This window comes from Tympanuchus pallidicinctus, unplaced genomic scaffold (assembly GCF_026119805.1).
Source record: "Tympanuchus pallidicinctus isolate F22 unplaced genomic scaffold, pur_lepc_1.0 scaffold1, whole genome shotgun sequence".
Lineage (NCBI taxonomy): Eukaryota > Metazoa > Chordata > Aves > Galliformes > Phasianidae > Tympanuchus > Tympanuchus pallidicinctus.
This window is the reverse complement of record NW_026294618.1, coordinates 91502787-91574875: the sequence shown is the minus strand read 5'-3', so window position 1 is coordinate 91574875 and position 72089 is coordinate 91502787. Positions and strand designations below refer to the sequence as shown.

The following is a 72089-nucleotide window of genomic DNA, read 5'->3' as shown; positions in this document are numbered from 1 at the left end:
TGCCTTATGGTTGTAATCAGGCAGAACGTGGTGGCTTCTGATGATTTTGGAGCAGAGCAGGGGGCATAGGAAGAGGTTTTTAGCATCAGTCAGTCTGTGACTGATGATTTCAGATCAGGACAGATCTTACAGATCTTTCTGTTTTAAACAGCAACCAGTAGCTCAGTAAACATAAAAACAAAAACAAAACAAACCTTCAGAAGAAAAATGAGTGGATGGCAAGGTGGTCAAAATATCTATTCATGTATTTCTTCTGTGAAAACTCCCTTCTATGTTCATTATTTCTGATTTCTTTTTCATACTGAAGTCTAGAACAAAAAAATTGGGGTATAGAGTGAATCCTGGTTTTCCTCAGATTTCTTATCCAAGACAGTAATTCAGACAATTTGTGAGGCAAGAAAGAATAGCAGGATAGCCAGCAAGGCAGACTTGTAACATTTAGCTCCCAAACTATCCTGTTGCAAGTGATTCTGCTGTGCTTTGCTTTCTCCAAGAAAGTCTAACAGTGTAGGGAATGTGCCTTCTAGTGCAGGAGTGAAGTGATGCTCCAGTCCATGAATACTGATGGACCTTCCTATCTGAAGGGCATGAATGACTCTGAAAAGATCTCCTGACAATGCAAGCAGAAATTCAACAAGTTCATTTTTGTTTATTAAACGAAAGTGCTCATGTACGTGCTTTCTCTGATTCAATTTGTTTTCTCTAGTGTTAACCTCCCTAAATTTGTCATGCATTACAGTCACTTCTGCTGACAAGAAGCAGTACTTTGTGCTTGTATATAGGTGCCACCAGCTTGAGCCTTCCACATCTGGGCAGCTGAGTACAAGCGGGGTCACTTTAACAGGTTAGCCACAGAATGTGCTATAAACTTAAGCTGTCTGGCTTTTGCTGCAGATTCAGCCTGAAGCCGGAACTCCTCAGACATGGCAGTTATATTTCTGTGGAGATATATTATTTATGAATTCCCAGTTGTCACCATATTTAAAAACATGTGAAATCTGTTGGTGAGCAGAAAATAAGTCTGGGAGAGGTCAGCCAAATAGCCAAGTGTGTGAAAATCGTGGCAGACATCCACCTAGCACTGTAAATCAAGTACTTTCCCTGGTTGTGAGGCAGATACTTGTTTCTGCTGGATTTGTCGTGTGACGGTCTCTTAATCAGATAGGAATTTGAGGCCATCCTATTTCACTCATTCTTATCAGAACCACATGTGCTGTTTTATTATTACTCATTATTAGGGGAAACAAATATTTCTTAACAAATTGCTGAGGCAATGTGGATTGTTCTGTGTAGTTGAGGAATCTTGGATCCCTGTAAATGAGCAGAGGTTAAGAGTTCACTCCATTGAACATCCAGGCAAATTTGTCCTAGGCTATTAAGTTTAAATCACAGTTTATTACATTACTTCATATCACCTGATCATGCAGTGAACTTTTCTGTACGTGGTCATGTACTCACTGGAGGGTAACGATCATTTGGCCAAATTTAGTTTTGGATAAAAACAGCCTCAGAGTTCAGAGGTGTTTAGATGAAGGGGATTGATTTGGCCTATCGTATTAGCAAAGAAACACTTGTATACCTGTCTGTAGTTTTGGTGCAGGAGTCTGGATCCCAGCTACATGTAATATTTTGCATGTGCTTATTTTTAACATACTCTGAGGAGCTCTGATGCAATTTTGAAAGTATTTCAGTAAATATTAGTTTTTAATACAGAACATCTGTGCACAGTCATTACAAGGAATGTGACAGGCGTTATCTAGACCTGTTTGTGATTACTTCATATTAAAGCTAAGCTGAACTTCATAGTTCCACTTGTGCACGTACCACAGAGGAAAAAAGGAGGGAGATCTGCATTCACCATGTGAGATTTTAGGCAGTAAACAGACATTAGGGTATCCCAAGCACTTAAACCAGGGATGCAGCTACCTGAGCTACTGAAAGAACAACCTAACCACCCTCTGGCTGTTCATTCCTGTACAGCTCCCTGTGATTGTGTGGCTGTGATGAGCAGTCTTATTTCAAACCAGTTCTCCCATCTGACTCCCCACAGTGGGGACACAGCCTCCTCTGGCAGCGTAAGGGGAGCAGCATGGGAATAGGAAGGGGGCAAGCTCCTGGAGCTGTAAATGCTGCCAGCTTACAGAGTTAGAGTGGCGTACCTGAAGCTTGAAAATTACTTTAGAGCTTTCTCTATAGATAACAGGGAAAAAGTGAGCAGACTTCAGGTGGCCGAATTCCCCTCTGAAAACTGCCTATTTCTCACGCCTGCTATCTTGCATGTTATTTATTAGTTAGGTTTTTTCCTCAGAAGTTGGGAAATGAGCAAGTACTGAGTACAAGAGAAGCCGAATCCTGCTTTGCATCTGAGAGGCAGTGAGACAAATGTGCTGAAAGCCAGCACTATTGATACAGCACCTTTCAACAGTGCTGAACTTCCCTGCAAATTAAATCCAAACATAAATCAAATTAAAACCATTAATACGTTTAGCTACTATATTATCTTCCAAAGCCTGAACTAAAACTGTCAAGAAACTTAAAATAGGTGCACTTCTCTATATGAAAGCCATATACTAACAGATCAGGCATTAATTTATGCTTCTTTTTCTTATATTAGGACTTGTGAGATGGAATTGATTAATAAACAGTCACATTAAGGTTTACACTTAGTCCATTGCTGGCAATACCTGCCTGTTAACAGCTGAGTTAACATTAGGATGGCAATGATGACATTGAACGGGCAGACAAAAACACTGGTGTGTTAGGCTTTTTATGACCTATTGCTTACATAGGGTGGACTGGAGGTGAGCATGTTTTGCCAAGGCAGAACTTGTAAACGTTTATCCCTCTTTGGACCCAGTTACATGAAATTAGGGGTCTTCAAAGGATGGAATTTTGAAGATCACATGGGAAAATTCACATCAGCATGACATATGGTAGGAATAATGCCTGCAATAAATTGCTTCTTAGATGAAGACTATGCTGAAGTGAGGAAATAAATAAAAGGAACCAAAAGTGGTAAGCAGTACATCTAGAAAGTCACTGCCCAGCTCTGCATTAGCATATGCAAGATGAAATATGGATTTTTCCAGAGATGACTAGCAATGCAGTTTTCTTTTACTCCCATTGCTAATCCAGAGTGACTTATTTCCTAGTAGGAAGGAGGATTACTTCTCACTTTCCTCTTCTGCCCTTTTTTGCTGTCAAGAGCAAATGTTTGTTCTCCAAGCAAATGGACCACATGAACTTTTTAGCTTAAGTGACTCACAGATGCCTTTAAGGCCACGTGACTTTTAATAGATACGTGCAACACTGGATGGCAAGTATAGTTTTTGAGGGAAGAAGTTTTTGTTCCTTGTCTCCAGCTTTAGAGATTATTTACAGAGCCTGCAGGAAGAGACTTCTTAGCTTTGATAATCTTTCAGTCTGACGCTCTGTACTGCCATTTTTAGGACTTGATCCTACAAGCTGTGCTCAGCATCTGTTTTAATGACTATTCCCAGATAACTGAAGTTTATAGAATGATCTGCACCTTGCAGGGTGTGACTCCTACTGAACAGCGGGTAGTTTCTTGTGCATAGGGTCTTACAGTTTGAGCCTATGGAGTACATCCTTTGTACGTTTTTATAGCTGTCTTGTGGAAGTCTGTGGTACTTCAAAGATCTGTAAAATGTTGGGGAACCTCAGCTTTGACAGTTAATGTGACTTCAGTCTTCCAGCATCTCCACTCCAAACATAAATGTTTGTTTAGTTGCAACAAGCACCCCAGTGGCTGTCTGGATCTTTCCAGTGTTCAGATCCATCCAGTTAGAGCTGAAGATAAATCCTGTGGCATCCTAAAAATAAATAAGGAAAAAGACGTGTATACTTGCTTCCATTTCTGTTTTTCTTCATCAACAGATGAGTTAAGAAAGCCTTGTAATTGTCAAGTAGTGCTTCTATGAATTACAGAAAGACTGCAGTGGGAGAAGACAGAGTAAAAGATGTGACAAGAACAGGCACAGAAGTGACGAGAGATGAAGGACTGCAAGATCAGTTCTGCTTTTCTTGAGCTGTCTGTGCACACTTGGCGCAGGAGAGGCTGTCAAGTGGCACATCTGTGTTGTGGCATGGGACTTTGGGAGAATCTTCTTTCTAAAAGGTGTAAAACTGAAGGCATTCAGAGAGCTGTAGCCAATGGGTGTGTTGTGTCATCACTGTAAATGAAGGCTGATGAAATGACTGTGAAAGCTGAAAATGGACACAGCAGCAGGAAATTCTGGGAGCTAAGTTTGATTATTGAAGAAATTGAATTCACCTGCTGTTTAGATGTCACTGAAAATCTGTGTGGATTCTGTTTCCTTGGGAGGCAATTACAGAGCCTGACCTCATAACTGAGATTTCTGTAAGCAGTATATAAATCTGTGGGATATATTTAAGAGAAATGTGGGATGGTTATCATTGTAGCTCATATTTTGTTCTTCTCTTTAACTTAAATTATGATTCATCTCACCTACTAATGTGGGGAAATTTTGTCCCGACTCCAGACAAGATGTCTGTGAATGCTAATGTTTTTGTTTTCAACCCAAAACAATGATATAACTGAGAACAGGGCTGTCAACTGAGGACATTTGTATCTGCAACATCTGTGGTGAATGAGCCAAGCCTGTGCAAACCCAGTGGTTAATCAGTTGGGGGGAATCTGCACATCTTGTTTGCCTGAGTCAGCTACCTAAAGGATTTGCTAATAGCTAAAAGTTTGCCTGAATCATTGGGCTGCTGGGTGTAGTAAGCATCTGTTCACATCCTGGCTGCTGTAATTAAAGAGACAGAGATGTGCTGTCTAAAGAAGAAGAAAGCAGTGCATTGCTAGATTGAGAATTTTCTTTTTTCCATGTTATTATCATTGTCTCCTGTTTGTCCTAGTACAAGGCATGTGACTGTCCATGCTGCATAGAGCTAAGTTTTAGGGATTTTTCTTTTTTGAAGATCTTTCTTCAGTTCTTTGTGAAGAGAGGACGAGCAATGTGATGGATAATAGTTCTTTCAGCAAGGTAGGAAGAGGGCCTGCCAAGGTGAATTGTGGAGGCAAAGGTCATCCACCAGGAGGGACTGGTTGGGACTGGTAAGGGCTGAGAACTGTCAGCTTGGACTCAGATGAGTAAAGTTCAATTACAGCAGTTCTGTAGTGTTCAGATGTCTTTAGACTGGTTAGGCATCACTATCTGCCTGAATTCTTTGCCTGCATACTAGGGATAATGGAATATCCCCAGTCTCAAAGAGAGGAGTTACATTAAGAGAGTTCTGAATGGCTTGGATATTGCAGTACTGGGGTTGTAGCTTGACAGATGGAGGCTACAGGGTAAAGTGGCCTCTGTTCTGATTGTGCAAATAATGGTTGGTTAGATGCACATTAAAGGAATTTTCTGCCACTGATCAACTCAACAGATAGATTCTTCTAGGCTACTGGGGAAAAGGCAGTTATATCAGCTATGCTATCTATTATTATATTTGAGAATTTTAAATTAGTCTGACCACCTAAACTTAATACTGTTGGAAAGTTCTGAGATCCCATGGAAAGAAAATGCTTCCGATATGTAAGTGGCAGGTTAAGTCTTCCAAAGCATGATTCCCTCTGTTTATATATCCTTTCTAAAAGGAAACATGTCTGATTCTCAGTGTTGGTAAGATATTAAGTTATTAAGAATAGTAGAATTCCTGTAGCTTTGGTAGCCTGAGGACGTGAGGCAGATAAAGTTTTATTAGGTCCACTGATCTAACTGGAGCAAAATAGGTCCTGTAGAAGGCCTGAAGCTTTTCTGGTTGTTTCTTTTTCTTTTTTCTGGTCTTACATAATTCATTTAATCTTCCTACCCTGAGCTATTATAAATTACCATTGTCAGCTTTGAGAAAAACCTTTATCCAGTAATAAGACTTTTTAAAATTCAGTTGGGTAAATTTTTATCATATTTTTGATTTCTACTTCCCTACTGACATGCAGAAAAACAATATAAGTCAAGGTTCTCATTCTTGAGGGCCAACACTTTACCGCCATTGAATGTTGAGCAAGACAAAAGCACAAGCAGTGTGATAGCCCTAGATGGGGACATGATCCAGTTGTTTCCAGTGGAGAAATCCATCCTCAAATCTCAGTGCATTTTGCATTAAGGTCATTTTTCTTTCTTTTGAACTGATTCCAGAGCACGTGCGGGGAGTTAACTAAGAGCAGAGGATGACACATTACCTAAGCTGGTTATCATGCTGGTCTCTTGGGATACATGGCTCATATGTGGAAATGATTTGCAGAGTTCAGTTTGTCTCAACATGGCTGACAGATTTCTCTGTATCTTATGTGAAAAAATAGGTTAAAATTTGAATGCAAGCATTTGACAGATGTGTATATGGGGAATGTCTGAAATTGAACTTTCAGGCTCTTAAGCAGAAGCCTGCTACTTGCTAGCTACTATCGTTACACTCTGGTTGTAAGTTTTGACAACATTTAGATCGAAAAATAGTGACACATCATAGATCTTCCAATTATTGTCCCAAATTCTCCAATAAATAAACAGGCCTGAGACAGAGCCAAGAGGTGAGGAGGCTGGTCATGTGTTGTGCTTCTTCATTAGACTATTTAGATTGCAAAAATCAGAGGCTTGGGATGCTAGAAGAAAGAGGCCAATCAGAAGGCTTCCCAAAAAGAAGTGCTGGAAAAAAGAGTCCTGGAAAGAAGAAGGTGAAGATCCTGGCTGAAGACAAGATCCTAGGAATGGACGTAGATCCTGGAGATCAGAAAGCTGCATGGAGGCAAATTCTTGGGGGTGCGCAGGGACTTTGGCCATTCACTCCCAAGGCTTGTGATTGCCAACAGCCACACAGCAAGAGCTCAAACTTCTGCCCAGGTTTCTCAGACTAACAGTCATCTCCCTGCGGGGAGGAAAAGTCAAGACTTTGAGAAAGTAGAGCCTGGAGGATAGCAAGTGAATGTGTGAGATAATCAGGCAAGGTAAAAGCTCTGATCTCTTTGCTTATTAGATAAACCCCAGTATTCGGTTCTGTTGTAGGTTGTTCACTGTTTTGCCTGTGATAGTCTGCTACACTGCAGCTTTAGCAGGAAAGAAGTAGTTTTGCTTGTGGTTATGGAACAAGAACTAATGACAGGTGCCATTTAACTTAGCATCTTTCCTTGCTATTGCAGTGTCGTCATAAATAAACGAATGCAGCTTATTTTAATGTCTGGGTAACATGACTTATAGTCAAATGAGGAATGACCTCTATTTTTTGGATAGTTATCATTTGGGATGTCTTCATTACAGGCATTCCTGCACTGTAATTATATCTCAGTGAAAACCTGGCAAACGTTTTGTGTTTCACCTTCTATTGGGACAGTTAATGAGGTGGTAAGAGGGACAAATAGTAGTCTTTGTAATGCAGACCTTTCTTGTCAGAATGACAGGACAGGCAAGATCCTCAAAGCTGCTGGAGACCACAGCCATTCACTGCTGGTCGTCTAGGGGAAATTTAAAGTGAGAACCTGAAGTAGAAAGGAATCAAGAGAATGCATATAAATACTGTTTATCTGTATCTAAGCACACAAATGAGGCTGAAGCCACAACTAAGCTTACGTGTATTGGAACTGATCAGAAGACCGGGCTTCATTAAGTTCCCGCACGCAAGACCACAGGAAAGCAGGGAATAGGTTACTACTTCCCTTGGCTTAAGCTTCAACCAGGTTTGACCCATCGTTCATTGCCTCTGCATTACAATGCACTGTTCTTTGTAAGTAGGTGTGTATTTTGGATGGTGTATGGGAACTGCTGAATCACGGCCTGAACCTCTGATTGATCACCTGAGGCGAGCAATGAGTCAGCCAAGGGAGCACAGGTGAAGGTCTGGCTCCACCTCTCCTACACCTATTTAAGTGCTGACTACCAGTGGGGAGTTCCACAAGTGAGTGCAGGGTACAGGTAAGTGTCCTATCTTTTCTGCTTTGGTGTAATAACATAGCCGAGCTCTCTGGTATACCTTATGACTCTAACATCCGTACATTCATTGATTGCAGAGATAGTAACACACATAGAGAAGTGTTGAGGACAATATTCAGTGTTGGAGTGAAGTTATCAAGCACAAATTTATGAGAGCTGTTAATTAGAGTTTAGATGCAGATGAAGACTCCTCTTGGATTCTGTGCAAGGTTGGATGCTGAAGTTCAGCTTACAGCTGGCAATTGTCCCTCAGAGGTTTTGGTCTTTGCTGAAAGTTGCAGTGAAGTAGGTTACTGTAGCAGATGTTTTGCATTGCTTAGGAATGACTTGCAGCACACTCATCTGCAGATTTCAAAATCTTTACAGAAGTGAACATGCCACATTTTTTCCCCCTAAAAATAGGAGAAGGGACAGGGACAAATTCACTGGATTGCCTACATCTTTGCAGTTGGTTAGTGGCAAAAGCAGCAAGCCAATCTAAAAGTCTTAGATTGTGGTGAGTCATTTGCTTCGTATGTAATTTAAGAAAATGAAGCCCTTTGTCAAAGTTTATTTTGCAATATTTTCCTTTTGAGGGGGTCCTCTTCAAACTTCTCTCCCAGACCTCTTTTTTCCTTAATTTCAACTTATCTTTGAGTCATTTTAGGACCCGCAGTCAGTTTAGTTATCTCTTTTCATAAGTCTGTGTGCTGTAGTTCTGTCACTGATGCAGCTATTTCTACGCCCAACGCCTTGCCTGCACTACCTCCTGTTTTCTGCCTAACTGGCTGGCACGTGCACAGTAGGTGACCTGGACAAGCGTTCGCAGCGGCATCCTAACCTGCAAGCTCTGCATGGAGCTCTGTGCTCACCTTTGCTCTTCATGCAGCAGGTGGTTTTGCTTTTGAGAATAAACTCATGACAGCTTTCAGAGGACATATTAGACATACATTTCTGCTTCCTTCCTTTTAAATGTAATGATTTACTTTCTAGGCAAAATAGAGGGGCATTAATCTAGTTGTTTTCAAGCAATCATTTGAGTTGATGCCTCTCTATAAACTCACAGGGAACAGGGGTAATGGAAAGAGGCATAGCAAATATCTGAAACGGGCCAGCACTTGGCTAAAGATCAGGACACAGAATGTGGAGCTGCAGAGAGAAACATCAGTTTGTTGGAGTAGTTCATCAATGATTAGTTTATTTCTGATCTTGTTTAGCATTTTCATTAACAACCTTGGCATAAAAAATAGACCGTGTTAATGCAATTTCCTGATGATGCTCCGCTGGGAGATAAGACAGAACTCCAGCCCATCTTCAGAGTGTAATTAAAAGCACACCTGTCCTCTCTGAACAGCTTTTTGTGTCTCTGCCTTTTAAAATCTCAGAACTAAAAAAAGCATTCCTTGAACATCATCCCTTTTCATTTCATTGGCTCCATGATCTTGGCCCAACTTCTTGAAAAATTTAATTTTTTTTAAGGTGTCTGTCAGCTTGGTGTTCATTAATTTCCCCTGCCAAAGCCCAAATGAATAATGTAAGTTGATGTAAAATCTCCAAATGAGGGTAACAGGTAATTATTCATGTTCACATCTTAGGCTGTGAATCATTTCTACTCTTCGGTCCAACTGTTTATGTAGCACCACCGGTTTCATATTTCTTTGCTTCTGATGTAAATAATTTTTAGTGGTATAAAATGTGAGAGGGAACACATTTTTGTTGAACGTGGGTAACTTTAGGACTAAAAGAAATGAAAACCTTTGGAGCAAGAGTTATAGAGGCATCTAAGTGGCAATTAGAATCCTTTAAAAATTCATTCAGATTTAGTGAAATGTTGCTGGCAGTCATTCATAGAAGTAATTGCCCTGTGCACATGAAAAATTTAAATGTGGTAATTTAGTAATGAACCTGAGCTGTCAGAAGGTATTTTATGGATAATCAGACATTTCTGCAAGCATGGATTTGACTGAAGAAAATGGAAAAATAACTTTGTGGAGGCAAGATGTTCTGAAATAAGTGTTTTCTCTGGAAGCAAAGAAAGAACCCTGTGATTTTTAGAAGTGTAGTACACTGTAAGTCAGTGAGGGCAGCCACTGGAAGCAAATAAAGAACTACTTGTGTCCATGTTATTGATTCAGATTAGTCATTTTAAGCAGTGATCTTCGAGGACTTCTGTATTCCCAGATTCTCTGTGCACATGCATTATCCAGCCCTAGGAATGGGAGGCAGGAGGTCTGTCAATTTAGAAAGGAGAAGCTCAGTTCTCTTTTAATTTTACTCACTTGAAACTGTGTTCTGTATTGGAATTCTTTTCCTAGAATTAGGAAGGTCACTAGCTACATGCATATTGGGGAAAGGCAAATTTGAGGCATTTTGGAAGTTTATTTGCACTCGCTGTAGCATCAGGAAAGTCAGTACAAAGCATTGCATTTGGATGTGGCAGCAGTTCACTGCCACTCTTTGAGGGTGATACTGACATGAAAATGGACGATAGCACTTGCAAATCTTTTTTACCCTATGGCTCTAAATCAATCTGGGCATAAGAACTCATGATGTTTGTCTCAGCTGTGATATTGCTGTTGCTTTTTCTTGGGGTTTTTCAGGCTGTGAGGCTGTTTGCAATGAAAACTTCTTCAAAGGTCAGAACTGGCTTGGGCTGCTGCTGAGTTCAAATCTATCAGAACTGATTTGCCAGCTGATATGTTAATCAAAAAGGCATTTGGTTTTTTTATTTTTTAAATCTTCTTTAGCATTAGAATGTGATAAAGAAGCACTCCTGCTTTCTAATGTTTGAAAATGCTGATCTTGGATGCTATTTCTGATATTAAAATAAATACTATTAGATGTCATCTTCTCTTTTTGTTGTTTATGCAGCTGGTATTTGTTTTCCTGATTTTGTTGTTGTTTGCTTAGTTTACTGAATGCTAAAAGGGTTCAGCTCAACTCATATTTCTGGTGAAGAGGAAGGAAATTTTTAAAGGAAAAGAAAGATTTGTTTTTTTGTAGAATGAAAGGTAAACCATATTTCTATTGATCTACATATTTTTAAAAACATTTGCCTTCTTTATTGGCTAAGAAGCTTAAACACGGGCTTGGATCATCATGGCAGGTTCTTCTAGGTGCTTTGAGAACGAACTATTCTGACAAAAACAAATGACATATAATTAAGCAAAATTATGCCATGAGAAATGATGAGATGGAGTATATCATCTAGCAAAGAATAGCAAGCTCCACTGTTCCATTTCTCAAAGTCTTCTTTTCCCATAGATCACTTAGAAGATGGATCACCACTTGGAAAGAGCCACAACATTGAGTCTTTGTCCTTTCTCTGCATGCCGGAATGGGGCTCACTCTTTTGTTCTGCCTAACTGCTAAGTTTCACCACCCCAGGCAAGAAAACAGAAAACATTTGCTGCTGAGAGAAAATCACCTTGAAGATAATTTTGTTTCTTCCCAGAATGAGTTATCTAAATATTACTGCCATAGCATTTGGCCACTGTAAGATTTGCAGGGCTATAAAACTTTTGATCATCCCACGAAGGGGGGACGAGCTGAAGGACATCTCTTCTTTTTGATGAAGCACAGAGGAAAAAGAACAGCATAACAGAGAGACTATTTATAGAGGCTGCTTGCCAAGTCAAAGCCCAAGCTTTAATTACATTTGTGCACAATGTAGCCACATTTAATAAAGGTCTAGATGCAGTATCATCTTCTATTTGACTTATTAGCATTTGCCTTTTCTCTGTAAAATCTGGCACCTGTTGTTGTGATTGACTGTGAGTAGGAGTGCAGATAGATCAGGGCTGAAAGTCAGTCAATGTCACAAGCTCATTTAATGTAACCCTTCTAGAACTGTCCTAGTTCTGTTGACTCGTGGAGAGTTCACTGGTGATTACAGGTTGCTCTGTGTCGTCAGCGTGCCGTGGTTAGATAGGTAGGCTGTGGTACCTTGTGGGACTGTGGTGTGGGTGGCAGCTGTCTGGGGGTGTAGGCATGTGAACTGATTGGTCTCCTTTGGAGTATTTTGTCGTGGTCAGGGTTTGATTTCCACAGAGGCGTTTATCAGACAGAACAATAAATGCTAGTGCTTTACAAATCTGTTGATATCGTAAGTAGCCTTGTCTCTTCAAGAGATTCTGTTGATATCGTAAGTAGCCTTGTCTCTTCAAGAGATATGCCAAAGAAGTCCAGCTGGGCTTGAATTCCTGTTTGTTTTTTTTGTTTGTTTTTGTTATTTTTTTAAAATAGTCTTGTCTAGATCAGGGGTGAAGTTCTTGGTCAGGGCACTACAAGATGCTTGTGTTTTCCCATCATTTCTTGGAATGATAAAGACAGACATTCCAGTTTCTAGCTCCAAAATGTTGCAAAACCCTGATGCTCTGTAAGATTTATGTGAAGTCTGGCAGCAATCTCTAGTCCTGCTTTCTGTCTGTACACAGGGTGTTCAATAGAGAAACAGGCTTAGGCTTTTTGTGTTTTCACTCTTATCTATTGATGTTATATTGCCTCTCTGGACACCCTGAGTACCTTTTTGACCTCACATCTCACCTTCTTCCCCAGTACTCGTTTTGATCAGAACTGAAGCCTAGTGCCAATTACTGATGCACTTCCATATTGAAAATAACTTCTGGCACCCTAGATGGCAGCACTCACTTTTGTATCTGTGGTACATGTAGCTGGGTACTGGTGTTCAGGTAAGGACTGGGTAAGATCCATACATTGCTGTTATCTCTTGTAGATTTGGAGCAAAATGGAGAGATGAGGAGTGGTAGAGCCCTGAATTAAATTTTTTTTTTTCATGTTGGATGATGGCAGGCTGCTGTATTACAGCAAAAGGATACTTTTTCTAGTCCATGGTTCTCTTTTCAGGTGTTCCCATCTGAAACATTACCAGGACCTTAGAAGAGGTGCTTGCTTTTCCAAATCCCAGTAGGGTCTGTGCTGTCATTTCTGTGAGCAAATAGTCAATTTGGATTTCAAACTCAACCTGGAATTAAAATCTTTATTCTTGACTAAAGTCCAGATGAGTGCTGTTCAATATTGAAGCTGGTTTGTATTGCTTCCCTCATGGTTTCTATTGCTTCCCTCAGAGAAATGCGTCTGTTCCGGACTGTTTTATTTTTTTTTGCCTTCGTTGGCACATTTATTTGTTTGTGTTGCATAGGAAACTGAGTATGTTATGATGCTAAATCTTTCCTACCAAGCAGCAGCTCTGGCTCAGCCTTGGTGGTTATTTAAAATCTCAGAAGAGACTCATCAGCTGCTTTACTTGTACATTCAAGCACACAAGGTGATATGCTAATTGGCCTTTCATTAGTGCCTGACTGACGTCACCAACAGAGTAGAAAGAAAGCAGGCTAAACTGATGAAGTACTTTTCCACTGTTGAGCTGGTTCTGATGCAGCTATGTACTATAGCTTTTTTTTCTTTTTTTTTTTTGGGAACAGTTCTAATTTTCTGTGTGACTGCATTTGTGCACTGTAGCATTCAAACATTGCCCTGGTGTATTACTCTCAGAGCTGAGCATTTTATGAAAAAGAGAACGGGAACAGAGGCTTTGAAATTCTTCTCTTTCTTTAGTGTTATTACTGTCTCAGATAGCTTCAATTTGGTTGAACAAGTGACATTTCATGATGCATCTCATCAGTGCTCTTCTCATATATATCTACATGTTTAGGCAGTCTGTCTCCTATAAGAAGCATAGATACTGCAGGTAATAAACAGTTGTGTACCACTTAATGAGCAAGAGGCACAGCTCCTCTTTTCCAGGAGGTTATCCACTGTGTGAGCTCAAGCAGAGATTGTCATAGAATTGAAAAAGATCCTGTTCTTTTTTCAGAGCTGCCAGAACAAGCCTTTCAAATCTGAGAAGCTTTTTCATGAGTATAGCAAGCAGCTTTTTCAGTACAGTACAAGAAGGATCTACATCACATAATGGGATATAGTACTGCATCAGAAGCCCATTGAGCTGGGTTCAGTTCCTGCATTGACTTCCTGAAATCACTTCATCTTTTTGTGCCTCAGAGACCCTATCACCTGTATGACAGGGCTAATATCTTCCTTTATAAAATGCTTTGCTATGACAAGTCTTTCTAAGATGAGCTAAGTTTGTATCCTCACAAATTACAAAAATCAAAAGGTGTTTTGGTCGTGATCATGAGTAAATGTAGGCTAAGAAAGAACAGATTTGCTTGATAGGAAACCATAGCTACTCAGCAGAACTAAATGAAATAAGTTGACCCCGGGATTAATTAAACAGAACTGCTATTGCTAGTGGCTTGTTGTGAATTGGAGAAATAATTTTGTCTTGTAATATGTTAACTGAAATGTAATAAAAAAGCTAAAGACAGATAGAAGCTCTGATGTTGATAAGGCCATGGAAATACAATCAGGATTATTTCTTTTGAAATTACAGATGTGGAGTGCTGAACTGTTTGTTGCTTTAATTTCATTTAAAAATAATAACAATAGAGACCTTGATAAACTGGGGCGTGTTTTGGTGATTAGAAACCTCTTGTAATCACAATGGCAGAAATGTAATCTTAGGCTGTAGTCCATATATGTGTCCTAATGAGAGCTATTAAGGGCATTGGTTTGCATCCAGCTTGCAGGCCAAGACACTTAACATTTTCTTTTAGTTTCTGGCATTAGCTGGGGTGCAGAGACCAAATGGCTGGGACTATCTTGTTCTTTAGTTCAATTAATAGACCTCTGCTGTTTCTCTGGAATAAAAATCTGATAGCACAGGATGAAAAATTACTCCAAAGCTTTCAGTGGGACCAACAAATGAAATCCATCATGGATTTAAATGGGATCATATTATAATCTTCTCCCTTCCTTGGACCAGAGATCTTTTCCTCTGTGATTTTTATGTTATTTTGAATCATGAAGACAAGGACAAATTCAGGGAGTTGCTGAATCCTTTGTCATGAGCCCCTGTTACAGTTTATTGACTCATCTGTCTTAATGTGGAAGAACTAGTTAAGGACTCATGAGGAAAAGTCAACAGTGGGCATGAATTCATAACTCCTCCTTTTCTTCCAGGCAGAATGAAATCCCTGGGCAATGGCTGAAGCAGTTCTGCCCAGAGACACCACTGCAGTTTTGCACTGCAGTAACAGCAAACAGTTGACTTGTGGGAATGGTGCACGTGCTCCATCTCTGCCTGGGAGTTGTTGGTGAGTTACTTGATGATTGCTGTCACTACTGTGTTTTGAGCCCAAGGAGTGCTGATTGTAAAAACATACTTTTTTTCAGGACTGTAGTCAGTTGTTTGGGACCTCTGAAGTTAAGCAGTGCTCTGTAAATGAAATATGTAGAAATAGAAAGAGATGTGAGGGAAATAATCCCAAACAGCAGTGATATATTTCACCTCTTATAAGTTGAGTTCCTCATAGGAGAAGTAAAAATGGCTGCAATGAATAAAGTTTTAGCAAAAAACCTCTTTTGGTCGTAAAACTAGTCACTTGTGTAAAGGAAATGAGCGGTCATGTGTGAGTTAAGGTGAGTTAAGTTACATGAATTAGGTTTTGGCTCTGGACTCTGAGAGTAGATGGTTTATTCAGAGGTTTTGTTCTGAATGGAATGTCTCAAAACTCTAGTTACTTTAACGGGGAGACCCAGGCATTTTAACATGCAGTCAATAAGATGGCTCAGTTAGCATAATGGGGCTGGTTGGGATAAACCATGGCAACCATGGGATAAATCACATGGCTGAATGATGCTGTGAGCTGTGAAAGGAAGTAGTGCTAGGTGAGGGAAATTGGAGAGGAGGAAGCAGGTTAGGGAGCATGTGAGGTTTTCCATTCTTGTAAAGGATGAGTGATGTCCCAGAGACAAAGTAGCTTTGAAAATGGAGACAGCGCTTCAGAGAAGAGAGCAAAAGCAATTAGCCTAAAAATCAGTTTTTAGAAGGCCAGTGGGATAAGAAGTGTAAAGTCACACTGAGTATGCTGAGGTGTTAAGAAACAGCCAGTGCACCAAATCACAATGACCAGTTTTTATTTCCTTTCACATTAGGATACCAGGCCACATAAATAAGGAGGCAAGGTGCATTTTCACAGCAGAAGTTTCTCAAACAATATTCAAGAGTGTGGAAGAGTTTTTTCAATTACATTCTCCTAAATGAGATAAATACACACAAAGTGATGAAAAATGACAATAATTAATAATTAGGAGAATCTTGAAAAGTAGCTTTTTGTGGGCTTCTGCCAAGTGGGGAGGATGCAGCTTGTGGGATTCCCTGGGAGCGTGTGGTGTGTCTAGTGCACATCAGTACTCACACAGCACTGCGTTGTACAAGGAACCAGAAAATATGTATATTACATTTGTAGGCTGTGCGCAGCTGGAAAGGCTGCAAGCATTTGAGTGAAGGGGTCAGTATTGAGAAAGATCTTCGTAATTAAAACAATTCACTCAAATTAAGTGGCATTCAATTCTAGAACAGGTACAAAATGCTATGATTCAGTATAAATTATTTGTAAGATTAAATGATGAGGAATGACTGCCTATCTGGCAGTCTCAAGAAAGGATGTGAGGTTACAGTGGATAACAAAGTGAACATATGTCAAGACTGTTATAGCAATGCAAGGAAACATAAACAAGAATCCATTGTGCCCAAGCACTGGAAACAGCCTTTGTACTGTGTTTGGCAATGATCAGGCACCAGCTGGAGCATTTTGTCTGGTTCTTGACCCCATATGGAAACTTGGACTGAATGGATATCAGAGATCTAGAAAACACAGGCAGTGAGGGAAGATTGGAAGAATGGGTTTGTTTAATCTAGAGACAGGATAGCTGTGGACATGTGAGACTTCATGAAGTAAAACACTTGCTTTAAGGAGGGAGATGTGTGCCATGCCTAGTGCGGACAGCACCAGGGATCTGCTAATAGGCTACCAGAGGTAGTAGGCTAATATTCCTTTGGAAGAAATCTGTATTAGATGGTGGGAAAGGCTTTCTAACATCAGGACTGCACAAGCTACTGATAGAGGTTTCTGAGTACAGGCTAAAATATTTCTGAAAAAAAGTCATAGGTACTTTTATTGCTCCTGGAATGACATGGCGAATGATCAAGACTGGCCCTTATGGTCTTTCTAGACTTGGTCCCTATCTATAAAGGAACCACTGATGTCTTTCTGGGCATCATAGGCATGCAAGGATACTCAGGCCTGAATGAAAAGAAAGGCAGCAGAGTTTTGTTTTTGTCAAGAGAGAAGTTTTCCAGGAATTCTAGATCCTGGAAAAAATGGATATTCTGCTTAATATCACAGAAAATCTCAAATAGAGCTAAAGTTGCTGTTATTTTTAATAACACAAAGTGTTCTGTTGTTAAACAATAGATGTCACTTTTATTGTAAATACGTGAATCAAAGTTTGATTATGATGAAATTGTTCCTAATGATCCTTGTAAGATGCTAACAACTGCAAAACACTGACATTGTTCACAGGAGGGCAATGAGAAGGGCTCCTTTGTGCCTCAGGGAGAGGAAAAATAGTACTGAGTATCTCAAGTATTTTCTAATTTGAAGAGTTACAGATTTTGTATTCGGTTCCCAACAAATTGTGTTGTTTGTTAGCACTTCTCTGTCAAGCAGAATACTGTAAGGAAAGCTTTTTTTTACAGTGTTTCAGGAAATTAGCTTCTGGCATGACGTATTGGTACCACTGATGTTATCAGATTGCATCTTACTGCCAGGGTATGAAAGGCAGAGAAGTGATGGGGCAAAAATAAAGACAGAAAAAATATGTTATGAACCCCCAATCTCTCGTTTATAGTTTGGTCTCACTTGTGCCTGTACACAACCCATGATTTCCCATGCTGTTTTCTGAGTCTGTATGACACAAAGTACACAGTGTCAAGAAACAGAGATCTGTCTTAATTATATACTGTGTGCAGGATCTACTGTATTGGAAAAAAGTGAATGAGGAGCAGAGCTGCTTATATTGGTATATGTTTTTATGACTTTGTATTTAATACACAGCCTGTGCTATAAGGTAAGATAAAGGGCTGCTAATTGAGAATGTCTTCAAGTGTGGCTTGGAAATGATAATGAAACTAGACTATTTCAAATGAAATGCAGCAAAAGATTTGGAATTTGAGAGGTGGAAAAAATGTGGTGGATTCTATTCCAAAATGGATTACTTGAATCGAGAAAGTAGTTAGAAGCTGGGACTGGAAATCTGGAGAGCTAGGCTTTGGTCTTGGCTCTGTTGTACAGTGACTGTGTGAACTCTGGCAAATCACTTTGTAACTTGCTCATGCATTTCATCCTTCATTTTGACTTCATGCTCCTGAGAGTAGGGGCTAGGTCCCAGTATGAGGATTTGGGTGTGGAGCACAGTGGGAGCTCTTCTTGTCTGAGTGCAAGAATAGTTTGGAGGATAAATGATGGCAATAAGCATTGTGACATCAAGAAGTCTTCCAGATGAATGTGTTTGAGGCTATCTGGAAAGATAAAATGGAAAATCATTTTCCAGTGAATAAGACTTGTGTTTCTCTGGTGCCATCCGACAATGCTGTAAGAAGTCGGTGCTGCTTGAAAGAAAAGGGGCAAAAGTGAGCATGGAGTGATTGACAGTAAGAACTGGATGGAAAAAGGATGCATCCAGGTCCTATCTGCTCTGAGCAGCTTCCAGCACTGCAGCTCAAAATGATTCCCTTGATCTATTATCCTCTGGTTTCCACACAAATCTGGGTGAATAAACACCACAAAAAGGCGCGGTGTTTTCTGCCTTTGAAGCTGACTGGGGAAGGAGGAATAGTACTGGATTCTTCAGTGTGCAGCCAAAGATTGAATAACTGAGTGGCAAAGCTAAGAGGAGATCTCTTAGCCAAAACCTTCCTATGTGCTTAAGGCAATACAAAAACAATTTAGAAAGACATCAAAGGAATTTGCGTGAAATCTGGAATCACTTAAATGCCGTTGCTTCAAATAGGCCTGAATGGGAATGCAATAAAATTCCCACTCCAGAACACGTGAAAATTTTGGAGGACAGTATTACATTTCCGTCCAAATTCAGATACTTTCTGTTTCCTGGCCCTGTCTTGGATTCTGAATGTGAAGAACCATCACATGCATTCATTTCAATGTAAAAGGCATGACTAAGGGCCCAGGTTCTAACTATACATCTGTAGAATGTTTCACGGTAGTAAATTATTTTTGAAAATCCCATCTGAAAATGTTTTCTTTATTCTCCTTGAAATACAGGCAGATAGAAGAATAAAGTGAACTGGTACGCTGAAAATCATCCAAATACTGAAGAGGGGATGGTGTGAGTGTTTCATATCCTAACAGACAGAAGGATGGAAAGCTTCTTTCCTGAAACTTGTGTCTAGAAAATATCCTTAAGATGCTTACTGTACGCTTGGTGATTAGTGTGCTACACTGACTCACCACAATAACAGCACACACAGATCCCTTCTTCTGCGGAACCGTTGCTTCTCTGACTTGTTTGCTTTACAGACATTTAGGTCTCTTCCACTCCTTGTTTAAGATGACCTGTACACAATATCCCAGCTTGCATCGAATTAAATAATCAGTCCAACACCAAGCTCTTTCAGCACCAGAGCCCAAAGACAGAGATGGGAGAGAGTCATCCTGACAGCGGTTTTAACTGCAGGAGTCAGGGGCAGTCTTGTGTCCTCTGCCCAGCAAGATGCTTTCAACAGCAGCTCTTAATTAGATACATCAGGTATGAAAGTAGATGTAGAATAGAAATTAGTCACTTCTCTGCCCAAAAATCATCTGTACCCTCACTCAAATAGTTCTTGTTATTTTAGATTTGAGCATAGCTAGAAGTTGTCACATAAGAGTTACCAAGAAAAGGCATTGGATAGACCAGATATTGTTTAGGTGTGTGCCAAATCCAATCCAACACAGGAAAGTAATAATTGTTAACATGCATATTTTTTAGTGTCCTGTGTTTGTTTGGAGCCTTTGTTAGGACTTGGTATTACCCAGTCTAATTTCCAGATAAAGTTAATGAGGTTATTAAAATGAGAGCCTGAAGGATTAACTAATGTAAAAGGGGCTCTGCTTGCTCTTTTCCCATTTAAAGAGAAAAGCTCTTCACAAAATGTGTGAATGTATTTTTAACATGCTCAGCCTCTAACACTGTTTTAAATGGTGTTGACTTGTTGATCCTACATTAATGAAGAATTATAATAGCTTCCTCTTGAATGGATAATTGAAATTAAAAAGGGGACTGCAGTGGTGCATTTTATTTCTCAGGATGTAACAGATTGCTATTTCACAGAGAAACTAGTGAAGGCACTCTTTTTTAAAGCAGTAACTAAAATGTCCAGAAAAAAATCGATATCCTTTGTTTTCTACCTTCTACCGATTTCTGTTCTGATTGTGGGGCCAAGCACTAAATGATGCTGTCATCACAACCTCCTTCTTTTGCTGTCATTTAGGCCAGCACATTGGAGTCCTTCACCTTCAAGAACATCCACCTTGTCCATGCTTGTGTTTTGCAGGGTGATTGGTGAGGTTTGTCTAGATTTAAGAGTAGAAATTGAGCTATTTAAAATTCCAGGCTGTTGATATGTGGTTACATTTATTTGACTGATTCTGTAATTAAATGGGTTTACATGATTTACTGACAAATTACTTCAGGAAGTGTCAAAGAGATGGCTAGTTAAAGCTGAATTATATCACGCAATTAGTGCTATATTATGAGCTCTCCCGTGAAATCTAGCCACAGATTAAGATTTAAAAAGTGAAGCTGACAACAGTTGGGTTCTGGTAGCAATTTTAACTGCTGAACAGTTTTTTCCTTTTAAAAATCTGATGTTATTAGGGCATCTGGCTAAGAATTTGAGATTCTGAAGTTGGGTAAACATTCCTGAAAATGCAGTCAAAATTTCAGAAAGTTACGTAAGGTTAACTTCCTTTCTAAAAAAGAGTGGAGCTTGAGATTGAAGGAGGCTCAGGAGAATAGGTAAAACAAGGACAGAAACTGTCATGTAAGTCAAGAGTGATCCTTGCTTTTATGGGGCTCTGTTTTTTGAACCTAGTTCTCCAAAAATGGAACTGTAATGAATAACAATGCATGTAGGTTTTAATTGCGTTTTCTAAGTGTTTAGTGGTGAAATGTGTACAGATCTAATCAACTGGAGCTGGGTTTGAAATGACCAGTCCAGTGAACTCGAATTTCAGTTTTATCATTTACTTGGCAAGTTGTTTCAGAGCATATCTTTATTTTTCCTCCTTGTCCCCAGAGAAATGTCTGTTGGTGTCCATGCGTTCTTTCTTCCACGAATGTACTTTGAAATGTGTGACTTTGTTGTTGTTGTTGGGTTTTGTTTGTTTGTTTTTTACTATGGACACCTTTTTTGATCTCTTGACAAGATCAATTTCATTGGTAAATCGGGCTGTGGAAGGTCACAATACAGAGAAATTTGTCAATAGAAAACACATCAGCAATAATATTAAGACACTAGAAAGTACTGCTGTTTACTATACTGATCACCAGATAACTTTCAATTTCTAGATTTGAACAACATAGGTGTATTACAGCAGCACCTGCCTCAGAATTTTTTTTTCCAACATGTGAACTAGAAACACAGTTTCATCGGTCTGAAAACTGAAGTACTTTTATTATCAACAGCTTATGTTTCATTATTACAGTTATACTTTGACCTAATTTGCTACCTTATTGGAACAGCCAAAGGGCTAGTGAAAGGCAAGAGCACAGTTTAATCTGAAAATATAGCTTAAGACACTTTTAATTTTATAAACCGATCTCTAGAAAATCAGCCTGGGCACTGATGTACTGCGGTGTGCCAGAAAAGCTCCATTTGGAGTTGGCAGTGACTTGAGTGGAATTCTATGGCACTTTCAGTTCTTTCCACAGTTTGTCCAGCTGTATATCTCAGGTCTGCCTCTGATTACTCCTGATCAGACAGGTATCCTAAATTTTCAAATGCCTGCTGCTTACTAGTCCACAGTTACAGCTGGGAAAATGTTTTGCTCGTTTTTCGTTATCAGCTTTAGGCATCTCAGTTCAGTGAGCCACCTATAGTATGGACCAAGATTCAAAACATCTCCTCCTCCCATGGTTATCCAAGTTGGTTTTCTGTTTTAATTAAATATTTCATTTATAACATTGAATAATAATGATATCAAAAGAAAATATGTTCCCTGGGGGTTCTTTCTGCCACTGCAAAATGCATTTTAAGTCATTGCTAGGAGAGCAGTGCCAGGATGATGTACGGAACTAATAGATCAGTGTGATAAGGTGGAGCTGGAAAAGAGAGGGCTGAGTTTTTAAGAACACCTGTCTTACTATATTCTGATTTTTAAGTTAATTTCTCTGTGAAAACCTGGCAGAGATGGCCGGATTTGTACTGGGAAGTTAGGAGAACAAGATATTTCAAGTGAATATGTTGACTACCCTGATATGTTATTGTGTAAAATTTTCCACAGCTGCTGACGTGACTTAGGATTGCTGAGCACCATTCTCAGCAATGGTAAAATAATTCAGTCTTCATGGGCTTGCATCAGTGTACATCATTTTAAGCTCGTAATAATTTGAAGTATAAAAATGGTTCATAAGCTACTAAGTACTTATGAAAATTTGATGCTAATTCTCACTAAAAGTTAACAGGATTTAGAATTTCAAGTGGCAAAGTACCTTTTGAGAATTACACCTTATTACCTCATGTTTTCAGGAAGCTATGTCATTCGTCAATCTGGTTTTACACCAGAAGGATCTTAATTCTTTTTTTTCTTGGAGGATTAGTCATATCATACAGTCATCTAGGTTGGGAAGGAGCTTAAAAATCACCAAGTTCAGCCATCAACCTGACCTATTGAGTCCCATCACTAACCCATGTTCACTGATGCCACATCCACGCATCTCTTTAATACCTCTGGTGGTGGGAAGTTTCTCACTTTCCCAGACAGCCTGTTCCGACTCTTGACCACTCTTTATCCCAAGAAATTCTTCCTGATATCCAATCTAATCTTGCCTGGTGCAACTTGAGGCTGTTTCCTTTGAGCCCACCCATTCAGCCAGTTCTTCACCCAGAGATCTGTGTAACTGTCCAAGCCACAAGCAGCCAGTTTTTCCAGGAGGCTACTGTGGGAAATGGTGTCAAATGCTTCACTAAAATCCAGGGAGACAAGGAGACGACATCCACGGCCTTTCCCTCACCTACTAAGTGGGTTATCTTTCGTAGCAGAAGATCAAGTTAGCCAGGCAGGACCTGCCTTTCATAAACCCATGCTGGCTGCTTCTGATCACTTGACTGTCCCGACTGTATGGTGTGATGACATTCAGGATGATCTGCTCCATGATATTCCCTAGCACTGAGGTCAGACTGACAAGTCTGTAATTCCCTGATTCCTTCTTCCTGTCCTTCTTGTAGACTGGAGTCACGTTCACTAACCTCCAGTCAGCTGGAACCTCCCTGGTTCTATTTATAAAAGCATTTCTATTGTCTTTTACTGCACTAGCCAATCTGAGCTCTGATTTTCTGCCTTCCTAGTTCCGTAGCCCTCCTCACTTGTCTGCTCCTTCATCCAGAGTTCATAAACTTTCTTCCTTCCTGAGTTCCTGAAGAAATTCTCTGTTCATCCAGGCTGATCTTTCTTTCCTGTTGGCTTGACTTTTGGTGCATTGAGACAACCTGCTCCTATGTCTTTAGGATTTTATTCTTGAAGAAAGTCCAGCCTTCTCACTCTCCATTACCTTTCAGAACTGCCTCCTGAAGGACATACTAGCTCCCATTTATTGCCAGCTTTTAAGCAAGAGGATGAAATCCAGTCAAAATATGCATTTTGTTTCAGCAAAGTTTAATCAAATAAGAAACCCCAATTTGTCTATGTATTTTCCTGGTTCTCATTTTTTTTTCAGACCAGTGTGCCTCTGTCAGCTATCAAAAAAAAAATCTGGAAACTGCAGCACTTCTTTATCATTCCCTATTGCAATCAACTGCTGTTTATTATGGTTCTGAGGACCAGGCACAGATCACTTCTTTAATGAGAAGTGCAAGTAATGCAAGAAGTGCATCATGCAAATCCAATCTCAAATGTTTTGGCTTTTGTTATGGCTTTTTGAGAACGAAGAGCTTCCTTTGTATTTTCATGTACCGCAGAGTGCATCAAATAATACAGAAAATACAGGAGGAAGTTCTTTAAGTACACACATGCATATGGTTTGAGTAAATGTTACTAATGCTGAATCCATGCTGTGGTGGAAACCCATGAAAAGAAGACTTCTAATACACAAATAATACAAAATACTCCTCTCTTCATTTATAGTGGTAGTAAGCTGTAAGGTAGTTTTCAAATTGAGGACACCATTTTAATGAGCTTTGAACCCAAATCCTGGGATCCTTCCTCACTGGAAGCAATAACAGTTTTGGAACGTGAACATGTCTACTGTAGATAAATGATTAATTTAAGCTCATAAAACAAAGGTTCTCTTACTGTAAGAACTTGTCATGGTTGATTTTTGAAGGTCACTTTCTACTATGGCTGCACTGAAGTCTTCCTTATGAAAGGAAGGATCATAGCTGAACTGATGTGGAAAATAAAAAAGGGCAAAAAGAAGCTGCACTAAGACTTGTTGAGGCTATCAGAAATCCCCTTAGAGAATATGCAAAATGAGCCCTTCTTCCCCATCTTACCTAACTGGTTTATCTCTCTGCATATTTGCACTGTTTTTTTTCTGCTGAGGTCAAAATATTGATGAAAATTAATCTGGAATAACGAGTTAAACTGAGGTAGTTGAGGTATTCCTAAAATGAGTAGGTATACTGTCTTTGCCCATGCATTTCGTTCAGAAAAGTAATCTGAAATGACATTGCTTTGTCCTGCTAAGTTGGGATGGCCTGAACGAATGCACCAGGGCTTTGTTGGTAGCTTCCTGCATATAAGCACAATGTATATATAGAGAGTCCTTCTTCAGGTACTTTGCCCAGGCTTCTGTTTGCATAGTTTGACTGTTTACAGGGGTGCAACCCTAGCTCAAAAGATACGTGAGACAAAAAGGTAGAAGATGCCTGATGGCCTTGGCTGGGTCAGATCCCAGCACATTCCATCAAGAGCTGGGCGAAGAGGCAGGGTAAACGATGTTGGGATTCTCTGATTCTGAATTACATCTCTTGACTGTGATCATACTCGTGCCCCAAAGAGGTTAAAAGCTGATGGGCTATAGCAAAATGATTATTACATATCATTTTAAAACAGCATAAATAATGTGTTTTCCTTGTAGTTGTCATCTGATCTGACAACTCGCTTAAGGTCAGGTGACAATCTTGCATTTGTTAGCAGTCATTTCCCATGTGAAAGTCCAGAGCTGGTACGTAATCTAAACCCCATATTTAACAGTTAGCTCACTGCTAAAAGCATTACTCCTCTGATAGTTTGCAGCATGTGATGGCTTCACGACGTAGTGGCTCTATTTACAGTGTGTTGCTCTGTGTTACATGCTGCTAGCCATCTGCAAAGTGCACTGTTGCTTGTTATCATCTGCTTATGGGCATTAAAAAGACTAATGGGCCAGATTCTCCTTTGCAGAAAAGCCTCTTTATGCCACTCAGACCAGCTTAAAATGGACTTTAACTGGAAGTAATATAATATAGTCTTATTTATGGTCCATCTGTACTTCCTGTATTATGTGAGGGACTTCAACATAAATGAAGATGAGGTCATTGGGAATCTGGTCCTGTTTAGCTGCTAGGTGGACAAAGGAACTCTAAAGAATATTAAAAGTAAATCACTCAGCTTTCCAGTACTGTGAATATCAGTCCTTAAATTCAGTCTGTCCACAATCCATCTTGCCTGCCTTGTATAGAGCACAGAAGGAACAGATGCTTCTGGTGTGGAGCAGAACCCAGGCCTGTTACCAGAATCAAGCAGAAAAAGTTAATGCCATTCATAGAGTGTATGAGCAGAAAGCTGTGGGTTGTGTTGTTGTTGTGTTTATTTGGCAGAGAGCAGGCTATTTTCTGCCCTGAATTCTCCTAAGAGGTAAATCCCATCAGAGGGCCTGCTAGAACCATTTAAGGACAGACCTGTGGAAAGCTGTGGAGTAATTAATTTGATGTGGTCTATCTCTTGTTGGCTCACAGGCACTGTGGCCTCCAGTGTCTCTGGACCAAAGAACAGTCTATATGCATGCTTGCTATGGGACTGTCAGGCTTGGGATCAACAAGGGGAGAGGGTAGGATCTGTCAGAGATTTGAGAAGGAATAATGCCAAGAAACCAGGCGTTGGAAGGAAAATTGCCTGTCTGCTATGGCTGCTTTTGTAAAAGCAGGCCCATTTTTGCAAAAGGTTCTGAGTCTAGTAATTTGCTGAAACCTGATGAAACAAGATGTTTCTCAAATTGTCCCATTGGTGCTGCTCTTGGTGCTCATTTCCTGGCCTTTATCACTTGTGAGAGTGCTGCTTCTCCTTGCCTGTGTCTCTTGCTTCTGGCTTCTATGTGCACTAAGAGGAAATGCTTCAGCAGATAACTATTTTTTCTGTCAACTGCTTCTTTATCTATTTTATTACGTTGTCTCTATACTGCCAAATTCTAGCATGCACTGTTCACTACTCTATCATATCCCTCAGCTGCAGGGAACTAAATCCACGTTGTACTCAGACAGGAGAGTTGTAAAAGAAATGCATCAGCACAACATCAGCTTGTCTGGAAATTGTCACATACCTTGGTGACTGTGACTCTTGGGGGAAGATAGTAATATTAGTGGTGTAAAGACATTTATAGTCAACCATGCGCTCATACAGAGTCCTCCTGTGATGCTGCTGACAGGTAATAGCATGCAGTGCTTCAACACAAGAGGACAGTTGGAGGCTTGGGAGTTTTAATGCCAGCAGAAGGAGAGTGCAGAGAAAAAGGTTCCATCAGACCTCTTTTTTGTTGTTTTTTGTTTTGTGTGTTTAGACTTCAGTTAGAAATGTCACCTAAAGCTGCTTATTCACACCACTCCTTCATCCTCAAAAATTTTAGCTTTGCCAGGGATGGAGAACTGAGGCCTTGTGGAATTTTTCCTCCTTGCACTCAGAATTCTCTAATCAGTATGTTTATTAGTACTCAGTACTGAAGAGAGGTGGGAGAACATCTGTCTGGAAACCTTTCTTTTTGAAAGAAAAACGTTCTTCTGCAATGTTGACCGGGTGAACTCTTTAAATAGAGTAGCACACAATACAGTCTTTTTGCAACACTTATTTGGGGATACCTGTAACTCGGCAACATTGAAGATGTAAATCGAATGTTTGCAATGACTGGGAAAGGTATTTCCCAAGGGAAAGGGAAATATAATAAGGGAATTATTTGTGAATAATAATTATTCACAAATAAAATAATAAGGGAAAGAGTTGAGAGCAAACCTGAAAATGTCACTATGCCACTCTATAGATCTATCATCCATCACTCTTTCATTATTATCCCTCTCATTTCAAAGGATATATTAAAGCTGAAAAAGGTTCAGAGAAGGGCCGTAAGCCTGAAAGTGTTACCATAGATATGGAATGGCCTCTGTGTGAGGAATGATTCAGAAGGTTGTGTGTTTTCAGCCTGGAGAGGAGGAGAGGTGGGTACATAATGTACATATCTATAGTGCATCTAGGCAGTCTGCCTGTTCCCTCCTGGCTGCTTGTGAAGCTGGAGTCTGGCAGTCCAGGATGAAGTAAATGATTTGACTGATTTCATTCTTCTCTGGACCTGAGACGCCACAGAAAACCCTGAAGTCCAGCCTAGGTGCCATAGCAGAGTCACAGAATTGTTTGAGTTGGTAAGGTAGTCTAGCCTCACCCCCTTGCCATCTCCACCTGGACACTGAGCCATTGACCACAACTCATTAAGGGTGACTTTCCAGACAGTTCATTACCCACCATGTTGAATTGTGGTTTGTATTTCTGCAGAACTCCTGCAGAAGTGCGCAGCCTCATACCGTTACAACTTGTTCTTTGCATACACGAACATGAATATGAATTACACAGATGTCTAGAAGCAACATTACCATTTGTTTTTTTCCCCTTGCTGTTTTTTTTCTTGTTTTGAATTGTGCGGATAATTCCCTACAAGAAATTACACCTATGTGTGGCTAGTGTAAACAAAACAGAGGGTCAGTGAGCTGGAACATAAGGTCAGTGGAGTTATCTTATGGATATTATTGCCTCTGGTGCATAAGGGAGATGAGATGATGCTGTAATCTGCAGAGAACTCGTCATTGCATTCTATTGCCATTACTTCATAGCAAAGATTTCTGTTTTTTTTTTTTTCTCTCTCTTTTTATTATCATCTGCATTTTTCAACTTATTACTTGTGATATTCGAATCTCCAAAGGTTCGTGACTGTTTTTGTAACATGTCTTGCCTCTCAAAGTGCTGTTAGCAGCTGCTCTTGAGTTCAGGTTTTGTAGGCTGTCATTTCTGAAATGGTGTTAATCTACAAAAGCTATGACATCCCTTGTCTCTGCAGCCTGCTCAGTTTATTAAACACTATTCTTCCCACAGGGACTATATGTAGATGTTACCCAAAAAACTATCTCATGCTGTAGCAAATGCCATTCCTTTCCTCTGCGATCCTGTTGCAGGGTACCGGTCTTACATTTATTCAGGTAAGCGTTACATGGCTGAGAAATACCTCTCCAAATACATCAGTTTGATAGGTACCTCTTTATTCTGCAGTAGGTGAGTGCAAATGGCCTTGTGAAAATGAATCACGCAGGGAATGAAGCAAGTTTTGTGTGAAGAGCTGTGCAGCTTGTGCAACTCGGGTAAATCCAGTTCTCAGTCTTGGGAGAGTTGTGACTGAGACAGTGTCACCATTAGGATCTGTCACAAGGGTCAGTGCTATGGTTGGGTCTCTTTCTAACCTACCACAGCCAAGTAACTGGAAAACTCTCTGAGAGCAAAGGAATACAGTGTGACTGTAGACCTGACCCAAGGGTGTCCAGGCTCAGCACTGCCCAGTTGATCTCTCCTGGTATTGCCACAGAGGACGACTGAAGAAACAGCAGCTTTTGCAATATTCATTGTCAAAGCGTCCAACTCTGAGCCTCAAATCTAGAGCCTACAATCTTCCAGGCCAGAGCAAAGTCTCTTCTCTCGCTGAGGCATGTGGCTGCCACCAGTAACAGCACGGCTCAGTGGCACCACACGCCTGCCTCTGGACAGCTGCCTGTTCCATCCTGAGTGTCTCTTATTTTACTTTTGATAGAGCATCAGCATCTGCGCTGCTCCCTGTCTGGAATAAATAGATCTTGCCCTGATTAACAAATACCCAGCAAAGCCAGCCAAACATCTAGGGGAAAAATCTATTTTCCTTTCCACTTCCCTCCTTGCATCACTGCTGCATAACAGCTTTTCTCAGCTGCGTACTGTTCTTCCCTTTCCCCACGAGTATGTAACAGCTCTCCTCAGACAGCTGCAAGCTGCTCTCTTCTCATCCCATGAATAAAACATCACGGCCTTACGTCAAGATTAAACTTGCTTGGCTGTGCTTTCTGAACCTTCTGCTTGTTTATTTATTTATTTACAGAGCACAGCACTAATATAATTTAAACACTATACTGAAGACTGATGTTACACAGTTAAAGATTATTTTTTTTTCCACCTTATTGACTGTCTTAAGAGTACTGCTGGGAAATATTATAGCATGTAGTTTATTATTCATGATAATGCTGATGTAGAAGTTTCCTGACTCATCCTTCAACGTTTCTCCGATAATGAAGGAATTTCTTGTCTGTAGCCAGTGTGATATGCCTGAAAGAAATATTGTTGCAATTTGTTAGATTCTACAAATGTTTTATTGTAAATCAGTTACTTTTTAGTCAACAGTAGAACGGGAATTTAATGGGTAAGATGACCAGATGAACTTCTGTGACCACCTAGTTTTGTATCCACAGAAGATCACTTAAAGTATTTCCCTTCAGGAATTCGTTTATGTCTCAATTTAAAGCTCTTTGTCCTAGATGTGACAAATGTTTCTCACTGGGTTTCCCAGAATATGTCTGTTCTTGTCACCAAAAGGAAACTAGCTCACAACTGAAAGCAAGATGGTGAACCTGGTAGATGGATGAGAAAAGTTTTGGGAACAAAATGTGGTTAATATAAGGTCAGGGGTCACCTGTAGCTCCTGAGTGAAGGAAGCAGATATGGCATGGCATTTGGCTATGGCTATGGCATTTTGGCTATGGCATTTTGATTTCTGGATGAGAAATTCACATTTTAATATAAATGCTTTATTTTTCTCCCTCCAAACTCTATCACCAGCTCCATTTGATTTCTCTTTGTATGTGTCTTAAGTCATTACAGAATGCAAGGCTCCTGATCTCCATGAAAACATCCTGTTGACTACAAAGATACTAGTGTTTCATTCTGTCGTATCTCTGTATTCTACACAAGTAATCACATGCTTTGGTCATCTGTTGCTTGTGATTTGCTGGTCCCTGCATCTTTTCCTTATTCTTTGCTATTCTCTCCCATCTGATCAGGATTGAGAGTAGGCTTATAATTCTAATGGGACAATATATCCTGTGTCTTTTCAGGGACTTTCAAGTCCAGCTTTGACCCAGATAGTATAAAGTTTAGATAGGAGATCCACTTTTAAAATGACCTTCATTTGTTAAAGGTCCCAGTTACCCATCTTCCGATATGCAGGGAGGACATATTGGACAGAGACATTTATAGGACTGAAGAAAATATGGCAGTGCTGTCCAAGTTTGGGTCTAGCCAGTTATGGTAAATCTAGTCTTCCAAAATGTGCTCAGAGATGTATATATCTATATGTGTGTAGACATATATGGCAAAAGGCAGGTTTGGGCCCTAAGTGTGTAAAGATCGTTTACCAAAAAGATGATGGTACTTCTTTTAGAAACAGACACTTGATCCAACAGATAAAGCAGGACAGGCAGTGGCCAGGCTGAGCAAAGTCTTGCTTTGCTTCTTAACTTTTTAGCACAATAATTCTATAGGAAGATGGCCAGATTCCTGCAAGAAATTAACAATAGTGGTAACCAAAGCACTGCCCTTTTTGTTGGGTGCAAGCCTTTCTCTTTATTTATGTGTCAAGTTGTATTTTTTATTAAATGATGTTTTTTTTTTTAAGTTGTAGAGATATTGAAACTGAGGTCGAGCAAACAAGAAAAGTGTCATGTTTTATGGGACCAGATCCAATCTGATAAGAAGAATGAAATAAATGGGCATGTGCTAAGCGTTATTGCTACTCGATGCATTATCATTTTGGTTGTGTCAGTGTTTCCATTAGAAATACTCGTCTCAGGGGAATCCAACTGTACATCTCATTTTGGGCTGGAAAATTCCACTTAGAGAATGCTATTAATTATTTAAAACTACACATTCGCTTTTTAGGTCAATATTTTCGAAGTAGTGATTTGCAGTACTCATCCTGAGACAGTTTGGAGAGGGCTGATTTTCAGGTGGTCACTGGAGATAGTCAACTAATCAGAAAAATAACAGTCCTCCCTCTCTGCCCATCCCATTTCCAGGCGTATCTGCTCTAGTTAAATTTCTGAAATATTCATATCTCTGTTCCACTTTTTCTTCCAGCCTTTTCTTTTGATGATGACGAGAAGTTCAAGATAGGTGAGTCAATTTATTTCTCATGAAGGAATAAAAGGCCCAAGAGCAGGCGCTCCCAAGTCACATGCAGATTGATCAAGGCTTGTTTTCTTCTTCCCATGTTTTGTGCACATCCTTACGCTTTCTCAGAAATGGGTGACTGCCCTGAGACAGCACTGCCAGTGCTGAGGCTTTGTTTTTCCTCATCCATTTGTGTTCCAGACCAAGAGGGTAAGCTGAAGCCCAGAGAAATTAGGTGAATTGCATAAGCACTTGTTTCTGGCAGCACAGCAGGTAGCTGTGCAGTTGACAGGCTCTGCTGTACACCAGTGCCTGGTAAAACCATTACAGCTGGTTAGGTTATCATGCGATATGTAACAGGAGAATCATTTTGTTGGCTGTTGGTGAGCAGGAAACCCCCTGGCAGACAGTGGCAATGTGGGATAAACTACAAAGAAGATAGTGTAACTGATTTTATGACATGTGCTACATATTTTTCCCTGAGCAGTGAAGAGAAACCATAACCTCAGACCATCAGAAAACAGCATACGCAGTGGCTCTTTGTATGCATCAGAAGCAGATTAGCAGATGGCAATTTCTGTCCTTAATCTATGAAGCACACTGAAAGTTCAAAAGCCGTGCCTTTACAGAGACATTATTGTGCCTGGTGAAGAGTCTATCTCTTGCCCAAATTAAATAGCATTTGTTTTGATGGTAATAGAAGAAGCGGCTGCCTGTGTTATTCTGAGCAGGCCAATGCACAAGTTCAACACACTGGAATGAAAAAAAGTTCTTCTTTGGGGCATCTGTAAAAACATTTGCATCTTGACAGATCCCTCCATAGCATCTTATTCTGCAGTGAGCTTTGAGACCAGAGTAACAGCACACTTGTTTGTGTTTTCCGTACCGTGAACTTGTTGCCAAAGCAATGGCAGACAGATGTCCTCCCCATCATTGTCTTTTTAATGGCTTTAACGGGCTATTATAAAACTAGTAGTGAGATTTTGTCAGTTCTGATAATAAGAATAACACGTGTTTTCACAGCATGCTTTTCTTGTCGCTGCTGTGTATGCTGGAAATTTATCTATCGTGGTATCCTTTGAGAATTATCTCAAGGAGCATTACTGAAAATAAAAGATGATGAGGATAATGTATGATGTTTTCCTTGGGCAGTAGCTTAGTTAGATGCTATTGGTTCCATATCTAGAGGTTCCCTGTATTTTTCTACCAGAGCAGAAGTTTCATGGCCACTACAGAGCTTTGTCTTAAGCAGCACATCAGTAAAGTGCAATATATGCCTTTGGGATGGTATGAGGGAAGAGGTTTAAAGTTCCAAACAGAGAGGATAGTCTCTGGATATTCCACTGTGTGCTGGAGACAGGATGAAGCCCCAAGAAGTCCTGAGATGAAGATCATCCCCTTTTTCTCTTCTTACCAACAAGTCTCAGCCACAAAAATGGTGAAGAGCGCAGTGTGAAATGCTCTTGATTTTATATCGTTAGTGAATAAGCCAGAAGTATTGATAGAGTTTATTGTCTCAAACCAATAAAACCAACCCTTGGAGTACAGTCACAAAGCTAACAATATAAACTCTTCATGAGCCTTATCAGCTGATTTCACTTTCGAATTAGTCTTAGTAATTTCTTGTCTTGACTTGCAGTTCCATACAGTGCACTGCTTTAGTTATTCTTGAACACAGTAGTCTGTATTTAGAAGCTAGCTTTCTGATTTTCCTCTGAAATAGGAACTGGCTTTGGAATTAGAATGGTAATCTCTGACATTTTGCTTCAAGGTCATTCCAGGATCAGTTTTTCCAGATGTAACTCAATGCATGTAGAGTTGGAGAGAATTTCTGTCTTTAGTGCCAGAGGTTTAGCTAATCAATGCAGATTTCAAATTGCTTTACTCATGTGAATGTTCATCAGGACTTGATAGCTCGAACTTTCGATGTTTTCTTTTTGGCAAGTTGCATGTTTGTTTTCCTCAGCAAAGCAATAAAAATGGTCAGCTACTTAATGATTTCAGTTCTGATGACATTTTGGGATGTTCCATAACGTGATGTTAGTAGAGAAGATTTTTATGCTGTTCAGAGGAGCAGATGTCTTAGTGGTGCCAGTTCCAGAGTTTGCAACAAGAATGGTTAGCATATGTGTTTTATTGCTTAGATGAATACACTGGTCCTTACTGCACTGCAGCCTACTAGAACCCAGTAGGAACAGTGCCACGTAGCAGAAAGCAAAGGGTAGAAGCAGCACTAAGAGACTCCTGTGAAGAAATGTGGTTTCAAAATAGAAGAGCTCTTTATAGGGTCAGCCAACATGAATTTTTGTGAAAGAATAGTGGAAGGGCTTGAGATTTCAGCGTGTTGTGTTGATGGTCATAAGGAGAGAAAGATACAACCCTAGCAAAGTCTCTCCAGGGAGCAAGGTGGACAGAGTACTGCAAGAAAGTCAAAATCAGCCACATACATACATTACCAAATGCTGATGTGTAAACAAAACTAATCCAGAAGGCAAGTGGGAATGACAGGGTCTTGACCTTGTCATTCATGAATGAAAAGAGCACAAAGGAACAACACAAAGACCTGCACGTCTTGCAGAGGAAAAGTCTTAGGAAAGCCTTCTTTAATGAAGGGAAAAATGCACATTATTTTGACACGATCTTGCCGTATGTTTTTGGTAGATATAATCTGAATATCAAAAGAAGGATGCAAGGAGAAGGGAGATTAGAAAAATGGGCTGGGAATTAAATTTGCTTCTGCCACTGACTTTTTACATGACCGCAAATGGATCGCTTCAGGTGTAATTCCCGTAGAAATAAACAGGAGAATCTAGTACCTCGTTTGACAGAATGGCCGTGAAAATAAAGCATCCACACTGTCTATTTAGTTTATTCATACCTCGGGGCAGACAGGGACCGTCTTGTAGAACACTTCTGTCAAGGGTACTCTCAAGTTTTTATGGCCTCCTGGATGTGGTCTGGAGGCTGGAGAATAGGCTGCAATAAAAACAAACATTCATTAATAATAAAAAGGGGCTCTGCTGCAACCAAAAGACTTCATTAAAGATTAAGCTTATATTAATGGAAGGGGGGTTCTGTGTTATATATGTATTGTCCATTTAGACCCCTCCCCTGAAATACTTACTTATAACTTTTTTTTCCGGAAGATTTGTTATATTTTGTTTTGCTGCCTGGTGATAAAGTCTCAAGGTCACAGAATAGGCACTTTTAGTGTTGCTCTTACAACTGGCATTGTAAAATTTTATTTCTTAGGGAGGTGCTGCTAGTGGAGAGGCTGATAAATTTTAATTTCTACTTCATATTGGTACATTGGCTGTAACTGTTTAATTGCACCTGCACAACTCTGTTGACAAGCTTGCTAATGGATTAGAGGCAACTGATGTCACGATAGCTGCAGAATGGCATTACAAGTAGAATATACCTTGTCCAGTCCACCGGTAGCACAGGGCAGTTGTCAAAAATTGCAAACAAATCCAGTCAGCTATTTGATCGTGCTTCACTCACATTTCTCGGCTTTCCATGGGTCCATACTAAAAGGATCCACTCCTGGCTTGATCCTTCGGTGTAACTGAGCTGGTGGCTCAGATGGACCTGGGGAGGTGTTTAAAGGTAGAACAGGTAAACCCAGGGAATTCAGGCATGGAGAGCAAGAGGAAGCAATATACTCAAAAGAGAGGAGTGTGGCTGCCGGTGGGAAGGTGGGCAGCTCCAGGGAGGTGAAAATGAGCTGCTGGTTCTGGGCTTTGAGACTAAGAGTGAAGGACTGCCGGGAGCTGTTTTGGCACAGTGGGAGGGGTGTAGATAAAACGTCGGTATTTGGATACACTGTACTAGTGGCAAATATGTCATTTCCCAACAAACTTGAATTCTCTTAGGTTTAGACCATCCGTTTTTAATGGTCAGGAGGCTACCTGAGGAGAATTATGTAACTGACTTGCACCACTTGACAAATTGCGTTGTTTGGGTTTTCTATTAATAAGAGAAAAAAAACTCTTTCAAAACGTAGGTCTCTTAGATGACTTTGGTGCTTAGATAATCATTTCACTTGCTGTTCTACAGCACAGCATTGTAAACATAATTAGTCCTTTGCATTTTTCTCATTTAATTCACTCCTCACTGCATGCATCTTATCGTGCATAAGAAGGAAGTTGAAGCATTAATTAATTTGAGCCATTTCAGAGAGCTAAAGGAACGAATTTAATCGTCTTATCATTTTGAATTCAGAGGCCAAGCACAAAGTGCTGCCTGCATGTGCGAGCATTCTCAGGCAAAATTCTTCACCTCAGATGAACTTGCAGATGTGTCATTTCCTGACTGGCATCTGCCATGTGATACCTACGTTTCCCACCTGTTGTTGTTGAAGACTTCATCACATATCCCACACCGTGGATGAATTTGTGCCTATTTCTCTGGATTCTATTTACGCTTTCTTAGCACAAATTTGAATTCACATCTGGTACATCGGTTTTAAAAACAGCATCCACCAGATGCCACATACAAATCTGTATGATCAATGAACATACGATGTTATAATTAAGAAATATACATTAAGGGCTAAACAGGTTACCACGCTAAAGAAGCCCCTGTCCTGGGCTTGCTGAGAAGACTCCAGGAGAAGCAATCTCCAAAAGAGATCCTTCCCCAGTGGTAGTCAGCTCCAATTCCCTCGTGTAACCTTTCTTCCTATTTTCATACTGTCAAAAAGAAGGGAAAGGTAAAAGGCTCTGAGTGCTTTTCCCATGTTGGTATTAATTCAGTTGTCCACTTCTGTTTTTATCTGTGGCCAGTCTCTCATATCTGTTACATCTAGCTTGACAAGTGTTGACGTTGTTCTCTCATGCTCTTGAGTGCCGTGGGAATGGATTTATGTAAGTCTCTCTCTCTTGATGCCTGTCTTTTTTATGGCTTGAAAAATGGGACAGCTTCAAAGTTAAGGTATCCGCAGTAATACTGTTTTAAGTTGTCATTTTTAAAAATGCTCCTGAATAAACTGCAGGTGAGAGTTTTGTAGAGAAAGTGGTTGTCAAGCTATCTCACTGGTCAGTTTTAAATAATTTTATTATTGCTGAAATCCATGAGCCTTCAGTAAAGCAAAAGCAACAGCGATTGTATTGCTACTGAACTGGCTTTGTCTTGAGCATGTTTTGCATAATGCTTCTCTACTCCTTTTCAAATCTGGTATCTAAACACAGTCAGTGGGGTGATTTCTGATTCCTTCTGCGCTCAGAGAAATGAGTAGAGACGAATTTCTTGTGCCTTGTGCTCTGTGCTCTGCTGCCTGTGAGGTTGTTCTTTGGAAATGTCTGAACCCATGATATGTGTTCAGGTGCTCTCTAAGGAATTTACAGGGCTGCTGTGATTTTTCACCTATTCTGATAATTCTCACGGCTTGTAGCAAAACTGTTCACCGAAAGACTGTCTAGAAAGACTTTCCTCCTGATTGGAGGAAAAAAACAGGGCTTGGGTATAACCATGGACCTGGCACTCATTGAATATGAGCTTGGCTCCTTCCAGTTGCTCTTGTTCTTAGTGTGCTTGTGTATAAGTGACTGCTTTGTCTTAACACAACTGCCATTCCACAATATTTTTTTTATTCTCCAGGTTAGATCTCCCTGCCAAAATGAAATGCAGTGTCCTTCTGAGGTGGTTCTAACACAACAAATGAGCCACCAAGTATCACAGGATGACCTCACTTGATTCACATACTGTACTCTCATTAATACAGCTCTTGTATATGCTGTTCATTGTTGCTGAAGGTGGATATCTAGAGACCTTTCCTACTTGCATTACTCCTTCTTTGCCTCTGCAATAAAATAAAATGCAATTACTTTAGCAGTCTCTGTATCCTGTAGAAATCATTACAAGTAAACGAAATAGTTTCTGTCTTTCCTCTCTGTAAAACAGATCTGAAACAATTTTTCTAAGGGGAAATTACTGTTGTTTTTTCTCAGAGCTTGTGATGCCCAAATCAAAACACCAGATCTGTGAATCCTTATATTTGGGTTCCAGACCTGGTCTGTAATTTAAAGGATGGAACTGATACCTCTGCTGCTAGCAGGAGATAGCAGCAAGTGCCTGATCCGGAAGGTGAATATTGCTGGATTCTAGGAAAGTCTGCATATGGGCATAGGGTTGAATTTTGCAGTCAAAGTCTTCTTTCTTTTTTTTACTGAGCTTACTAATTAAACTGGTGATCAATGTCTCAAACGTTTATCATTTGCTTTTTTACAGGCCTTCACCTGGAACTGCTAATGTGCAGTGAAGAGCATGGCTGTGCATTTGGGAGACCAGTAAGTTTTCCAGTTTTATATTTCAAAACTTGCCTGCCCTTCTCCTCTACCAGCAAAGCTCCTGTGTCAGCCTTTCAAATGAGGTTGAAAGTCAGGGAGATCATTGTGGATGTGAATGACTGGTCTGGATTCTCACACAGCTATGCAAGATTTAGAGTGCAGTTGAATTTGTTTGTCAAGGACTTATTTTACTTCCCTTAATTTTCTGGCATCTCTTTTCCTTCTCAATCAGAACTGTAGTTTTCAACAGCTACCAAGCTAATAAGATGCTTGGTCAGAAACACCAAAATAGATAGGGCTTGAGAGGCTGACGTAGGAGCCATGTAAATGGTCATTAAGTGAATTGGCCAAAGTAACCTTACACTGCAAGAGGAGCAAGCCCTGCTTCTGACTTATGATCTGAACCACTGGTGTAAATGCTGTGCCCACACTGCAGCACATGGCCAGGTGTCTCCACTGGTGGAGTCAGTCTGTTCTGAAAACCCCAGGCTGCCCTGGGGCCCGTGGCTTAAGAATGAAAAGTCAAGTAGCAGCACCTGCAGCTGATGTTTTGAAGTCTCATGCTTTTTTATCAGATTATTGAAGAAGGGCTTGCATTCTAACAGCTTACTGGCAGTGAAAGAAATATCATTTCTGAGAAAAGATCATCAGCTTAATTCATATGAACTTTGTCGTCTTACCTTTTTTCTTTAATTGCGTAGCTCTATGTTCCATCACTTACTCTTCTTTAACTGGTAAGTAAGGACGAAGATGCTTCTAAGTGGTTGGTCATTTCAGTGATTATACTGAACATCCAAACACTTCTGGATGTGCTGCCTTTATCCTGGGCTGAAAGGGAAAGCCCCTAGGCAAAAGGGTACTTGATGAACCTGGTGGATCCTTGCTACTACCATACTGCAGAAGGACAGAGCTAGAAACACACTCAGCATCCAGTGTTGAGGAAGAGCTTTCTTCCCTTCCCTATGCTAATCTTAGCTGCTGATGGTGTTTGGCCCTCTTAAAGTTAATCATCAGTTTATGATGTCTAATTGTTATGCTGCAGAAAACAGCAAAATGATGGGCAAGTGCTATAAAAAGTCACCAAATGAAACTATAAAAAAAAAAAAAAACTAACATTAAATTTTCATGGTTTACTTCTGAGATGAAATGACCTTTACAAAACTATTTCCTAACAATGAGCTCTTGATTTGCCTACTGCAGTTAACACTGAAGCCATCTGAGAAGCTTGGAGCATGACTTGTAGCACTTGGTCTTTTTAATGGGATTGGATTTTCCTTTCTCAAAGTTACAAGGGTAGAAAAAGTTTGCATTGCAGCTTTGCTTTTGAATTGTACTCAGCTAGAAGAACAGCTCCAATTTCTTCACAACTCTATGCAAAATTGGAGAAATAAATTAAACTGCTGATCCTAATGAAGTTTCAAGCCTCTCATCTACTTCACTGACAGCTGATCACAGAAGCAATGCAGAAACTTCACAGTGCCAAGGCATGAGTAGTCATGACAATAAAAAGATCCATAAAAGAGTTTTACAATATATTGTTGAGATCTTAGATTTGTTTTGGAGCTTTGTGAGAGGTTTTGCTTGAAGCACAGTGAGTTCAGCGGGTGATAAACTCCTAGTATTTTAATTGGAGCTAGATGAAGCATACTTGCTGCGGGGCTCAGGGTGCTGCTTCTGCTAAGATAGAGTTATTGCACAAAACTAAAGCTTCTGTATATTTAGTACGCGACTAGAAAGAATTCTACAAAACTCTTTCCCTCTTCCTTCCACCATTTTTGCTGGTGGGCACAAGAATGTGCGGAGGAAATGTAGCAGTACAGTCAGTAAGCTTTGCATGTTAAAGTTTATTCAACAGCACGCATTACCTTGCCTTGTAAACGTACGTGGAGAGCTAAAGGAACCTACCGTCTCTGGAACCCCGTAGGAATATAGCATAACTTCTCTCCTCTATCAGTAGAAGGAGGGTCAGTCTGACCCCAGGGGACGTAGTCCAGAGAATAGATTTCTTCTCTTTTTTCACTCGAGTGAGAGCATAATCAGTCTCTGCTCTCATTCTGTGAGCTTTGTGCCCTCCATGCTGAGGCTCATCACAGCCTATATGGAAACAGCAGGCAACATGGAAGTGGTAGAGGAAATGGTTTGGATACAGGGCAAGAAGGCAGCAGTTGGGTGCTTGATACAGACACTCTGTGAAGGCCTGCAAAGCCCTGTGGGTGTTCTGCTTCTTAGAAAAGTATTGCTCCTTGGTTCTTGGAGAAAAGTTCCTGTTCTCACAGTGACCTGGTTTGGAGAAATAGAATTGTTCTGCAATATGTCTGAGTGCGCAGGGCCGATCTAGGTGCCTCAGAGGTGAGCGATACCAACCTAGACAAGGGAATTTGAAATTGGCTTGTTAACATGCCAAAGTTTCTTGCTTCGTGTCCCTAACTAGAGAGTTGAAACTAATGGAAAAGACAAGACAAATCAGCCCAAAGGAATGCAGGTCTTATTTCATACTGCATCCCCAGCATGTTCACACAAGCTGCTGAGTGGGTGGGCAGCGCTGTGCTCACTTCTGCCTGTTTGGAACTAGTGAAAATGTTTCTAAGTCAGATGCTTCTTTTTTGAACTTTTGTATTTTTCACTGTGGAAACCACCGATGGTCAGGAAGTTGAAATGGTTGACTGAACAAAAAATCTATGCTAAGTTAAATGCCTGAAAGAAAGCTGGTGAAAGCCACTGGGCAGACTGCATGTTCACGACTGAAATTTGCAGCTCCTTGTTTCTTGTCAGCACTTACCAAAGTGTGATGGGACAATATTTGGGGCATTAAGTAAGGCATTTACAGTCTGAAGGTAGTTAACTTACCTTGGCTTTTGGCTAATTATGGAGAAAGACACGAGCAATAGAGTTCATCTGATGCACTGTGAGTAAAGGAGTAGACAAAACACACAGAGGACATCCATGAGAATCCTACAAAAACTTGAATCAAAACAACATAGAACAAATCTATCAACGCCCTTTTTGGAGGAAGAGAACAAAATGAGAGTGCCCTTTCAAATTCAACTAGGCTTTCACTTGAACAGAAAAACTTCTCCCACATAAAGAACCTTTAGGGATTCAGTTAAAATCCTTTAAGATAAAATATATACCACATCTCACTCTCCTCAAAGAGCATTATTATGTTCATTCCCATTAACTCCCCTCCTCAGGGTGTTTCCTATGTCTGCAGAACATATTATGGCCATTTGCTTCTGAATGTTTTTGCAGGAATGTCACTGAATTTAAGTCAGAAAATGGCTAGAACTGTGAACAACATTTCAAAGACTATAATAAGAGTGTTTCAGCAATAAATAAATCAGCAGATAAAAATGTTTCACCAATTCCCTGTCAGGCCAATCACAGTCAGAGCTTGAAGGTGAAGGTAAGATGATTTATTTGATGTATCCTGATATGACACTATCCAAGTAGACCTCTGCCAACATTTTGACTTTAATTTTGCATTGCAGAACCCTACTGAAAGACGCTTGGCTGCTGTTGAGCCATTTATTTATTTCTAATAGCAGCCCTTTCACACTCAGATGTGAAGTTGAAAAACTGGCATTGATGTTCCTCTACCAGTCTTCATGTTCTTTACCCTTGAATATCTGTGCTGCGTATATGTGCAGGTCCAGCTTCCTCACTGGGCAAAGATCTGTTTAATCCAATTCACAGGGAAGCAGTATGGTCATTCTTGTACTAAGAAAAATTCTTCATGAGGATTAGGTAAAACCTGTTCATAAATAGGCAGTCTTTTAACTCTTCCACTGTTGTGCCTACTGGCTCAGGTGGTTTTTCTATCTAGGTAGGAATACTTTGATTTTGAAGTTCAATTCTCTCACTTTCTCTTGCAAGCTTAAACATATTCTATATGAGTTTCCTACTGGACAGAGAAATGGCAAGCTCCTGTTTCTCAGGAAAACGAGTTCATTATCATCAGCTCTGTACAAAATGGTTTGCCAGATATTCTTAGCAGGATGTAGAGTCACTCCTGGGCCTGTGGTGCAGTCCTTGTGGTGTGGAAGATGAGCTTTTGAAAGCGTTTCAATTTTTATTCATTAGCGTGTATAAAAATAGGACAGCTGACCTATCCAGAAGCAAACAGACAGCTTGTACCACATCACCCAGCAAAAGTATGGGAAAGAAGACAGGAGATGCACCAAGGTACAGCAACGCTGTGTCAGAACAAAGGGTATCTGCCCCTCACTGTCGTCTGCCAGTGCTTGCTGCTGGCAGCTACTTGGAGGACAGGCACATGAAAGAATAAAAAAGTGGAAAGTCTTGCAAGTAATTTTTCCTCTTCAATAGATCTCTCTTCCAGGTACTTGCTTGGGCCCAAGCACTTGGAGCCCTTCTAAACTTTTCGCGGCAACATCTTTTGTCAAGTAATTCTGCAGGCTGACTACCTGTTGTGTTAGCTTGCCAGCCATCTCCTCTACCTTCAGGCTGTCTTCTTCTAGCTTCATTTTATGGCCATTCATTTCTGTATTGGAGCAGACAGTGCACAATTGGTGCCCACCTATCTGATTCTAGCTGCTCTTGGTCTGTAGATCACTGTCTCACCTGCACTAAGATGGCCCCTTTTTATAACGAGCACCGTATGGAAATTGTTCCTTGTCTGGAAGCTGTCCTGTAGCTGTGCTCATTGTAGTTAACTTTCTCTGGATGTTTTTGTTCTAATGCAGCTTTTTTTTTCTTTTCAGATTATGGGAAAAGAACCACGTTCTGTACTGAAGATGTGGAAGAGCCATAGATTTCATAGTCAGATAATTAGGTTTACTTTGTTGTTCATGTCTTTTTGATATGTATTATTTTTTCTTCTACTTTATTTTTGCTATTTTGACTCTTACTGCATTTCCATTTTAATGGAACTTAAAATCCTAATGCCAACCTGTAATTCCTGATGGATAATTATCAGGTTTGAATCCTTAGTCTCCTATGTGAAGCTATGAATTTTTTTCCATATGCAACATTGCCTACGTTATCATTCATCTGCCATTCTGTTGCCCAGCCCCTCAATATTCAATGGCTTCTTAGCAATTCTTCCCAATCTACCCTCATTCATAGCATCTCAAGTAATTTTTTATCAGCAGTAAACTTTCTCACCTTTTGCCAGTTATTTGTGAGCACACTGAATATCAGTATAGATCCCTGGGGAAATTAGCTGATGATCTCTCTCCATTGTGGAAGCTTACCTTTTTGTTTTTTGTCTTTTAATGAGTTGCTTTTCCTTGAAAGGACTTTTCTTTCATTCTATGGCCATGCAACTTCTGCATACGTGTGATTAAAAGGAGAAAAGTCAAAATATATCATCACCAGAGGCAAAAATTCTGCAGATCACAAAACTCCAGGCAAAGCCAATCTGTGCTCGAAAGGTAAATACAGCCACACAGGAGTCATGATTGATGTCCTCCCAAAAGAATCATTTAAATCCAGACAGCTAGGACATGTTATCCCAAAATGTGTCACCAATGCTCCAGACAGGGCATTCACTGTGCCAGGGAAAGAATTGCCAGGCATCTGCAAAGAGGCATAAATACCTAGGCGTAAAGGAGGCTTGCTTACTTTATTTCACTAAACCGTTTCTCTGCTTCCATTCTCTAATGAGCATCGTAAACTCTTGCACCCCTGCTAAAAAACAAACAATAATGTTGCCTCCTCTTCTTTTGCCCATAGGGTGTTTCCCCATTACATTCTGTCTCTTCCAGAAGCCATTTGCCTCTTCCCCAGCTACAACTTCTCTACCTGCTCCAGCAGCTGCTTTCCTTTCATGCTGACCTGGGAGGTTTCTTCATCTGGGCATTTTGGTAATCCCGTTTGCCCCACCCTTTGCTTTCGTGCAGCTCTTGGTGAGCTGCAAAATGCAGTGGGACGGTGGGGAGCAGCCTGGGGTTAACCTCTGCCAGGAGCTGAGGAAGGAGGAGCTTTGTGCACCGATCTTGCTGAAGAAGAAAATGATTCTGAGGTGTAAACCTTTAGAGTAGTCAGATCTAAACCATATACTGCTTAGAGTTTGTTAGTTGCCTGAGGAAAATTTGGAGATATGAGCCAGACAATTTTTTTTTCTTCAAGCTTTATCAGGTGGTGAAATGAGGATATTCTCTCTTTCTGAACATTCTTTCCCCGTTGAACTGCTTCCCTTCTTACACTGGCAGAGCCATGCAGTGTTCTTGCAGGTCTCTCATTCCGGAGTTGATGTCGGTAGAGGAGACTGTGGCTGTGCATGCTGATTTTGGCCAGCTTAGTGAGATTCACATGTGGTTGAGCCGAGAGCCGTGGTCAGGCTGTGTTACTCTTTCCTCATGTAACTATCATCCTAGTTGTGGACACCAAGCGCTGCCAACTTTGACAAAGTCCTGTGGCTTTGCAAACAAGAGCAGCATCTTCTAATAGAATACGTTGGGCAACTTTTACTGCAGGTATCAAAATAGCTCCCGAGAGCCACAATAATGGGGTCTTACAGCAAAAGTAGTTTAGTTACACAAAGTTCTTCATGTCGGGACCACTGTTCTATTCAACACATCTGCATTCATATCTCAGGTTTAGGAGTCCTGGAAGGCTAGCTATGAATTTCTTTTATGAAAACCTTTGTGTTCTCTAAGTCAGCGCATATCCCCACTATGTGTTGAGCTATGTTGTGTTGGTATCTCTGCTTAGAGGACCTGTTTGTTAATTACTATCTGATCTATTTAACTAACAGTAAATGAGTCAGTATTACAGGATTGGGTTGGTTTTCTATCAGAGCAAGTTGATGGTTTATAAAAAGACACAGTAATGACGTGGATGTTCAGGAAGTACCTACAGTATCTTGTTGTTGTTTGTTTCCCCCCCCTTCCCACTCCCCCCCCCAAAAAATGTGGTGGTGCCTGAACACATAGAGTCATTAAGGTTGGAAAAGACCTTTGAAGCTCATCTAGTCTGACCAATGGGTATTGCTGAGAGCCAAAAGGAAACCTTCTATAGGATCTTTGCCTGGTGCTTTGAGTTTACTGATTACTGCCATGTGAAATATCAGTCCTCATGTCATCCCCTGCTCACTTGTGTCACACTGGAAGGACAGAGTCCTATTTGGTCAGTCCCCACCTTAACCCTACTCTCAGGCTAGAAACTCAACTATTGCACAGTGGTTCTTAAAATCAGTTTGTCTTAAGATGGAGCTGCGAATTATAGCTGTTTCAATCCACAGCCTCCTTCAGTTGTTTATTTTGTTGAGGGCAGCACTAAAGACCCCCCCAAATATTGATTCTCTTCAGAGGATGTACTGAACTGCCAATATGAGGGAGTGATCTCTAACTGCGTGCAAGTGCTTTTACTGACTTGAGGCATATTTCTGCAGGTGCCACATTTGGGGGAAAAAAAGGTCTTGAATGAGACCCTAGAACATGCTAAATATTGCAGAGAAGCATCCCAATGAAGTATTTACAGATTAAAAAAATCCTGATTCTGAATTTACAAAACATGATTTCCTCCATCTGTGCTCTGTGCTCATCATTTTGTTACAAACCATTCCATTCCTTCATCACTAATAGCTGTCTTTGAATGCTGAATTGGCTCATTAGGCTCTTTTATCCCATGAATGAAATTCTTCCTCTGAGTCAAACAGGCACTCCTTTATTTTTCCCATTGGTTCTTAGTTAAATATATCAGACTGCTTCTAAGTAATCAATAAAGCAGCATGGAAAGACTTCTAATCTTTGAACTGGTGTGGTGCAGGTCTTTTCATTATAATGCCAATGTTTCTTGAAGTCCTGTGTTGGAATGGAAGCTGTTTGCCATAGGTTTAAGCATACAATTACCCTGTTTGCTTTTGTCTGAAGGCTTCTTCCTTTCCTTGCAAGAGAGGATAGCAATTCTAAAAGCCTGACTTGGATTGTGATACAATGTGGCAGTATCTCTGCTAATTAGCAGGGTCATTTTTGTGTCAAACAGCTGTGTGAGTTCGCAAAGAACTGGGCTGCTTTGCTGAATTAGTCTGTCATTCAGTGGAGAAGTTGAAAGGAATGCTCTGCCTTCTGCTTTGATGCTATAGCTCTTCCTGGTTGTTAATACCAGTATTATGATGATACTGCCTGCTGTAAATTCACTCCTTAAGTGATCTGTTGAGCAGACTCTGTTTCTAAATATGGGTGTAAGTCACTTCCTTCTGTTTTACTGGCTTAATAGACTAAGTAAATGAATACAGATGTTTGATTGCTCCCTGAATGAGTGAGTGGAAAACCATGAGTGATTTTCTCAGCATATCATCTTCCAGTAAAGTGAATATTTTTTGGGACCTGGACATCTAGATGTAGTGATGAGGTTGCTGGTTAAAATCCTGCCAAAGATGAGTGAGAAAACTGTCCAATGTACTGCTCACAACTTCAGGGAGGGATGAGAGGGACTGAGGTTATGAGTACATCAAAACATTGTTGCAAGGAAAGCTAAGGCCACTGTGTGGTAGTGGAGGGGAAAAGATGTTCTTTCTGCTCCAGTATGTAACTGAAAAATTGTGATCCTGAAACATCATGGCTCTGTTACCTTGCATTGGTTTTGATGTCAGGCTAAACCAGAGGCCATGGTGCAAGCATCACCATCCAGATGGCAGCTTTACTGAGAGTCAGTGGGAGCCAACTCTTCCTTTTTTTTTTTTCGGTAGCAGGTTGCATTAAGTACAACAATGTGGGAAAAGCATGGGTGACAATTTCTGATGCATTTGCCATCTTGGGGTGTTTAGATAATGGTTTTGGTTAAACTAATGCCTTGTGAGATTGTGTGAAACGGAAAGAGATGAAGGCAAAATCCAAATAAGAGCCATTTGTTTGGTAGTACACAAGAGATGTGTCTATGAGCTGTCATATCATGATGCTTACCATGAAATCAGCCCAACACTAATGCAGACAAGGCAGCGTGTTGCTATGGCCAGCAGCAAGCTGATGCCAGCACACTGTGCATTGTAACCTGGCATGAAAAAGCAGTTGTTTCATGGGAGCACATGGGTGATTTAGAGGTTGATAACAAAGTAGGGTATTTGGACCTTCAGATTTAATTTCTGGATGTGTTTCTGATGTGGTTTGTGATGCTTCACAAGTTACTTACTCTTTCTTCACTGAAGTCACAGAGAGATTAGAAGATTTGAGTGTTGTAGGGCAGTTTGAGAAGTTGCATTGAAAGCCAATTATTCTTATAAGATTGTCCAGTGTTGTTCATAGAGCAAGGCTACGAGACACTCCACAATTCATGTGAGTCTGAAGACAAAACTGTTCAGAAGTCCATGACAGGTGAAATGATTGATAAGAAATGGCAGTCTGAACTAATTCCAATTTTGCTTCCAGTTTGGGAGCTTCTCCTCAGGAGAGCAAAACCTGACATGTGCCACTCTGAATCCTCATGGATGGCACAGTCTTATTGCATTTGTAGCTATTGTTATTAAGAGTCACACAAGGTAACAAATGCTCCTTAAATATTTAGGAAGTTTGATCTAGATGATTTTCAAGTAATTTTAGTACTTGGTCCAAGATTAACAGATGTGGTCTCTACTGTTTTCCTCTGGATACATTTCAAAATAACTTGCTTTCTCTGTAAGGTTGTGGCAAGCTGCAAAAAAAGTCTGGATCAGACTTCACAGAAATTCTGCAGCTGATGGAAAATTTGAAGCCAAGCATCTCTGTGTTATCAATAGCGAAAACTGTTGCCGTATTGGGTTAGCTGTGATGTAACTCAGGAAGTGCTGTTATCTGACCCAAGTACCTGCTATCATACATTCTCTAGGCTTGGGGAAACAATTGGTGTCCTTAGATCTGGTGTTATGCAACCTGACGGGGCCAGAGGCTGGGTGCAGCTCCTCAAAGCAGCACTTTCTGGTTCTTAATGAAAAGCCCTTCCACTGGAGTGTTCTGCTTTTTCACACCCAGGACTGATACTTGGAGTGTAAGTCAACAGCTGTTCAGCTGAATTCAAACCACTTCAGTGTCTGCCAACAAGCCAGCAGTCAGCATTAATATCCCATAGACAATGGAAACAAACCAGCCACTTGTTGAAGTGGGGGAGTCACTGTTGTGCAGCACAAAATCAAAGGCCCACTGTATGCAGAAGTGGTTTTTTTGAAAATGCTGTGAATACTTACTAGTCCATATGGCCTCAGTGTGCTGGACATGTGGAACAAACACCACGTAATTGAGGTCAAGTGAGTTCTTACGGCTGCTATCCAGCACTAAGGCAAACCTTGGAGCTGGCTTACCTGCTGAGACGTACAACACAGCTGGGTGAGGTTAAGCAGAGGAGTGTTCATGGGACACAGGGAATAAAGTGCTGTCACTGATAACCCATTTTCATGGTGGCTTTGTGGAAGCTTTGATCTACTTAAAGTAGGGTAGCTATGCTGCAGTCAATTAAGCTACACCTGAAGATAACCCATAAAATAGGGATCAGTGTATTTACTATCTATCTGCCTGACAGACATGAGGAGAGATATTGTGCCACTTTTAAACATGTGGAATATGTTTTGTATGAATTTTCAGTGTGATAATTTCTTCCTGTGTGTCCTTCTGTCGTGACCATGTCTCTCCATGACAAGCACCTACCCATCGGTCTTAAAAATAAAAGTTGCCCCTTGACAATTGTGTTATAAATATTAACTTCCTACCAGATCTTGTGGCAGAGAACATAGAGTAATTTTGTGAGAGGTCATTGCAGGGCAGAGATTTCCTTCTTCGAAAAGGAAACAGGTGTTGAGTCCAATGTCAATCCAAATAACCATTCTAACAGCATTCCCCATGTGTTGAATTTCTCTCTGCACAGCGGTGTGAGTTAGGACTCCAGGTTTTTTTCCTCATAGCTGTCTCTACAGTGCTTAGAAGAAGCCAGGTGTGTAAGAAAGCCAGTGAAAAAGGTAACCTATTCTTTAAGAGGGAGCTGCTTGTAGATAGGTAGGTAGTGTCTCATCATACTGCCTGTTGATAACCGCTACCATGCTTAGGCTTTGCTGCCTTACTATGCAGCACATCTAGAATTTCCCAGTATTAGGAATTCTTGGGATACCTGCCAGTAACTCTGATTCTAGCTTGATGGGGACAAGCAAAAGTAGGGAAAGATCTAATCTAAGATCTAAGACCTGATTTCAGCAAAGAATCCCTCTAGACAAGAACAACTACTTACGGGAAGGTTTCAGGATGAAGATATTACAGCACGGTGGCAATGTGCAAAATGGATTTAGTCCATTTGAGTTGAACTATTAAAAATATTTGTGATTTAAAATGCTCAGGCACTGAGACTTTCTTCACAGAAACAGAATTTGCTAAAATGATCCCCCCTCATGGTGGCATGTGAGTTGTAAGGCGGTTGCAGTTATTTGTACAATGCTCCTCTGACTGTAAACTGTGTTCATTAGCCTTATGGCCTTCTAATGAATTCCTTTTAAAACATGTGGCTACAAGACTGCTTTGAGAATACAAGTTCCAATCCTAGCCAAAGCCTTTTTGTATTCCAAACTCCATCTTGCACTCTTCAGTTATCTGCAAAACTGTTTCTCTGCTTTTTGTTAACTACAAACCGCATCTCTTCTGCTATGCACTTGCACTCTGCTTCTTCTGTCCCTCTTAACTCTGCCTGGGGGATGACAACTTGGAGCTTCAGCCCCATCTTTTAAAATAGATTGCTCTGTCAGAAAAATGCATACATCTCTTGGATGCTAAACATGCTTCTCCAGGTCGTGAGAATGTTGCTTGCTGGGGCATGGTCAGATAGGACACTCCTTGCAGTTTATTTTCATTAACAGAGAAACTGGTAGAAGGAAATGGTGTTGACTGATAACCTAGAAAAATCTTTTGTATGAAATTTTGGAGAGTTGATCCACCTGCTGTGCTTAGGTCTGGGATCATTAAACAGAACAGTTTTCCCTCTTTGCAGACATGCTATTGCAGGCAGAAGAATGGCCCAGCTTCTTCTGAAGGTCTGCAGATATGGGGTGATTGTCTGCTGCCTGTCAGCTGCAGCAGCATTTAAATCTTTAGGGCATGCATTCACTTTCGTTCTTTGGATACAGAATCAAAGTCTAGATAATTTGTACCATTATTAAAAAGTTACTCTAAGTAAATAACAAAGACACTGTTGCAAAGGGAAATAGGCTTCTTGTCTTTTGTTTTATGTTGGTCTTTGGGTTGTGCTATCATTATGATGCCTGAGTGCACAAGCACACTAAATTATGTGGGATTTACATACCAGGTGATGAATGACTTGGATTCCTCCTCATCCTCATGCATATGCAGAGGAGCACTTACTTTGTTACAGACATGCACATATTGTATTGATATATTCAAGAAGCAGATTTGGTTTTGCATTTGGCTGAGAAAGTGGTGACATTTGCAGTTGTGTGGCCCATTTCTTGTGAATTCTGGTGTGAAATATGTTCCTGGTTGCATGAAGCTGACAGAACTGAGCTACAGGCCTAACTGGCTTTAGCCTTCTGTATATCCCATTAGTTTTTCTAGTTTTTAGGGAGGCAAAGCCCTCTCCCCCTTATTGTCCCCTGTGGACATATTTAAGGGGAATGCTATTAAAAAGCATCTCTAGAAAACTTTCCACACCTCTCCTTCTTCCTGCAGGGTTGGCCACAAGAGGGAACAAGCCAACTCAGCTTTCAGCATGCCATTGCTCAGAGCTATGCTTGCCAAGGAAGGACCCCACAGGATTTCACTATTGTAGAGTAGATGCATTACTGGGAGAAAAGAGACGGCTTTTATGGGGGCGAGGCTGTGCCTTCACTACTGCTCAGCCACTTGGGAAGTCTGTAAAAGCTTTCTGAAATACCAAGCTCCTCCCAAAGCACCACTTGATCCAGTGCATTTTCAGATTCAAAGTTAAGCCTTAAAACTTATCCCTGTGCAAAGACCACCCAAAACTGGCTGGTTGTGCAACAAATTTCTGTTTATAATTTAGTGCAAGGGTCAGATAACTTTGCTATGGTTCAGGTTATCCACCCAGAGAAAGCATGCTCTTTTGCTAAGCATGGGATGCATGAGTCACTTCTATTACCCAGACCTCTAGACATAACATAAAATAGATGGCATGAAATAGCATTAAAGATATTAAAGATGGGAGGAAATTAAGTGTTTTCCCCCTTGCATTTTTGAGCTATAGTGTAATGGGTTTCTAGTGCAAGCTCAGCTACTAATGCACAGATAGGAAGTGAGGACAAACAGTAGAAACCTCAAACTTACTGTAGGATTCAGAAAACCCAAGTCAAGTAAAAAGTAACACAGAAGTGCTTTTGCAATATGAATTTAGTGTTTAGTTTCCCAGCAGGGAATTAGCTTTTATCTACTTCTTAAAAATGTTAGTAAACTGGGTTTATCTTAAGCTGCTTAGAATTTGTGACCCTGGCTTATTGCAGAATTTTCTTTGTTTGACAATGACCATTAAGCCAACAAATCCATATTTTCTTTTTTCATATTTAAAGCTGCATTCTTCAGAAACTAAATTCTTGCTCAACTTAAGCATCCTAATTCAGGTCATTTCTGTCATGCATTCTGTTATGTTCTTGTGGGCTGACGAGAGAATTCAGTCTAGCTTCTCACACCCTTTAAATAGAAAGAAATTATCTTTACCTTTTCTAAAAAGTGTGAATTTTTAATATCAGATTTCCCCAATTGGAAAGAAATAGTTTGAAGGAGGGCTGTACTCATTATATTACATTATTGTGCTTAAGAACATTGGCTCCCACTGAATGCTTGGGAATGTTTGCACATGGATTTCTTTGTTAGGACTCTTTCTTCCTTGTGACTGCATTTTGCAAAAATGCAAAACCAAGCACCCTGCCCTATTAACAGCAGATAAATCTATGGTATTGCTGATGGACTTTCTCCCTGACATTCTCTAGTGTAGAAATGTTTTAAAAAGTCAAAAGCTATATGCCAAATACAGTACTTTTCTCTATTGCACCTCAGGGAATGCAGGCAATCTTTTAACCATTGAAGTCATAGACTTTAAGGCTAAATATTTTTAACAGTTTTTATAGATGTCTTTCTTAAGCTTTTCTTTCAGAGATTTTGTGATCATAAAGCAGGATGGAAGGAGTTTGTCTAACCAGTGTATCAAAGCTTCATTCTCATATGGTCACTTGCATGCATCCGTTTAGGAGTAAAGATTGCCTGACTTCTGTGGCTGCTCTGCTAGTCAGGAACAGTTGCTGTTTGTTGGCCAGAAGATATGAACGTATTACTTGAGCTGCGCTGGGTCTTGATGCATGGTTTATCCCAACTCAAGTATGTTTCTTGTAGTTCTAAAATCTGTAAATTCATACTGATAACATAAATTGGAAGTTTCAAATGCTGTCTCGAAAGCATAGCTGTTGTTTCATATTTAAGGAAATGCAAAAGGAAGAAATGCAAGACAATAGAAAAAGAAAATCTATTTATTTGACTTAGCTCAGCAACACTGTTTCCTGCTCTCCTTGCTAGGTGAAGGTTAAAAAAGCCCATAGTCCAACTTTTTGAAATACTCAATAGTCTTTTTCTTTATCTTACTCTTCAAAAGTACATTTATGTATGTAGGATGTTCTGTATATAATAACTGTAGCAAAAAATTGATGATCAGTCATCAGTTCCAGCCCTGACTTCCATGTCTGGACATTAGTTGGGGCAGAGCTGATTTTGAAGCGCATCGGATGTATTACCTAGAGCATAGCCTGATTGGTTCTACTTTGAAAACAAAACAAAATGCCCACAACAACAAAAACAACAACAACAAAGCTACAGGCTCCCATTACTTGGAAAGGATGCTGTATATTTGCTCTCTTCTCCTAGGCATTGCAGTCTCAATGTTTTTTAGCAGCTGAAGACTATGGGATTGTCTTTTGGAAGACTTCTACAGAAATGTTTGTTTTCATTGCAGATGATGGAGCAAAGGAGCAGCCTAAGCTCTTGGCTGTCTGTAACCTGAAGTGTGGCTTAAACCATGAGCTGCAGCTTTCTGGAAGGATGACTTGGTGACCTGAATCTATTGTACATGCTCTAATGGTCAAGGGGCAAAGATGCATTAGCACTGCTGCAGCTGAGTGTGGTTTCTGAGGTAGATGAAATTGGTGGACTTACCAGTGTTTCCCTAGGGGGAAAAAAAAAACATCAGGGCAGCACAAAAGGGAGGACATGTAGAAAGATTACTATAGAATAGTCCTCGTGCTGATGGAAAGGGATTCTGAGCAAAGGAGTAGCAACCTGCAGTCACATAACTGTGCTTTAACTGTGCAATAGAAGGATAGATTCTTTCCTGTTCCTGGCAGAAAGCTCCTAACCTTACCTTGTGCGTACAGAACTATTTTGCTGAACTTCAAATAAGCAAACGTCTTTTTAAATGTATCTGCAGACCTGACAGGCTGGATCTGTACAGTCTCTGACATCAACTTCTCTCTCTGATATTGTTAAGATGAGTTTCCCGATGCAGTACAGTGCTAAAGAGGAGACTGTCTTCTCCTATTCTTAACCTTAGAGATTTTACACCCAGCTATTAGTCTTCGCAAGTGATATCATTTTCCTCTTTGGCATGAAGCAGGAAAGCCTGTTGAAAACCACAGCATCCGTTGTAGGGATGGACATATTCATTGCTTCAGCCCGGGGCTCAGCTGTGAACACAAGCAGGACTTTAAAAGCCAAAAAATGTTTGGCCAAATGTTTTTGTATAATAGCTTCCTCAAAGCTCTGAGCTGTAGTCAAACTTTTCATTAAAATAACATGGGAACACACAAGAAAGCTCTGGATTGTAACGTTGTCCTGATGTTTGTGTTCAGCTTATGAGAGAGTCTCTAGCATTGCATGGAGTAAGGAGTATCCAGAGGGCAGGCTGCAGGCGCTGCAGGTTCTGTGCTGGCCTCTGCCGGAGCCTTCCAGCAGCCAAAGCAGAGCTGGGTAACTGTGGCATTGCTGCACTTCCTCTTCAGCCATGCTCACTACAGCTAGAATGAGCTGCTTGCTCTTGTGTTGGTTAGTGGCGTTGCTGGTACGTGTTATCAGAAGCAGGGAATGCGTCCTGATGATTTTGGTAGAGAAATGGAAGACCTGATGTCATTGTGATGATAGTTCAGTTTAGCCAGCGACCCCTGTGACCGGATAGGCTGCCAGACAGTGTTTACAACAGCTATCCCACTGCTGTGCTGCCCAGCCTCTGTGAAGCCCTACAAGGGCACAGGGACCAGATCTAGCTAGTGATCTTACCGGGGCAGCAACGTTTTATGCCTGACTGCATCTGGACCTTATTCATTTGCAACCAGCCAGAGCTTTTAGTACACGATGGGAGAGGATGTGCTCAGCTGCAAAGCCAGAGCTCAGATGAGAGAGCAACTCTGCATACTCCAAGACCCAGTTTTTCATCTGGCAGCACAAAGAAATTCACATACAGGATGGTTGTTATTTATGAAACTGTATTTATTTATTAGTGGCCGGCGCTGGGTACGGCCTTTATTGTAAGTCAGTTAAATGAAGGGATGTTGTTCCTCTCCTATCCCAACCATGGGATGTTTTCAGGTGACTTGACTTCTTTCCCACTAAGAAGTAGAATAACTCATGAGTCACTTCCAGAAATGAGAAACCAGAGAGTCCACAGTTACTCGCACATCTGTTCCACTGGAGGGTTGCAGCAGTGGGCATGTGGTTGTTCTAAACATGGAATATGTGTTCTTCCATTTTATCCTTGATGACCCATCGGGTACCTGGAATGAAAACTGTCCCACCTTTCACTATTTTCTTGATCATAATGTCTTTCCTAGATCTGTAATTGTTCTTCATGGATTGTAAAGCCAGATTAATTTGCTATATTGAAAAACATCGATTCTGATTTATATGGTTTCAATTATGCAGTGTGCATTTTATTTTATGTCCAGTCTGAGACTAGAAAACTCTCCAATGTGAATATGTGCTGTGCAGCAGACCCTGCTTCTTTTCTCTTATTACTCCAATGGAGAGAAGCATGTTTGCTTACAGAAATATTTCTGAACTTCCTTTTTTATTAGGGAACTCTGTTGCCTTCCACAGTCACTTCATGGCATTGTGGCACTCTAGGACTAGTTTCATGGCTTACTCTGTGGCTGCAGAATACCTGCAAAATAAACAAGCCAGCCTGGTGCTAAGCACAACATATGATTTGACTAATTAATTTGAATGCAACAATGTATTTTGCTTTTATATTAGTAGCTCTTGAAATGCATTAACATGCCCCTTCCTCATGTGAGCGTATTTGTTCTGTGTCTGTGAACTCCTTAACTCATCATTACATGCAATTTCAATTTCACTCTTGAAAAATTGTTGAGTAGAAGCACAGGTCTGCATTGTGCTGTGTGGGCTTGCTGCCATGCTCTGGGCATTGCTGTCCTCTGTGTCATAGCACTGGGCTGGATGGACAGTAGCTCAGTGAGTGCCCTTGAGTGACACGCATATTTGCACATGGGCAGCAGGCTGTCCTGAAGATCTGTGCTACCAGATCTGCTGGCCTGGCCTGTGCTCTTGCTCTTATCCTGAGATGGAGACCTCACTGGTGTGGCTCTTTGTCAGGTTGGGTAACCCAGTCCCTACCTGCCCGTTCTGGCACTGCAAATTAAAGGGGCTTTGTAAACACTTGTCAAGATTTTAAATCCCTATTATAAAACATTGGAGAAATGTTGGCTGCTGGCCTTAAATCTTACTGCCTAATTCAATGTTTTATGGCCATGAGCATTTGCTAAGTTTTCGTTTCTTTGAGGTCTAAGAGAACTGTTCAGTGCATCTTTGGAAAACACACTTATGCACTGTTTCTTTCTTGGCAAATTTCCTCCTCCTCTTCACTGTAGTGCTTATCTCACACAGCGAATGGATGGCAGAAAAACACAGGCAGACAAACCTGCTTCTTTTAGAAAGTGACCTTTTTTCTCCTTCCAGATTCTTGAAGTATTGCAGGGTGTAAGTCTGGTCCACTTAAGAGCGTATTACAGTCTTTGGCCCAAAATATGCTGTGTTAAATAGACACTATCAGATGTCTGAGACAGGTTTTTTGCTGCAGTTGTGTTCCTCTGCATCACAGGGGCTGCATGTGTCCCTTTGCAGAAGGCAGGCTGAAGCTGTTGAACTATATCATAGTGGGCTTTGCCCTGTGGTTCTGAGTGCATCCTACAGAACCACAGATTCATCAGTGAAGTGGAATCTATGATCATCAGAGCCCTGGAAATTCTGTTTCTCCCTTTTGAGGTGTGTCTAAGCTGGAAAAGGTGGTGTTCCTCAGCTGGGAAGGGCAGTTGCTTCATACACTGTGGTTTGCGGGAACTGTGATTTCCCCTCATTTTATCTTTGCTGGTGAATTAGATCATGTTTGTGTTACTGTCTGGGTCTTGATTTAAGGAACATGCTAAGCTCTGTATCTTATCTTCATGCTCTGGTAAGAGAAAGGTTAATATGTACACTTTAAGATGATGCTTTTCTGGTATCACCAGCTGCCTCACATTTCTTCCATCAGAATAAGAAAGGAGATGAATTATTTAACTGACAGTTTCTCTAGATCACTTTGATGACTGAGGTTATTGATGCCATGGCCCCAAGAGGAGGAGATGTGTAATAGAGGCTGATAAAGGACACAGTTTATCTAGTTTCCCTTTCATTCTCCTCTTTTTCTTTCTCCTTTTCTTACTCTCCACTGATAGAGAGTTTTCTGAAATATCCAGTATTACATTTGTGGCAAGAAGCCTAGAGGTGCGAGCTCAATTTCTGTATTTCTTATTCCAGATCCACGGTGAGAGTCCAAAATGCAGAAAAGAGCACATGTGGACAAATAGTCCAAGATGGGGAAAAAGACAAACAGCATTATTATGATTTTATAAATATAATGATTGAATAGTGTGGGCATTTTATGATGGACTATTCTCGTTGATGACAGCAGCAATCCCTACTTTAGCCTTTTATGTATTACATTGTTCTGATAGTAATTAGAGATACGTGGTATATATAGTAAGCTAAAGATTATACAAACAATGTCTTGGATGTGTCAGAGAGAACGAGGGTTGTATACGAGATTTTGTCCCGTATAGGCTGTAGTATAATTTATGTCTGTGAAGAACAGTCACCAGAAATACGAATCACAGCTCCTGGCTAGAGGTTGGTTTTCTGCTCACAGTCAAGTGTTCATCTCTAGCAACAAAGCTGATTGAGGTTACAGAGAGTGAGAATTCTCTTCTGAAATTCCAAGGAGCAAGGAATAAAATGTGCTGCTTGCAGTGTTCTTAGCCAAACGAAAGAATCAATACCAGCTATTGAACTGCTTTTATTTATATTCTGCTTAATTTCAGTCGTGTTACTTTCTAGGCTTGGAAGGCTTTTAATCTGGGATGCTGGCAGATATCCTTTGGAAATCTCAGTGCTATTTGAATCTGAAGTGTATTGAACCTTTTTCTGCTTCTCTTGACTTGTGAGAGCTAGGGATACTCTCAAGGATGGAAGCATTTTCGAACAGTCCAAATCTGAGATGAAAAACCTGTGATGCTCTTGTTCAGACTTTTTCTAGGCCAAATCCCTTAAAGCTGAAAGCAGGGTTCTTAGGGTAACTGTTGAATATTTCTCTCAGTTTCAGAGCTTCTGCTTCCAGTACCAACCAGAACCCAGGAATTGAAACTGTCCTTAAAACTGAAAAATGCCAGTGAAGCAAACAGCCTTCATGTAGGAATTCCATTGCATCACGGACGAAATGTGTCTGCAGTGCAGTGCTGGTGTCCAAAGGGCTCTAGACTTTTTCAAATATTTTTCCCCAGGTTTCTCTCAGAATTGCATTGGGAGATCCAAGTATGTAAAAAATAGAGCAAATTCAGGTCAAACAAAGCTATGCATTTCTGTACGGATTTCTTCAAGTTATTGACTACACGTACAAGAAATTCTGCTCTCTTGGATGCCACTGTGAACCCTGACATCAAAAGCTCACCGTGTTTCTAGACCATTTCCTAAAATGCCCTCCCTCCCCTTTCCCAAACCTATCTCAAGAGCAGCGCTCTATTTTCTCTCCCCCCAAAAGCCCAGGACTCGCCTCCAGAGGGCACTGCAAACTTGCTGTGCCGATGGTCACCAGCTCGCATTGTGTAAGGGCCAGTTGTTCAGTGGGCATTTTATTGCCATTCGGGAACATCAAAATACGTAATATTTTGCCAGTCACTTCGGGTGTAAAGCACGTGTTTTTGGATGCATTTCATATGTGCTTGGAACGAAAAAATTCACTGAGGCAGCTGTCTTTTATTGACAAGTGGTAATTGTGCTCATGATGACAATGTGAAAAACATACAAGCAGCAAAGGAACAGATCTAAGTCATTCATGAGAATATATCAGTTAATAAATATCACTCATGAGTGTTCTTGCCTCTCCAGTAACTCACAGCTGAACAGACACAGTGCAAGCAAATATTCATATAGTAAAAATATGCAAAACCAGAATGCTGAGGAGTGATACCATAGTCCTTACAGCACTGTGACAGACCACTTTCTAACCCTGCCAAAAGACTCTCTTGATGTTCCCTAAGTAGTGTCTGCAGCGGGCAAGCATATGAAAAGGAAACTGAGGAATGAAGAAAGTGAGAAATATGAATGCTGGGGAATATAGCTGTTGGGATTTTTGTTTGTTTATTTGTTTCTTCCAGCCCCTATAACACTGAGAAAGTGCTGCTCTTTTGTGTTGCTTGTAAGGCCATGCAGGAAGCCTGTGGCAGAGATGCTAATTTCATGCCACTGGATTGATGTGTTTCAGTGCGCCACTTCCCTCAGAAGCGTCCCTGATGCTTTTTTCTTAATGTACCCAGGTTAAAATGGCTGCAGGAGAGCACAGCAGCCTGAGGAACTACATCACCATGAGGCAAGAAGCTGCCTGCTGCTCTTCTGCTGGCTCTGTTCCTTGAAACTCGCAGGGCGGAAATCTTTTTTATGGCCGCTTGGTGCTGGTCTCATCCTCCTGGTCTAGCTGAGCTGGGAGGTCAGCCCATCCAGCAAAGACCCTTGGTTGGAATTGCCTCACTCTGCATACTCAAGTGTGCTTGTCAGCTGCCCATGTCTATTGGTGAAGGAATTGCCTGGCTCAAAAAAAACAGCAACCGTGGGCAGGTGAACTGGGTCAGCAGCAGGAGAGAGCACTGCAGCCAGGACAAGCAGCAAAGAAAGCAGCTGAGAGGTCTTGAGTGGCACGGTAACTGGGGTGGTCATGTGAGGCTTTTTCACAAACTGGAATCCTGGTGCTGTGGGAAATGGATGTTTCAATGGATGGTTTTGGTCTAGTGGTTCAGCAAAGAGTGAAGATGCTTAAATTTGCCATGAATTTATCAGATGTTCCAAACTCTTCTCATTCTGAAAGTCAAAGCATTTTGTTTCAGTTCCTATTGACCACATCCGGAGGATCAATAGCAGTGCCTTAGGCCTCCCTGCCAATTTGTGGCTGGATTAATCTCTGTGGCACATAGCAGTCTTTCAGCTTGGGACAATGTCCCATGGCATATTCGCAGATGAAATCTGATCAGAGAACACAGAGGGAGGAAGGAGGTAGAAGAAAAAAGAAGAATGTCAGCTGTCGTGTCTCTGGGACAGTGTGGTAGCTGAGGCAGAGAGAAATTAATAGAAAATTGACCTAAAAAGAAGTGTTTTCAAATGGGTCAGCTGAAGTGTTTCAATTGGGTCAAGAAGACATAGAAAAAAAATCTTTCATTTTGATTTTCTGATTGGAAAGAAAGTAAAAGTACTGTTTTTCTTTGGAAGGCATCTAATTCTCAAATCTCTGTACTGTAGCACAGAAGTGAGTTTTTTTTCTCCGAGCTGATTACTATGCTCAGTTTTTGGTCTTCTAAAAAGACCCCTTTGTGGATTTCAAGTTCACTTGGACTTCTTGATGTTCTAGGGGAAGCAAAGACAGTGGGATCTTGATGTTCCAGAAATCCAGGGTACCCTCTCCTGCCATCTGGACTCCATCCCTTTTTTCAGTTGAGAATACATATTTTCCCTTACATTTGGAACAACCTTATTTTGTTGCATTCTTGACCAGTTTTGTTGCCTCAAGCCTTGAGATCTTCTTTTGAATTAGGGGTCCCATCTGTTGTTATCCTAAACAGAACAGAAATAGAAAATCCTGCAGGCAAATGGAGCATTGCTTTGTAGGACCAAACTGAGCTCTGCATTCAATTTAATGCTCTGTTTAAATTCTGTTGAATAGGCGTCCTCAATCTTTGTTTTTTGGGGGCAGTGTACTGACTAAATGGAAGTTTATATTTGATAGTTTTGCATTTCCTAGAAAATTAAATTGTCTACTGATAAGCAAACTAGGATGGAAAGGGGCAGGTTTGCTGAGAGGCAAGGACAGCTCTGAGTGCATGACAGCCTTGACAGCGAGGCTCTTTTCTTTGTACTCTTTTTCCCTCCATTGTACTCTTCTTTTCAAAACTAGAACCCCAAGGAGGCTGTATTTGTGGACAGAACTGTATCCATCCGGGCTCTGAACTATTCTGTGTTATAAAACTCATCTGTGAACACTTGGCCTTTGGCCAATTTCAAAACTTCTTTGAGCAAATGAACGTACATGAAAGTATATGAACTACTCTGTAAACAGTTCCTTGGCCCAATAAATAAGAAAGGAATAGCTTAGTGGCTGTTTGACAGCACATCCAAAATGAAGACATCTGACTTATAAACCAGTAATATACCCACTAGCTGAGTTGAGCAGTAGGCAAAAGAAATTCCTTAACATTTTCCAACCAGAGTCTATTCAAAATTCAAATCTTGATCTGAATTTTGTAGCTGCCATGTCTTCCACAGGAGCAGAAGGAAATCTTCATGTGGCTGCTGTTCACATCATCTTCTTTTTTTTTCTTTTTCTTTTGTAACTTTTCCCAGTGGGATGTTCCCACTGTCAAGGTGCAGCTGAGTCCATTGCTAAATGGATGTGGGCTGGGAGAGACAGCTGGGCAGGCTGAGACACTGAAATGGTCATGTTTGGGTAGCAGTGGCTTTATCTTCTTTTCTGCCTGCCTAAGCTCACCTCCAATTCAAAACGCCTGTTTCTTCCATGTATCTGGATACTAAAACCAGCAGCACTATCACTACTGAGTAGCATAATGTACTTTGAGGATCCTGATTTTCAAAATTAGTACTGATAAAGGGTGAATGTGGATAACAAGGTTCAAATATAATTCTTGATCTAAGCCCTCACAGTTGCAGATTTTTAGGCCCCAGGCTTTGATGTATGCCACTGTAAGAGATAAGAACTAGCAGCAAAGTTTGAGTAAGGAGCCTGGCTCTGGGTGTCAGTGACTTGCAGGCTATCCAAGCAAGTGGTGGTCACTGTATGTACTGTGGAGTTTAAACTGAGCCATGCCTCAGGGAAAGTGAAAGCAACAGATAGCTTGTCACTCAGTGTGCTTCTTTTAGAGTGGAATAAAACTTTACCAGCTTAAAAATAAAGCTGTGAAAAGCTACATGATGAGAATGTTTTATGTAAGATTTGCTCCACGTAAAGATTCACAAGGAAGCAAAGAGCAGAGATGTGTCAGATTTGTTTTTTTGGATTTGGCCTTGGCTCAGCTCTGAATCTAGTTTTAGATGTGAAATCCCCAAAGTCTGCATACTTGGATCTTCTGTTATGGTTGGATACTACCAGTATGTAGTAAATGGTATTGCACCAGCAGTATGAAAACAGTGAAATGAATTTATTTTGCTATTTTCATCACTGTTCCTTGAGAACTGGGATTTTGTAAATCATTGGTATCTCTGATGGGGCCATGGTGAACAAATGGTAGGAATGATCATTTATTGTGTCCTCCCTCTTGAGCTCCCATCCATCCTTACTGGACTGTATATAATGAGATTGTGAGGGAAACCTGTCACCCGCATCCCATGTCTTCCTGTGGCACCTTGCCTGATGCATGAGTTGCTGATCTCAAGGTTTCCCATTTTGCATCCAGGTTTCTGCAGCAGCACGGATGACAAAAGAGAATGCTGCCTGTTTGATATACTCAGTGTATAGGTGCAACCATACAAACATCTTTGTCTCTGTTTGTTGATATTTGATTTCTTTTTTTTTTTTTTTAACTGAGATGAGCAATTTTATGGATTTTATGACCCATAGTAATATTTGTAGCCATACGCACCAAGGATGAGAGGGACAGGTCCCATTTTGGGGGGATATAAACAGTCCCTCTTTGCAGTAAAGAAAAGGAATTTCCATTCCCTGTGCATACAGCGTGACGTAGTGTAGCTTTTGTCCTCTCCCACTGCATGAGGTGCGAGTGGTGCCTGCAGAAAGGATGACTGAGGTGTGAGGTAGCACTGTCGCTTCTGTGCAGTCCTGTCTGCTTACGGTGTGGAAATGGCCCAGCTCTCTCAGCATAGCAGCACTGTGAAGGTCAGAATTCATTGTACTGGAAAAAGGCATCCCACCCCCTGCACTGGCTGGTAGAAATCCCAGGGAGGATTTTAAGCAAGGAAAATAGATGAAAGCAAACAAATTAATCAGCTAGCAAAAGGAAAATGATTTTCTGGAAGACTTAAGCTATGCAAATCACGTGCCAGACCTGGAAACAGAGGCAGCAGCAGGCTTGCCAGCAATGGGTACCCAAGGAAAATGTGGAACAGAATATCATGTAAGTGAATGGGAGGCTGCTGCTTGGGACTGCAGTCAACAGTGGGAGGGGTAAATAAAAGGGATGTGCTGCAATTGATGTTCTGTAAGTGCTTTCTGGGCAGTTGTCATCCCTTTGAGGAAGATAGAAGAAAAGCAAGCTCTTTTCTTATTAAGTGTTCCTCCTCACTACACCACTCAATCTATGGTACTTTAAGAATGGAATAGAAAAAAACCTGCTGGTTCAGTGCTGCTGAGAGCCTCTAGTTTTAGTGTGTGCTTTAGAGTGTGTGGTTGTTCTAAAGGAGCTGCACTGCTCTGTGCTGTATCAGAAGCACTGATGTGGTTGCTGCTACTGAGTGCAAAGACCTCCACTGTACCACGGAGCTGTAAGGTCTGGTCTGCCTTTGTCCTCTGTTTAATTTTTGTACTGGCAATCTATGAAGAATGGCTGATGTGGCCATGCATGGGTAAATCAGTCTGTTCCTTTGGGAAGTAAAACTGAAATATGCTGGCCTTTTCTGAGAAAAATGAGTACATCTTTCATAGTGCAGTGGTGCTGCTGAGAGGATGCAGAGGACAGCTGGACTAGGTGATCTTGTAGGTCCTTTCCAACCTTGTGATTCTATGATTCTATGACGCCCTGTACTGGAATCTGCATGTCATGGAAATGGGAAAATGGGAAAAAATGTTGTATGGGAACAGTTGAGTCATGGCCTGAACCACTGATTGATTTTCTGAGGAAAGGACTGAGTCGGCCGTGGGAACACAGGTGAAGGCAATTCACCTGTGGGATCAGAAGGGGTGGAGCCTGGCTGCACCTCTCTTAGACCCATTTAAAGGCTGACTGCTACCGGGGAAGGACCTCTGGTTGGAGATCCCTCCTCTGTGGAATCTTTCCTGCAAACCCAGATATTCGGATACAGGTGAGTATTCCTTCCCTGTTTGTTTCTTTTCCCATTTTCACCACGATAATCTTTCCAGTTGTAACACCAGCTGTAACAGATGTGTATGGAGATGTCTTAAAGAAGCCTTAAAAATACGAGAAAGAATCTTTTTTTGACTAACTTAAGCTTGTTTAACAGTTCCTCCCATCAGCTAGGAGAAATAAAGAAAGATACAAATGTGTATTCACATCTTCTAATGAATTTGTGTGGACTCCAATTATTGCTGCTTTGAGTTTGCTTTTTGCTATTAGCATCCTGTCAGGGAAATTTGCTGGAATGATGCATATGAACTTAACATAGCAGTTGATCTGCAGCAAGTTAATTTGAGCTTATAACACTGTGGAATCTTGCTGTGGAAGCCTAAGAGCAAGAGTCACACATAACTACTTAAATAGGAAGGAAACCCTCATACGACTTTGAAGTAATCACCTCTAACACTGAGCTGCAGTAAAGAATTCTTCATCAAAGGTTTTTTAACACACGCACAAAAAATCAGTAACAAATGCTTCTGATAACAGTTGGAAACCATATCAGGAAGCGTTCATGCAGAGAGGAGGAGGTCAGCTGATTGCATATTTCTAGTTTTTCACCTGCTGCAGTGTACATCCAGCTGCAGGCCTCTGTCTGGAAGCTGGAAGGAGTCATTATCAGGAGCTGGATGGGAAGCTCCATGCTGATCCCTCAGCTGCTGTCACGGATGGCTTTGGGGATAGTGAGGGGAGACACTGCTCTGCAGCTCCAGTCACAACATGCCCCAAAGATTCATGTTGTTTTCCTTTACAGGCACAAATGACTTTCCTTTCCATACAAACTCTTCTCTTACCGATTGTCCTCAGTGCCATTTTTTTCATTGTGACCATGCCTTTAAAGGACCAGCAAACTTCAGTTCAAGGGTTCAGAAACAGCCTCTGGGTAGACAGGTGCCTCCCCTGGAAGGTGACAAGTGTTACTGCTCACTGACATGTTGTCCTCTTGAGTGCATCCTGAGAGAATATCAGCTCCCTCCTCACCCAAGGTTTTATTGGAGATCATTCTCCTCTATTCATCTGTTAGTAAGGAGGTGATGTCAGCTTGTTTCTTCTTTCTTCCTCCAGGCAAAATCTAATGACAGTGAGCAAATAATAGGTGAGATTTGGATAGGGGTTGCTGATGGTGGTGGAATGTAGGGTGACCCTGTAACAGGCACTGCCACTGAGTCAGGAAATGACATCAACAGTCCCACTCCACTGACAAGTTTGCTATCTGAAAAAAAAAAAAAAGAAATAAAAAAAGGGCTTAGGCCTGTGTTCCTTTTGTATTACAGTTAATGCTGGCATTCACTGGCAAACAGAGGCCACTGTTAGTTGATCTGATAAAATGTAGTTTAATGGGATGGATAACAGCAATGTGGATTCTGAAGGGGTGATGCCATGCTCTGGTCTGGAAATGGGTGTGGGTTCAAGTCACAAGTCTCTGCACCGCTCATCTGAGTGTGTGCCCTAGCTGGGGCAGGGCAAGGCTACAGGTGTTGTGGGCATCCCTTTGGGAGTGTAAGCAACTTCTTGGTTGGAATAAAATATAAAGCTGAGATTTGGCTTCCCCATTCTCCTGCTGCTGTTGGTCTCTAGCTTTGCTTCTCCAAAGTACTCTGGTAGTTATATTCAACAGCTCATTAAAAAAAGAACTAGTAAACATTCTGGTGGAAACAGGTTGTGGGATAGACTTTTCCCTGCGTCTGTAGTCCATACCTTACAGTCTCTGATGATGATAGTGAGCATGAAATGGAGATGAGCATGAAGCTAATATGAGGTAGGAGAAGAATAGGAAGTCAAGAATAACCAAAAGATTATTGGGCTGTTAAGATTTACTTGGTTGTTTATTCTGCTGCTGCTGATCAGTACATTGCTTTATAACTGCCTGATTCAATGATGAGTTTTTACTCTGCCCCATCCAGCAATCTGCCACAATCCCATGTCACGGTAGCAAGAATCTGCTATATAGCTAACTAGTAATCTGGTGGCTTTCATAGCTGGCGTGAATTAGAGTGCCTCTGAGAAGTACAGCATTTTTTCACAAGGCTGAGGTGATGTTATAACGATCTGCTTTCCCATTCTCTATCTTGCTTTGGGTGTTGCAGAAGATGAGAAAGTTTGTGCTACCATTCATTCTGCATCATGCATTGCACTACTCTGTTTAGATTTAGAGCGGGTCCATGGGGGTACTGCCCAAATCCTCAAGAAGTCTAAAAGCTATCTCTTGAAAGCACATATACTGATACTGAGTTTTACATAACCCTCTTTTTGACTCAATCTAAATCTGGGGCTACCGCTCTTTCAAAAGAAATGCTCACTCCCTAGAAAAGAAACATTAAGCCAGCCTCTTCCAGCCAGTTGTTTCCAGGCCACCTAGCAGGAGTGAATGATGTGAAATAATATTTCAGTAGCAGCCCTGAGTAGAAAGATTGCATAACCAAGAACTGTCCTGTGTCATATCTAAATCAAAGTTACTAAAATTTTTACTTCCTGTTAACATTCATGCAGCTTCTTATCCTTCCCTTAGTTTGGAAATTGTGACACTAACCCTTATAAATCCCTTGGTTATCTTTCACAAAATATGTGGTAGGAGGTCAGTCAATCCAAACTGTTTTTACAGGGGCCTGGAGATTCAAAGAAAAATAATTAGTTTCAGTTACATTATTGAGCCTGATAATGATGATCAAGTCTTGGTGGCCTCCAGCTGAGCAGCATCGCCTGTAGCAATGTTCTCCTTCCCAGGTTTCTAGTTGGCTTTATTTAGTTATCATGACTATGAACACTAAAGCAACCAAGACAGCAACTCCGTCTCAGTTTCCCTGTTTCCAGGATGACTGAAAAGAATCAGAGCAAATCTCAGAAGTCACATTTGCACCCACATTTCAATTTCTTCTCTCTTTGCTCATTGATGGTTCTGGTGACAATGTTCAGTAAACTGCAGTGCAAGTTGATCCAGACCTGTACTGAAAGTTCATAATGGGAGCTCTAAAAGGCAGTAGTGCATAGCTGGTACTTAGGTTTACTAGACCCATCAGTAATTAGCCTAAGCTTACTAAATATCCAAGATAATTTGGGCAGAAAGAATGATCATAAGCAATGTTCCACTGTTCTTCGCTTCTTGTTTTTTTTAAGTGCTCATGATGCCTTGCCAAATGCCTCGTGTACATATGAACAAAATGTGCTCCTCTTCTGAGGAGCTTGGAAAAGATGAGAAGAAATAAGGGCATATTTTTAAATCCAAATCAACTAAATTACCTGAGTCTGGCAAAATGAATTTTTTTTGAACAGATTTGAAAATAGGAGGCATCCCTGTGCTGTGGGTAGGCTCAGAGATCAGGAGCAAGACATGGTTACTTGAAACAGTATATGGGGTTTTGGTCACGAGGCCAAAAAATACAGATCTGAGAACACTCGTGTTCTAAGTACAGAGATTTTCTAGGAATACAGCATTACCTTGAGCTATTGCCTCAGAATCAGTCTCTGTGATGTTGAGGGTTTCATAACACCTTTCTATTCCAGGCAAACTCATTTCTGCAGACTGTTTTCTTGTGAGATTCCTTTTCCATTGCACAGGCTAATAGACATGTTACGTGTGAGGTTACTGCTTCAATAGGTGTGTAGAAAAACATCTACCTGAAAACAATTTATGAAATAAATACATACACAGAAAGTGAGCCTGACTTTTATCTTATGCATGTGAAGTTGAACAAAAAATGGCTTCCTCAATCAGTGGCACATTAGCTTTCACCCCCCTCTTTTAACTGACATCTTCCATCACTTCTCTGCTCTCTCTTTTATCTACTTGTTTGTATGTTTTGTTTTCAAATTGCTTATTCTTTCATCAAGAAAAATCAGCTTCTCCTATGAGCGAAACATCAGTAAACACACTAGAGAGAAATGGAAGAGATGATAATCTGAATTTATCTTCTGAATAAGTTCCTGTTCCAGAAAACTAAGCAAGATCTCTTCCTCCCCAATGGCATTTCTCTAATAACCATTTCATAGAGGCAAGGTTATGAACAAAAGAATCTTAATGGCTTTAGGGTGTACTATTCAGAATCACTGTTCAAGGTGGAAGGATTTAAACGGTAAGGATTTCAGCTATTCTTGGTATTTTCAGCCTGAGCAACAATGGTTAAATGACAATATTTTAATATGTTTGTGCCTTGCATTTCACCACCACACAATCAATTTCTCAGTTAGGAACTGATATGAAGCAGCTTGAAGTCTGTGTGATTCTTTCCATTAGCTTTAAAAAGCTTTCTAAAGCTGGCATTTAAGTGAAGGTCAATATTGGAGTTATTCCCTTAATCTATTCTCTTACTGATAAATCAGTAAGAGGGCACAACATCCCTTTTACAGATGGGCAGACCAGGGGAGTTGCTGCCCCATTTGACTGTGGTCAATTTCATCAGCTGTAGCTCTGACACAAATCCACTCCTTTGGCACTGTCTCTCCCTGCAAATGCTACCGAATCCTAGTGCATTCAGTACAGTGGTTGAATCCTAAATGATCCTTATGAAGTTGAAGGTGCCACCAAGTAATAAATGAGATTGCATTTGAACTAAAAGCTTGACATTGTGACATGTGTTATTTAGGAAAGTCTTGTAGTAGTTACCTGAAAGTTTGTTCATGCAGTATTTAACTGCCAGATTTCACCTGCTTTGCTGACAGTGTTGCTGGAGCTTCCCCTCTCCAAAGCCATTCCCTGAACCTCTTTTTACTTCTGACTGTTCTTATAGCTAAACGATGCACATTTCTGAAGGTAAAGGTTGCCTTATTTTCAACTGATGTGTCACAAATACCTCATGTTGTGGATCCTCTTGCTTTGTGAGTAGCCTTGTTAAATTCACATAGATGCTTGTAAAGTTGGTTATACTATGGACAGTAGCCAAGATTCACTTTCTGCCTTGAAATTCATGACTCCTGCATACAGACAGTATCCTTCTTTTCAGCTTTTATTTATTACTCTTTTAGCAAACGTATTATGCTGGAAGAAGTTATTATGACAGATCTGGATTAAAACATCCTTGATATATAACCATTATCATCTCTTCTCCTTATCATGTGGCAAAGTGCAACTGGTTAATTTATGATTCATCCCGTGTGAAGAACCTGCCCGCCATCTATAGAAATATTTGTAATGTTCCTCCTGGCTTTAGGGATCTTTTTGATTGCCTGTGGGACAGTCAGCATGCCCTTAAGCAGTGCTCTCCAATGGGATATCCTGGCTGAGCACTGCAGTGGCTCATTCCCTCGCAGTTCCTCTGTGGTATTCCCTCCTTCACCATCACGTGCATGATGAGAGCAGTGAAAATGGGGCCTGGATGTCAGCCTGTCTTTCCTGCAGTGGTTAAATGCAGAGACTGGTGTAATGTGTTGTCTTGCTCCTTGCCACGGCATATTATGGCTACTTAAAAAAAAAAAAAAAAAATCTTTTAAATCTCAAAGAATGATGATTTTTCTGAGTATTCCCATGTTCACTCTGTCTAATCAGGGATGCTGCTGCTGTGTACAATACCTGTAAATTCGAGCCTTTTTTGCAGGGAAGACTCTGTTAATGCCTTTTCTTGCGTGAGCTCCCCTGCACATTATTTTCATTATTCAGGCTCCTACTCTCAAGAAGATGAATAGCTGGTTGCTAGTGGCTGTCGCTGTTATCACTTAGTGGCAGGTGATATAGTAGTAGCCTGCACTGTGTATGTTCTCCTTCTGTTTTGGACACATAGGTTGTTCATAAAACTAACAGTTGCTCTGCATTCAGTTTGTCATCCTTGTCCTTGAAAACAGAAGCAGATTTGTGAATGCTCCCCAGTGTGCAATATACATCCTGTTCTCTGCAGCAAGTGTAGATGAGCAACTTGGGAATAGAAGAAGAAAATGATGTGGCTTCCAGTAAATAAGAGCCACTGAAGGCAGAAGCAGATCTGAGTAGACAGGTAGTGAGGAATGTGAGATACATGGAGTAGACTGAGTTTTCCTCTTTGGTACTGATCATTAAATCCCTCATTTGGATCTCCTGGGAGTGTGAAGCTGTGTCGTCCTTCTACATCACGCTAACCTTTTCAGATTTGAGGCTTCATCCTAAGAAATCTGTGCTTTGTTTTACTTGCTGCACTACTATAGTGGAGGTCTAATGTCAGAGGCAATGGCTGACTAGCTAAGACTCAGAAATCACATTTTTATTTCAAAACATTCGTATCTTCTTTTGGAAAACAGATCTCATTTAAAGTGCCTAACACTGACCTTTCAGAATTGCCAGCTCCTTTGGAAATTTTGGCGTTAGTCTATGAATAGGACTGCTCCCTTTCCCTGCCTTCTCTAGGGAAATGGGACACTGTTCTCTTACTCAGCACTGCCTGTATCCATCTGGCAGTGCAGCAATCTAAAACCCAGTTAAAGAAAGCACAAGAAAGAAAGAAAAAGCAGTGGAAATCTGATTTTTCTGAAATTTTACTACCTTTGTTATCAGTCTGTGGTTAATGCCATGGTAATTGGTGACAACAGCACAGGAAGTGCAAGATATTATGGGGGGGAAATGTCTGTACAACTTGTTTATCTTCAAATCAGAGCATGGGGTCATTAAAACGGCATAATATTATTGCACTGATGGAACAGACAGTCTGCTGAGTTCTTGGATACCAGATGGCAAATGCAGCTTGAGTTGGCAAATTGTTGCTCTTCTTCCTGCTGTGCAAAGGCTTTTTATCTACAAGCATAATGAAAAGAGAACAGAAAACCAGAGAGAAATTTTCTTAATCAAACATGAGAAATTTAAAAGAAAATAAGAACAACAAAAATGTTAAACAAAACAGGTTCTGCACCAGTGCATTCTGCTTTATTCTTCAAGTGGGGGAGCTATGGGGGCAAAGTGTGCTACTTCTACTGTGCAGAGAGCCTTAATGACCTCAGTAGGAATTTCTTAAGAAAACAGGGTATCACTGAGCTTAAGCCTGTTCAGCTTTACAATTATGGGTAAATACTGAGATCAGGATTCTTTTACAAATATTTCTGAAATTCTGCTTATTTTCCTAGATTAATGGAAAGGGATGAGAGTGTTCAAAAAGGTAGCATTAACAAGCAGTGTCTGATGGCAAGGACCATAAAAGTGAAACCTCTGAAATAATGGAGTAGGCTCCACACACAAACTTTGTCACTCCAAACAAGGCAACACGAGGTCTTGGAAGCATGCCTTAGTAGGATATCCTATCCTGCTGGGGAACTCATTGGATGCATTGATTTATCCTTCCAGCTCTAATTTCAAAGAATCTAAGAGACCTTCTGGGGCCTGGCAAAAATGATGAGCTTATACTGCGTTTTCTGTATATGCACATAATGTGTCTTGAAATGCAATCATAAAAACCTCTGCAAATCTAAATTCCAAAGGCAATCAGCATATTTTGGTGGAAATCTTGAGAGACTCAAGTTGCCTAGTCTTCACTGTGCAAACAAATAAATATCACTTGACCTGTAATTGTCATCATGGGATAAAAATGTGTTTGGTTTTATGTGTTCTCAAAGATGAAGGCTCTGATTTCTGTGAGTCCTTCATTTCTTTCCAGTGGTATCAGTTGTGGCTGCATCCTGCAGTGCATTTGGACACTGTGGGGAGCGCTTTTGTTTGTGAGCAATAATGGGACTGTCTCTAGCTTTGTCACACAGGGATCTAAGTGCAGAATCCAATTGCTTTGATTTTCTTTTTTCAGCAATAAGCCTTCCCCACATATTTCTTCCTGCATGATTAGAACATAAGTAAATGAAGTAATTCATGTTAGTTTTGACACACAGAGGATTCGCTGGGATAAGGGTACCCACTGAATTGCCCTCTGCCTCTTGCTTTCTGCAATGCACCTGCTCTCAGACCCATCACTTTGTGCATGAGAACACGAGTGTTGTATAGAAGCCCACCTACCTCCATATCTTGTTCCAAAGCAGATTCCTAAGGAAGAATAAAAAGAAGAACTAGCATCTAATGATACTTTTCCTACTCTCTAATGATTTGCAGGTTGGGGATTTCCTGAGCCAGAAAATATATTACTGGCTTCGGAAAGTGGGCCATTTGCCTCAGACAAGTGGTTTGTGATGTGATTGTCCCATTCATTTTGCTGGCATCATTTAGGAAGCATTTTGATCAAACCAGATTCTTGCCTCAAACTAGAGTGCTCATTTGAGTCCTGATTATTTATCATGGTTGTGAGTTTTCCTGTTTGTGGCCTTCTCATTTAATGTGAGTGCTGCAGATGGCTTATAAATTGAGACATATTTTAAACTAAGAATGAAGCTGGTTGTGTAACCTCAGCTGCCTTGGGATTTGTATTGGGGAAAAAAAGAATTTTCCTGCAAGTACTGAACAGACAATCACTGCTCAGTGAATGGAGGCATGGATGTAATTTTACATCAGCTATACTTGCTTACATTCCTTGTTGCTGCAGGCAGAATTTAAGAAATCACTGGCTATGGCTGATAGAAAGAGGTAATAAAGCAGCGCGGAAGAACAAAGAAATGCAAACTTAAAAAGATAACAGCATCACTCTAAAATGAGCTCTTCCTAAGGTCTGTGTTTTTAGGGAAAAGGCATTGCTTGTCTTCTGCATTGTATTTTCTGCTTCACAAGCGGGGGAAAAAAAGAAGATAGCAGTGCCGTTGCGGTGTAATACTCAAAAATCAAAGGAAAGTTTATGCTGTGAGATTCTCAGGATGAGATTCGCCACTGCGTTTTCTATGCTGCTTGGCTTCTTTGATGAGGAAGGAGTCTTTGCCAGGC

The 72089-nt window shown here is 40.7% G+C and overlaps 2 long non-coding RNA genes across 3 annotated transcripts; one reads left to right on the top strand and one right to left on the bottom strand.

The window, feature by feature from the left end:
* The first annotated feature begins 14981 nt into the window (after nt 1–14981).
* Nucleotides 14982–50860, top strand: LOC128075177 (uncharacterized). Its single transcript, XR_008203685.1, has 3 exons — nt 14982–15112; nt 37733–37791; nt 42513–50860. It is a non-coding gene; the product is annotated as an uncharacterized LOC128075177 (long non-coding RNA).
* LOC128075169 (uncharacterized) lies at nt 29195–38707 on the bottom strand. 2 transcript variants are annotated; one of them, XR_008203682.1, is made up of 3 exons: nt 38472–38707; nt 34380–34477; nt 29195–29662 (listed from the first exon to the last, which is right to left on the bottom strand). It is a non-coding gene; the product is annotated as an uncharacterized LOC128075169 (long non-coding RNA). The 2 variants fall into 2 exon arrangements; XR_008203683.1 differs by lacking the exon at nt 38472–38707 and adding an exon at nt 34626–34740.
* Nucleotides 50861–72089: the final 21229 nt, after the last annotated feature.